Source organism: Pseudopipra pipra, chromosome 6, assembly GCF_036250125.1.
Source record: "Pseudopipra pipra isolate bDixPip1 chromosome 6, bDixPip1.hap1, whole genome shotgun sequence".
Taxonomy (NCBI): domain Eukaryota; kingdom Metazoa; phylum Chordata; class Aves; order Passeriformes; family Pipridae; genus Pseudopipra; species Pseudopipra pipra.
This window is the reverse complement of record NC_087554.1, coordinates 56380442-56452115: the sequence shown is the minus strand read 5'-3', so window position 1 is coordinate 56452115 and position 71674 is coordinate 56380442. Positions and strand designations below refer to the sequence as shown.

The window sequence follows — 71674 nt, the reverse complement described above, 5'->3', positions numbered from 1 at the left end:
AGGGCTGTAGCAGCATCCACAGTGTGGGGCTGTGGTGACCTCATGGCTGCTGTTCTCTGTCCCTCTTCTCCTGGATGGTGACTCCCAGATGAGACATCACCCCTGCATTACACAGAAGATCACCTTGCTTTCCCAGAAGAGGGCAATTATGCCATTTCCTCTGGTGTGGAAATTGGGTGCAGTTACCCCATTTCAGGGTTCCAGCCCCCAGACTGGGGTTAGAACCAGACTTTGCTGCGTGAGCCACATCGCGGTGCCAGGCTGTTGGTGTGGGGTGGGTGAAGACCTGTGGAGCAGCTCCTGCCAAGGGAAGGGTATCAACTCCCATCCTTGTGGACCTGTTTTTCTTGCCTTTTATTCCTGTCTCCCTTAGCTTACTTAATGAAGAACCTTTTCTGTGTGTGTTGCCAGGAGGGCTGAACTGGCTTGCTGCTGCTGTTCCTGGCAGACCCAGTCCTACTTCACTGCCCCTACCCACAGGCTTAGTGTTGTGGCCTTGCCTCCTTCCTTGTGTGAGATTGAGCGCTTCTCTCACTCTTCACAGAGCCAATTTGACCCAGTCATCTGGAAAACCCCCAGTTATAAATATATATCTATAAATTAACCTGCTTTTTAACACCTTAACTTTCTGTCGGTTGTGATAGATCAGCAAGAGATTCTCCGAGGATCCTCTGAGGACCAGAGCATCTCAGGCAGCAGGAGAATGGTGGGAAAGAAGTGATGGGGAGGAAAGAGCAGGACTATCCCTTCCCAAGGCAGTGAACCACTAAAGCTGCCCATCTGTGATGCTACTGAATGATCTCAGATAAATATTCACCTTTAGTTCCTTCCTGGCACTCTTTGCTATGAAGGTGGTGGCATGACACCACAACTTGAAGTGTTACATACTTCTCCTTTTACAGGAAAAACCTGTAAGGTGCAAAAGAAAAATTGTTCTGTAGCTCTGGACATCAGCAAATGACATATGTCAGTCAGATGTTGCCCAGCTGCTCGAAACAGGACCTGGGGTCTTCAGCTGCTCGCTGCTGTGCTTGAGCAGTCTGTCACAGCTGTCCTGTTGTAGCAGAGATAACACTGAGTGCTCCTTTTTGTCCTTTAAAGTTGTAAAGGCTCTTAGGGTTGTGAAATTTTGATCTTCAGTCCTTTCTCTAACTTTTATGACCCATGAAAATAAGGAGATGTTTTGCATGAAGGGAAGCCTGAGCCTGGAGAAATTGCCTGCCTTCTGCTAAATCTTGCCCAGTGTGGTCTGTGCTTATGAAGATCGAGGGTTTAACTCCCTCAGCATAACAGAAAGAAAGCTCTTTGGCACTTGCACACCAAAACAACAAATTGAACCTGCCCACCGTCTGACCTGTTCAGCTCTGCTGTAATGAGAAGCAGTCAAATCCAGCATGTTGCAACTTTATTATCAGAAAAGAGAAAGAAATCTCTTTAGCAACAAGTTATTTACTTCTGAAATAACCTTGGGTTGTCAACTGGAGAGAAATATGCTCCCTTTCTGTATCCACTTCACATTTCCCTTGCTTCCAAGGTTCAAATCTAAGGCAGTTTCTGCTGCTGTGGGAGGAAAAATAGCATGTGCTGAGTGCCTGGTTAAGGTGTTTATAGGTGTACATTTAGAGCCAAAGAAAGTGCTGTAGCATTATGTTTTCTGGACACAAAGAACAGTTCCAGGTTTTCAGCTAAAATGTTTTTTTATTTGAAATGCAGACGCTCGGCATTATAAAAAGTACAAAATACAATTCACCCTGAGAAAGCTTGCTGAGCATTTTTTATATGAACTCTGCTACAGGAACAATGACAGCAAAATTGTTGCTTTGCCAGGATTATGAGAAAAGACTTTAGGAATTCAGTCCCTGACTAGCAAAGGTAGTTACCTCACAGCTGCTTATTAGAGCAGGTTGGAAAAGAGTACTTGCTCTCATTAATGACATTTCTATTCTGAAACAGTGAGCAACCAAAGTCCCTGAAGTTTTCATTGAAAACGAGGGAGGTGGGAGAGATTTTGGAAATGCCAAGCTCTTGTTCATATATCTTCCTTTTCTCTGTCTCCCTGAAAGGGGTTTTTTACTGCCACACTGCCGGGGAATCTGGGGTGGAAACAAGCTTCAAGGCTGTCTTTGCATGAAAGGTTTTATATTTGTGCCCTGCAGCATTTGGAGTGAGGAAGATATATACAAAAAGAGTTGGGTAGAAAAACAATTAAATAGACTGGAACTCTTGAGCATAGAACACAGACGACTGATTGATATCTACTTGCCTGGATTACCTGACATGAAACAAACAAAACTCCCAGATGTGTCAGTTGGGAATACTTTAAACTGAATACATCATTGTGATTTGACTAATGTGGTCTCTTCCACAAGCAGTTGATTACAGAGATTAAAAAACTTATACAACATCAAGCTCAGCCAACAGAAATCATCACTGAAATTGTTTTAAATGTTCCATATGTGGGGGTGAAGTGCAGCTAGGTACTGTTACAGGGAAAATAAAAACACACAGTCAGGCAGGATGCTAGGAGAAGACTAGCAATGTTTTATAGTTTCTGTCTATGGCCAGTATGATTTTACGAGGTGAATTTTCTATCGCACATCTCAACGAGTTGGTCCTTAGCCATTGAGAGTCCTTGTAGCTTATGTATGTTTCCCTCCTTCCACTTTCTTCCCCTCTATGGAAGACAAAAAAGTGACCTCTGAAAAGTTTAGTTGAGAAGACAACACTTGAGATGCTGGAAGAGAGTGTTGTGGTGGAGGTGGTTTGGTGGCCAAGGAACTACTCTGGGAAGAGATGCTTTACTGACCCTTGCCAGTCACAGCAAACCTCTCCTGGAAGTGCTTGGAACAGAAGAACAAACTCTTCTCTAAAGGAAAAAAATGGGACCCCCCCTTCAAGCTTCACTAGATATGCTGGGGAAAAGACAAAGTTTCTGAGCTTAGGCAAATGGGTTATAGCCTATGAACCTTGAACTGAGCCTATGAGCCTATGAACCACCTGGAAATTTAAAGGTTAAAATGGAGACAGTGGCTTTTGGAAAATAATGTCCAGTAAAATATTAGAAGCTGAGGCTAATTAAAGCTACACCATCCTTTGGGAATGGGTTATTTGTATGTTTGCTCTAGGACTAAAATCAAGGCTAACTTTGGATTTTGGTGGATGTTTGCCAACAGTGATGAATAGGTTATATATTTGTTTTAAAACATCTCCAGGATTACAGCTTAGAAATGGAAATGGAGAAAAGAGGTAGACTTTACTGGAATAAATAAAACCCTACAGTCTAATGTGTCATTTGAATAAATTACATTAATTACACAATGTCTTGGAATTTTTGTGTTGGGTTTTGACAGGGTTGGCCTCCAAATTATAACCTACACTGGAGAAGATATCACTAGATTGAAGACCCTGAGTCACATCAGCAAAGCAGCACTACTGGCATCAGGTTTTTGTTAATAATTTCTGTTGCAAAGTCAAACAAAGCAGTAAAATTGCAGCCTGCCAGGGGAAGAAAGGCAATGGGAACAGCCTCTGCAGTACTCACATTGTCCATTAAGAACAAATGCCATCAGGGAGGCAGGAGGTTTTTACCACACCAGGTAATTCTTCTCCCAGTGGTCAGGAATTAAGGCAACAACAACAAAATGCAGGGTGCTTTCATTTGTTCAAACAGCTTCTCACTCCATGCTTTCAGCCTTCAGACATCCCATTACTCCCTCCTCAGAGGGAGCATGGGCTCTTCTGTAAGTAGGTAATCCCACTGCTGTCTGGGCATCTGACACCTCCCTAACAATGCCTGGGTCACTGTAACACGGCTTCCTTAGTTCCTTCTCTTTATTTCTTTTTAAAAAGGTACAGATAACGTGAAATCTTGAGTCACTTTAACAAAACAAGAAAAGAATGTGAGGCTGCTTTGGTTTGAAGCTGCTTTCCTGCTGCACTGGAGCGAGCAGATGGCAATTTATGTGGGGAAAGCACCCTTACCCAGGTAGCCCCTGGAGAGCAAAGACAGAGTGAATTAGGGGATCCTAACTGTGAAGCACCATCAAATATCCACTGGGGTTGGGCCTGTTTTATGCTTGCCATCTCTTAAGACTTTCCTGTCTCCATACTGGAGGTTTGTAGCAGGGAGGTGATGATGTTGAGAGCTGCCATATGCTGGAAGACTGACAGCCAGCTCTGGGAGTGGAGCTGGCAGCATCCCCCTTGCTCCGGGGTGATGAGAGTGGAGGCCTTGTCATGGGACAATAAAATATTCATGTGTTTGAGAGACATGTATTTCCCTCACGCTTGGGCACTGTGGGTCAGAGCTTGTTCTCAGTGACAGAGGTGCAAATCCCAAGTAGCTGCTTTGTCTGTGTATGTGTGTGTGAGACTGTTTTTGCACCAGTGTGAGAGGTATTAGGGAATCCAATGCCTTCTACAGACTATTTGGAAGCTGTTGATTCAGGAGGAGACTGTCATTAGCAGGCTCTAGGGATTGCTATTTATACATGTATTTTAAACTGCAGTTGTTCTCGGAAAATCTGACTTTAAAATAGCAATATGCCTTTGTATTCCTCTGATTGCCAGATGAGATGCTGTGTGTTCCCAAGGATTTGTTTGAGTTTATTCCTTCCTAACTGCCAGCACTAGAAATTCAATCTCAGGTCCAAGAGCGAACAACATCCTTGTCTTCTCACATATCATCACCAGTAATAAAAACCTGAAGATCAAAGTGTGCCCTTGGTGACATGTCTACAACCATTTTATCTGCCAGTGATCAGCCATCAGTTGGAATCCTGCCAGCACTTCTGTCCTGGATGCCTGAGAAAGGGCTGGACCCAGATTGCTCCTTGTATTATGTCTTCCTCAGCAGCAAAAGAAAAGCAAGAGTAAAACAATTACTTTCAAAATGAAAGGTATGGGGGTGTGATTACACGTGGCATTACCTCACTGTTACTAGATGTAATACTGCATCGGTGTTATTCACCTGTTAAGAAGGTGCTGATTTTATCTTAGGGACAAGTCGTGCACTTCAATGCACCTGGACTGAAAAATGCCAAAGCTTCTGTCCCCAACAAGCTTCCTTTAGGTCCAGGGAGTAGAGGAAACTAACTCTGAAGCCTCTAATCTGTGGCTTTAAACCTGAGGAATTTAAACTCCAGTGACTCTCCCTCAGGCTGCAACTCTTTCTCTCTCCTCACACCACTTTCCTGGCCCCAAAAAGGACATACTCAGAGCAGAAAACCAGCTAAACCCCCTGATTACACAGAGTGCTTAAGCAGCTGATGAGCATTTGACACAGAACATGTTAAAATTTAATTGCTTATTGAAACAGGTCCTGCAGGCATCCAGGTTGTTCTTGATGCCCTGGAGGTGGCAGAGTGGGCTTGCAGTGCCCTGTGGCTGTGATCCATACTTGGAGAACCCTGCAGCTCTGAGGGATGCGCAGGCTGTCCTGGCTGCAGGTCTCAACCCTCATCTTGCTGGCACCGAATCTGTGCCCAGCCTTATATGTAAATTTAATTTTGTTGGGAGCTAATGGAGTGAGGAATTTGACACACCTTTTCCCTCTCTGTAGGTGGGAGCCATATGGCTCCTGACTCCTCAATCTGAAGATGAATGAGCATTAACATATGTTCCCTGGAGTAATTAAAAATGTGATCATAAACAGAGTCTGACTCACTGAAGGTAGAATGTTGTTACAGGGGGAAAATTGAAGTCAAGGCAGTGCTTAAGAGGCAAGCAACTACCTGGGGTCCCAAGTGCAGGTAACAGTGCAGCAGTTTACATTCAGCATTGGTAAGGAAGACACCGGGAAGAAGAAAGGAGGCGTGTTTGGTGTAAACCATATTAGCTTAAAGCACTCTGAATTCAAACACTTCAGGGGGTTTGAATTAAGACATTTTATGGTGTGAACAGAAGTGGCTGCTGCAGCTCAGCTTGGTGAGGTAGCTCACTGAGCCAGAGCAACTCAGTCATGTATCCAAGCCCTAAGAAATTCTCCTTGCTGAACTAGAGCTAAATTTGAGGGATGTTTGAGAATTTCCCTGGAAAGCACCTGGGGACTGGATAGCTCAGGAGACAGAGAAGCAACCTCTGAGGCTGGGGGAAGAGGTTTTATGTATCTCTTAAAGAGCTGTATTCCACAGCCTTGCTTTACTAACAGTAGAGAGACACAGTATTTCCTTAGGGAAGTTCAAGTAACCCATCATGAAAAGCTCTGTGAAAAAGAAAGAAGTTTCCTGTTTCCCATCTGTCCTGTGAGAAAGAAGTGACTGGGTGGGAAAGTACTCACAGTGGGAAGGTTTTTCAAAGTGGGGAACCTTCAGAGATGCTCCAAAACAAAAAACCTGCACCCTACCACTTATGTTGAGTTTTGCCTTACACATCCTCCCCGCTTCAAAGAGCTCTCCCAAAATTAACAGCAGACTGCAGGCTGGCTTCGGAGTTTTACATTGTTTTTTCTACTTCTTTTTTCCCTTCTGTCCCTGTGAGACAGGGTTTCATGATGTGCTGCTGGTTTCCTTTGCCCTTGGCACAGAAAGGTCAATCTCACTGAAAACCCATTTCTGGGAGAGTGGATCCTGAGGGCTGGGCTGGGCCTCGTGAGAAGGAACACAACCCATCACAGTTACTGAAGGAGGAAGGACTCGACACTTCATCCTATGGACAGGAGTGGTATGGCCACTTTCAGAACCAGGAATATCAGTGGACCTAGAAAGGGAAAGCCAGGCTGCTGGATAGTTCCTGGGAAGACAGCTTGCCTGCTTCCAGAGAGCAAGAAGAACTAATTCCCATCATGTGTGAGAGTCTTGGACAGGTCACCTATGCATATTTGTTCCCTCTCTCCAGAAATATTTATTTTAAAATTGCATTGTGTCTGACTCCTCAGTGCTATGGTGGTGTGTCCCATTTGTTCAACCCGAAAAGAAACCAAAACCAACCCCTTACACCGAACTTTTGCCTTCCGTTTTTTGGGAGCAAGTTAACAGCAGCCTTGAGATCTTGAAGTTCTGGTAGACAATAACCCTTTCTGTCACAATCACCTCCATAAAAAGAAAAAGAAACAATTATGTTTTAGATCAGAGAAGAATTTTAGGAAACCAAATTATGAGAGACTAACCTGAACCCCACAGATGGGCTTGGCAGTGCTGGGTTAATTGGTTGGACTCCATGAACTTAGAGGTCTTTTCCAACTTAAACTATTCTATGATTCTATGCTACTGATGTGAAAAATAATAATATCAAGCGTACAAGGATTTCACCTCAGGAAATACAATATTAGTAAGGGTACAGCGTTTTTTCAAAGGTTTCAACATGAAAATTTCCAGTTGATGTTCATGAATATTATGAAATAGATGTTCTTCAAGTCATTCAAGGCTTTTCTTGCTTGTGACTGGGAAATTATAGACAAGATGTGTTGAATTCTCCAAATTAACAATGTATTAATGGGAGAAAAAAAGAGAAATGAACAAAAATTAAAATTAGGTTAACATCAATAAAAAATCCCCAGTGGTCAAACACATCCCTTTTGAATTCAATATTTGGTCTGATGGCATTAAGTTACATTCTGTTTTAAAGAGCAGACATTTTTATTTAAATGGATTTTCTAGAGAATTTCCAAATGTATCATAGGTCAAAAGGCAAGCAGAATAAAAGGTAAATTTTATATAAATCATTTGTTGCAAATACTTTGCTTAGTGAATGATGAACCAGAATAACAGAACAGATTTAGATCTTCTGCCCCTCTAGGTCATGATGTATTACTGCCTGCAGGTCCTTTCTCATTCTTCACCCATTCACGTCTCCATAAAATGTCTTGAAAAGAAAGTGAATAATATCCCAAGTCCTGTTGTCCAGGCACTGTCAAATGGATAGAGAAAAAAAATGCATCAAATATAAATGTAAACTCCACACTGCAATGTAATAGTAGGGCATAATTTGCATAAATATTGTTTGCAAAGAGCAATTAGCACTTCATTTACATTCAGTGAAGTAGCAATTTGCACATTTTCAGGAAACAATTTCTTTACCCATATGTGCAAATTTTGTGCACTGCAATTGACACGCTAATAAAAAGATGTTAATAGACCAATTTTTTTTTACTTTATATCACAGTGTTCTGAAATATTGATTCACTCTGATGAAATATTGATTTGGTGGGCTATTTGTAAAAACAGAATAATGCAGATTTGAATTTTTAAAACTTGCCTTTTTTTAAAAAAATCAGAATTAATTTCAGATGTCTGCAGTCTTCATGCTCTTTAAGTGGTATTTTAATGGGTATTTTTGTCAGAGAAATATAATAAACATTATTAAAAAACATTAGCAAATTCGATCTCCTAATCTGCAATAACAATGAGTATATTTGCATATCACAGTATAAAAATAATACAGTCCATTCCATTAAATTCATTTCTCCATTAAATGTTAATAAAAATATTTCACATTTATAAAGCATTTTGCTTCAGAATGCAGAAACTTCCCAATTAAGAGACGAATTTTATACTTATTGCAAGTACAGAGAATTTTCTTAAACAACAAATATTTGCTTGGGAGTTGGACAGGAAAAGAACAGCCCCATGAGTTCAGCCAGCTGTTGTCAGTGGAGGTTTCTGGCCTTCATAGCAGGAGAAATTGATGTTAAGTGATTTATTTAGACCACCTTCAGCACCGTCACTAACAGTTGCTCTGTTTGTTTATTTTCCTTCACTATTTTGTCATTTCTACTGTGACATGCACATTTGGGGAGAGGTAGGGATCGGAGCTCCTACAAGAGTTGAGATGGTAGCTTCTGAAGGAGAGAAATCTTTTGGGCCAATGTTACTGATATTTGGCATGTTGCATTTTTCCATTCTCAATCTGAGTTTACTACAGGGGGTAATTTTTGGAGACTGTTCAGTTGCCCATTCTGGGGTGAAGGCATTAAGATATAGCAGCAGAGAAGGATGCAGATAGACATGAATCCCCCCGTCAAGTAAGCTGGACACAGTCTGTCTCTGCTCTGCAGGCCATATAACAATGTGTCCTGACTAGTATGTCCTAGCAGGAGACTGTCAAATGAAAATATTAGCTAAATTGGTCATAGTTATGGTGAGTTCAGAGTGTAGACAGTCAAATGGTTCTGTCTGCTTCTGTGTAGAGGCAGCGTAAGTGAAATGTCCAAACATCACAAGGCACCTCTGGAAACCTTGCTCATATTGTGCATTTTAATAAAAGACATTATTTATCAATTTTTGAAAAATCACAAGGAAACTGAATATCAAATATGACAACAAACAGCAAAACCCCCACCAAATTCCATTTTTACATGCTTATTAAAGTAATTGCTACAATAATGAGCTTGAATTCCCTGCCTTTTCATCTCTGCCACAAGATAAGGTATCACTATGGTTGCACCCAGGAGAGTGACATTCACATCTATTTTGATGTCTCATTATTGTTGTTGTTGTCTTTTTACTTGGCAAATCACAGATTTGTATTTCATCTCCCATGTCAAGTATTCAAAGCTCTGCTTTGATCAGTGTAAAATGCATGTGCCCCTCACACAAGGTAAGATCTGTTTGAACCTACAAAGTAGTTAATTTTGAGATCTCATGTGGATCTCTTTTTACTCATAATTTCTTTACTCTATTTTTATTTACCCTTTTTTCTTCTTTTTTTTTTCTACCATCCTACGTAATCTTTGAGCAACTTCTATAGTTCTCAGGATTTACCCAAGTAGTGGGTGTTTTCCTCCCTGTACAGAGCTTTAAATGAAAAGGCCATCACATCATTTTGTACATTACAGACAACTAATACCCTAATGAGAAGGGGAATAAATAGTTGAACCTTTAATGTTTCTAAAGGCTCAGGGGGTCCACATTTTGCAAACAGCTCGTAACATTACGAGGGAGGCTAATGACAAGAAAGCAATAATGACACAAGACAGTTGAGAGTCCTCTGACCTTTGGAAAGCTCATGTATTTATTGCTTTCAAAACAAATAGATCTATCCAATTTTCTGTTGACTGCTAATAACTATATCCAGTCACAGCAACTGCTCCATACTCCACATCCAAGTGTGGGATGCTCTTTGGTCACCTTGTGTGGATTAGCTGGCAGGTACTTTGGGCTTGGACTGAAATATGGAAAATGATCTCTGCAAAACTACCCGGATTATGCTCTTTTATCTGCTGGGTTGTAAACTGCACCCGGCCGGGAATATGATGATCTGGGGCTCTTTTTGTCTTATTTATTTCTACTTCTTTCTCAATAGCCTTGAGAGATGATGTATCAGGTCAGACCTCCTGCTGGCAGCAATTAGGTTAGTGCCAGTGCCTTCAGCTGAGGAGCTGAGCTGAGGAACATCTGTCTCTATCTCATGTATGAGCAATGCGACTAATGAGGCCACAATACCCAATGCAGCTATTTGAGAGCCACAGTCATCTAATTTCCCTCTAAGTCTTTGTGGCTTGTGTTTTACTGGGGCTGGCTCTCAGCTTTCACGCCTACCTGCCCAATGTGCATTTTGATGGTAAACTTTGGTGAACTTTACTGAAGTTGACAGTATTTAGGATGACGAGTGCGGGCTCTGACATGATTGTGTGATGGAGAAGCCAGAAGACCCTTGTAATTTACCCTATATCTGTGGCTCCAGAATCAGTTTAAGCCTTTTTTCCCCCATTAGAGCTGCACTGCCCCATCCACAGGCAGTAGCACAGCCACGTCTTAATGCTTTGAGTTCTTTGCCCACTGCCTCATCAGAGGTAAACCGTCACTGTGAAGTTTCTTCCGTCTCCAGGAATTAAGGATGTGCCTCTCTGTCCTGATTTATTCACTTTTGAGACAGACTTTAATTTTGCAAAGCTTCTCTCTCCTCGGCCTTTGCGTTTATTTTTGGCAGGAGCAGTTGCCCGCGGCACGAGCACTGAAGACTGGCTCAGTGTTAATAGTTGTCAGGGAAAATGAAGAGGCTATTTCTCACATCAGACTTTCACCCTGCATGACAAATGCTAGTATGAGCAGATTAAAAATCAATGCATGGTACAATATGTCAGACATAAAGCAACTCCATGTTATTAATTGGCATGCTACCCATTAGCTGCTCTTACTATGTGCCTCTGTGAGGGGAACAGAAACTGGTGAAGGCAGGTGGGTCAGAATCTCTTTTGGTATAAAGCAGTGCAGCAGTGCTGGAACTAATTGAGATATCCTGATTCGCAGCACCTGGTTACTTGGATAAGGGTTTGAGATGGTTTTTTTCCCTACCTTCAATTAGAATGAACAGCAGAGATAGTCTGTGGTATGTCTTCCCCTGCAACCTAAACCCTTTTTATCACAATAGCTCATTTAAAAACATGATGTGGTTTACAGAGGGATTTTTTTTTTTCTGCTTTTCAGTTGTCTTTGTGATGGATCCTTGATTACTGACTTTGAAAATTTCCCAAGGAAATGACTTGATCTTAAGATACAAATTAGTGGCTGCACATAAAAATGGATTTACAAAGAAAACCAAAACCAGTAAAGGCTGAAGTTCATTTTCAAAGTCATAGTAGGGCTGGGAAGTGTTTGAGTAATCTTCAGGAAAAAAAACAACAACAAAACCTGAGTATCATTTTCATCAGGTCCAGAGTTGGTTTAGCAGTGTTGCAAGTGCTGGGCTCTCCCTACAACAGATTTCTTTCTGCAAAGTGTCCATCACCAGTAAAAGCCTCAGGATAAAACAGTTTGGAGGTATTCCTCAAAAATGCTGCTAGATTTCTGCATGTCTTAAGAATTAACCTGGTTAAACACACTTTTCTGCAAGTGGTAGAAACAGAGAAGGGGGTGCAGACAACACAATGGACTCTGCTGCTGTGTGGCTGGTGAGGCACAGCCTCAGAGGACAGATATTTTATCAAGGGAAATAGTGCCTTCCAATAATTGTAGAGGTAGAAAAAAGCAGTTTGAATGGAGCAGAACACTGTGACAAACTTTGCTACATGCATTCAACAAGGGGCTTTTGGATGTGAAGGTCTGTAGGTACAGAAGCTCTGAGGCAAAGAGTTTTAAGCAGATTTAAGCAAGGCTGTTCAGATACACAAGACCTCAGTGACTGCTTGACTTCTGGATCTGGTGATATTGCAGTCTTTGGCAGTCATGGGTTAAGCTGCAGATGTAAGATACTGATGCAATATGTAATGACCCCATTTAATCTAAAGCGAGGCAGTGTTATATTTATCCTCAGGCTGGGTTTTGATTGTTCGGACTCCGTGGGTTCCTAATTTGCCGATCTCTCTTCTGGCACCTTTTTTCCTCCTTTTCATTCCTTTTACTCTTTTAAGCAGTCTCCAACTCTCCCATGCTCTTCTAGCATCTCTTTGGTGCCAGAAGAAAATATGCGTTCACTCCTGAAGCCTGTTTTTCTGATGCGCTCTTCAGCTGGGCAGAACCTGGGATCAGAACCTTGCTAGAGTTCATCCTACCCTTGTCATTACCTCTATCTTTCTTAAGAAAGGACAGGAGAGGCAGTTGACCAAATAATGTGCCATTTTGGGGCCGTGTCCCTGCCAGCTGTTACAGCTTAGCGGCTGTAAAGTGCTCTGGAGTCTGACACATATGAGTCACTCAGAGCTTAGGGTTAATGATGTTCTGAAAAGCTCAAGCATCTTTTTTTTTTTTTTTTAATTTATATTTTAGCCACAGCCTGGACTTGGTAAGTTCAGAATGTGAATATATTCGAGTATGTTCATTTTTCTTTGAATATCAAAATAGAGAGGTTATTCTCTCTGTACACATTAATGATATTCAGCTGCTTCTTGATAACTGCTCCATTAATGTCTGTCAGCATGGCATCTTCTCTGCTCATATCCTCCTCACAGACAAGACAGCTTTCCTAGCAGAAGGGAGATATTTAAAAAAAAAAAAAGGCAAAATGTCAGCAGGATGTTCCCAGATGAGATGTCCAGAGAGATTCATGATGCAGTGGTAGCTGTGAAGACATGTCGATGTGACAGGTGGCTGACAGTTTGGTACTTTGTCTATAATCCTTCTGAACTAGTGGCAGACACTTTCTTAAATATAGTGATTACCATGAGAAACCTCTCCCAAAAAGTGTTATTTACAGCAGCCATCATAAGATGATAGGTGACATGCCTGGATCCTTTCCATTGGTTTCAGAGGACAAATATAATAGGTCAAGATAATAATAATGTATTAATATAATAGTAAAACAGACCAAAAAGTCTGAATAAAATAGACCAGAGTCTGAATAAAATAGACTCCAACGCCTGGGGCATACTGTATTTGCTAAACAATTCGGTGAAATGGGCTGAGGCAGCTGTTTGAGCTAAAGCAAATCAGGGAGAAGTTGCCTTAGGGTGACTGAAGGGCTGGCTCAAAAGCTGCCATTTGGACTGGTTTTCTCTGCCTAGAATACAGACATATTGCTCCCTGGGCATCCTTCTGCAGAAGTACTGCTGTGACTGTGACTCATCTCCAGAAATAAGCAGTGGAGTACTGGTAGCAAGATGGTAGCCACCTTCTAGACATGCAGCCATTATTTCTCTTGGATCACAGAAATGATATATCCAAGGTAAATTAAACATAAAACCAAATAAAGTTGCTCCCAAAAATGTTTTTTGTCTGAATAATTAATTCCTCAGCAAATTTTCTCATAATAAAACATGTCCTAATGAGCTATCAGGAGGAGAGCAAATTCATCACTTACCTCACAAATATCAACTTGAGAGCACTGCTCATGTCAGATGCCATAATTAATGACTTGAGAGGGAGCTTGGAGCAGCACAGCCAGAACCACAGTCCCCATCAGTCATTCCACATCAGACCAACTCATACGTGTTACTTGATCTACAGAGGATTAGCCAAGCAGCTAGAAGGAGATATGGGGCTGAAGGGAATACAGGCAAATACTGTATATCTAACCTTGATTTATCCAGGTTGGTTTTTCTGTTTTATCACTGAGGTGCAATGGCAGTTGATAGTGAAGCCAGCTTTATTTTTGTGCCTTTTTTTTTTTTTTTTTTTTTTTTTTTCCCAGAGAAACAGAATTTACAAACTTTGAACTTCACCCTCCCTGATGCTGAGCAAGCCATCTTCAGTCCCATGTCAGCACATGGTCCCCTTGGGGTTCCTTCCTTGCGGGAGATGGGTTCAATTCTGGTACAGCAAGCCTGGGTGGGTGACCTGGAGTAGGTGAGACCCGCCTGTGCTGTGGGCAGGAGGCCTGGGATGTCATACTCAGGGTGATTTTGGTCATGGTGGGGTTGCAGTAGGAAGACATCTGAACTATGCTTCTTGTGATGGAACCAGCAGAGCTGGGGGAATGTGCAACCTTCTCTCATCAACATCTACTCTTCTCTCTGTGCTTCGCAGTTGCAAGAACTATCCCACTGGCTTCCTCCACAATGCAAAAGGGACAAAATGACCGTGTGTCTGCTCCAGTGGTAACTCTGTCCTAAAGACAGTCACAGAAGACAAATCATGGGGGATGCTTTGGAGGAACAAGTCTCCCAAGGGATGGGAAAGCTGAGACAGCAGGCCAATACTGCCAGCTGTTGTAATGAGATCCTGAAGTGGCCAAAGCTGGTCAGACCAAATGATCATCTTGCCAGGTATCCCATCTCCAAGGACAGCCAGGAGCAGATGTTTAGTTCAGAGAAGAACAGAGCGTTCTGGCAAATGGAGAATGATAATTTTGACTCTACCTTCCCAGCAACCTGCTGTCAGGGACTTCCTGAGCTGAAGGTTACTTCCCCAGCTCTGTATTTGCAGTCCCTGCTGGGCTCTTTTTTCCATTAATTTTTCTAATATCTTTTGCCGCCAGCATTTTTTTTGGCCCCTGCAGTGTGCCACAGAATAATTACGTGCTCTGTGAAATATGTGCATCTTTTCCTCTGTTTCAAAGTTTCTGCCTGACCTGTATATTTGATGTCCTCCATTTCCTGTGATATAAGAATGAATGAATAATCATTCACCTTGCCTTTCTCCTCCAGTGTCACCATGTTGAGAAAAGTAAGCCTATTAGAGTCTTCTTTATAAAACACTATCAAATTTACTCCGCTGAAACAACTGTATGTTTCAGAGACCAAGTTCCAGCCTAGCACATTTTTTTTTTTTTTTTTTAGGATTTACACGAGGGAAGAGTATGAGAAATCCAGGCAACCAACAAAGAGGTGGCTGACAGGTTTTATTTCTACCCCTTTGCTCACTTTAGTGTGTGGTCACTCCATCTGACCAAGCCCTGTGCTTCAGTACCTGTCAGCATGCTAAGTGCAGCTGTTTCACATGCCTGTTCACACTTGTAAATGCCTAGATGTATTTTCTGAAACTCTCCAATAAATGCTTGCTTGAGTTAGTTCATCAGCAAAGACAACTTTATCTGCTCTACAAGTGACCCCCGTGTTCACTTCTGCAATAACCCTCCTGTGCTTGCTGGTGGTAAGATCTGAGTATGGGGCTTGCCTGAGGCAAAGCGCCCTTGGCATCTGCTGGCCCCTTCTGTGGGCTCCAGTGTAAGCAATAACTGGGCTTTTATGTTGGTGTTGACCTCCCAAGTCAACTTCAGAAAACATTATCTGGCAAATCTTATGTGTCAGGTTTCAAAGAAAAGAGTTTTCCAGCTCAATCCAGGTCTGATTTCTTTCCAGATAAAGGACAAAGCCCATTGGGAAACGAGTACTTCTTGGAAGCAAGGTTAAGAGCAATAAACTTTCCTCCTTACTGATAGACTGAAATATCAGCAAAATCCTTTCTGTTAGGAGCATATGTCTATCCCCACAGGGTCAGGTCAGTGCTCATCTTGCAAAACTGAAATACAATTTTTGATGATCAGAGCTTGGTAAGGATCAGAAAACTGGCCTGACACATTTCACATATAAAAAAAGTTTTACTTCAAGAAATACTTCCCCTGTACAGACAGAGCAAGATTTCAAGGCAGCATGCATTGCAAATGATTTGCAATGAAGATGAATTAATGTCTTCTCTGAGAATGCCGCCAGTGCCTGCCTCAGAACTGCATCTATAACCTCTTAACATCTGTAACCTCATCTGTAAGCTCTTAACAGTGTGGAAAAATAATTGTTTACTTGCCCCATGGAAACACAAGCCTGAAATCCCATGTGTGCTATATTTGGGGTCCTTGTCCCTCATCTACTTCTCTAAACACTGCCCAGGAAGTGGCACAGTGATAAAATGAGCGGAAAGAGCCCTGGGATTAAGAAGTGATTTCAGACCTGCAGCTGATCTCATACTGGATATGGTCAGGAAATTGGATTAGAAATTACTTTACCTGGAACTGGAGATTAATTGTGCTATCTTGTATTGGAAAGAGGATTCATGTTTAGATGGAAAAATGAAATTGGGATTGACGGGAAACTATAACTTGGGGTCAGTTTAATGTGGATTTTTGTGCTGGCGGGATCTGAGCACAAGGCACATTCCTTTCTCTGGTGCCTTTTGCTTTCTTGAAATGCAGTTTTGGGCCCTACAACTGAGGGAATGCCCTGCTGTCTTTCCAAGCAAGCATTGTGTGGGGCAGGGAGCTGCTCACTGGCAGTGCAGAGCAGGGTGGATGTTCACCTCTGGGAGTCAAATGCCACCTGTTCCTGCCATGCAGCACCATTGCTGTGCTGATCTGTTCTCAGCTTGATATCCACCAGGAGCTTGTTTAGGGTTATTTTCTTTCACCCCTGGTCCATCTGCCATCCAGGGGATAATGCAGCTGATCCCAACACCGTGCAGCCCCTAAATTACAGCAAGGCTCAACAAAAGTTATTTGACTTCTGATGAGCCCTTGCTGTCCTTGAAATGTCTTGGTAGGGGTGTGACCATTTGATCTAGGAACAGAACGTGGATCTGCAGGTCCCGGGGTGGCTGTGCACCGTCTGAGGTTGGTGGCCAAATTTTTAGAAACTCAGGTCAAAACTTGCTGGGATCCAGCAGACAGGAAGAAGCCAGTTTGATGGGTGTTTTTTTGTATGGTCTTTTTTTTTTTTTTTTTTTTTTTTTCTGGTGGTGGAGGGGCCGTGTGTCATGACCATCAACAGGGGTGTCATCAGTGTCCTGTGTCATTAGAGGGGTCCCCCACTGAACGGTGGTACCCGGCCCTGCTGGAGACACACGGACTGATTTACTGATTTAACCCCTGGACGCCAGGGTGTAGTAGCGGCCAGATTTTCCCGAAGAAGAGGGATCCCCCACAACGGCTCTTCCCCTCCGCTCTCCGCTTCCCCCACAAGTCCTGAACCATCAGCAGGGGCAGCTCGGGCGGCGGGAGAGGCAGCACCTTGTCCAGAGGAGTCATTTGCATTGCATTCCATTGCACTGCGTTGTACTGCGCATCCTCCCTCCCTCCCCACCGCCTACTGCTGCAGCCTTTCTCCCTCCATCCCTTCATCCTCTCCCCCTCCCACCCTGCATCGCGCCCCCTGCGTCTCTCCCTCCTGCATCCCTCCCTCCTTCATCCTTCCCTCCTGCATCCCTCCCTCCTGCATCCCTCCTCCTGCATCCCTCCCTCCTCCCCTCCCTCCTTCCCTCCCTCTCCCGGCGCAGAGCCGCGGACATGGCGCTCAGCAATTTCCTCTTCGCTCAGTGCATCTGCTACTTCCTGGCCTTCCTCTTCAGCTTCATCGTGGTGGTGCCTCTCTCCGAGAATGGCAACGACTTCCACGGCCGGTGCCTGCTCTTCACCGAGGGCATGTGGCTCAACGCCAACCTGACAGTGGAGCGGCAGCGCTTCACCGTGCAGGAGTGGGGGCCCGAGGCCGCCTGCCGCTTCAGCATCTTCACCGGGCTCCTCTCCCTGCTGCTGGCCACAGTGCAGGCCTGGAGGACCCTCTTCTTCCTCTGCAAAGGGCACGAGGAGTAAGTATCCCCTGGGGACAAGCCCATCCCTCCCACAGGCTGGGACACGTGGGAGCAGTCTGGGGGTGAAGCATTGGGCTTTGCACCATCCAGGTCATCCTTCTCCCCAGAGGGGTTTGAGGTGAGGTGGTGTACTGCCCATGGCTGTCTGCAGACACACCACATACTCCCCTATCTGTGTCCAGGGCCCTCTTTGGAGGGTACTGCCTGCAGAGGTTTGGAGTGGGGGCCAAGATCCACCGCTGTGCACCTGCTGCCTTTGGCACTCTGGGAGCAGCATGTGGACAGCTCAGCTGCAGTGGGCATGGAGGGTGTTGGGGGCCATGGGGTGATGCTGGAGACTGGAGCTCAGAGGTACTTCTTGGCCATGGTCCCACTACATGTCCATGCAAAGAAAGGCTTTCCCCAGGTGTACACCAGGTGTGTGAAAAACCTTGAAACAACACAGCTGGGGGGGGGACAGAAGGGAGAAGTTGGTGACTCCCCTCCATTTTCTATCCTGCTTTTGTTGTGGACATGGCAACTACTGCAGGCAACAACTATTGCTTGGTTACGACATGAGAGCAATGCTGAGCACTCCCTGCAGCAGCTCAGGGCTGCACTGGCAGCTGGTTCCTGTGCTCAGACAAACCAAGGGGCATCTGACTCCAGCAGGTCAGATGGAGTCAGAATAATGTCTGACTCCAGCAGGTGTAACAAGAGGCTTGGTAGACCAGGCTCAGGAGCTCTGTGTTCTGTTCTTGCCTCTCTGGTGGCATGAGAGGCCAGAGCTCCTGGCACAGGTAATGCAGCTTCTGGGTGCTACAGGGCCAGGACTGGAGGATGGCCCTGGCATCTGTCTAGACCAGGAAAGTAATTTGCTTATGATTTAGGGACCATTCCAAGGGTAAATCACTCCTTTCCAGGTCTGTTTGGACTAGAGCTGTTACTCACATCTGGGCTTGGTAATACTAGGAACTGTGTAACAGTGTTGTCTCCTTGGCTCTTTCCAGCCACTCTCAAGCTGCCTAATACTAAAACATGCTGTAGTAAGTATAGACCGGAAACTTATTTCCATATTAAAACTAAATACAACCACATACTTCTCAATACCTTTGAATCCAGCTTCCTCAGGTGATCCAATATCTATAGAGGATTAATTGAATCTAGATGCTTTGCACTTCAGAGCTAGTTAATTTTTGAGAGGAAACCAGTAGTAAAAACCTTGTTATAGTGAAATTTCGATCAGATGTTTGGCCCACTTTCAAATGTGGCTATTTACTTCAAAACTGTTGGTTAGGCCCCTGAAAATTACCCCTTTAGGAGTTGCTTTCAGGCTCCTTTGGGCTGAGCATCATCAGTTGTATAACACTGTTCATAGTTGCTCCAGGCAAGAAAGGCAGAAGGCTGTGGGGTTGTGGAGAGCAAAGATGGAGCAAGTTGGGATGATGAGATAACCATGGAAGATCACAGAAGGGTAAAACAGGGTGAGAGAGAAGCTGCTTGGGAACAGCAGTTTCCTAAAAAGAAGGAAGGTCTGTTCTGTACCACGTCTGCCACTGTCTGTATGAAAAGAGGGCAGGACACACACTGTTCTGATTTTAGACAGACATTTGTTAATGCTTCAAATGGGCGTGAAAACATTTCTGTTTGGATGGAGAGATAAATGCAAGCTCCTTGCCATAAACGATAATTGTCTTTTCTGATCAGAGGCAGTTGAGGAAGAACCAGAATGTCATCACTGATGATCCTGTTGACGAGGATCAGTGCTACTGGACCAGCTCCAGGGTGAGCCAGCTGAGGAAGTCAGGGTTAGTTAACATCCTATGCATCCTTTGTGTGCAGTGGATTTCAGTGATTGCTATCAGATAGTTATGACTGCTAAAATACCTTCTTAAAAGTGTCTCATCACCCCTTACCTCAGGGGCCTGGAACTATTCAGCTCAGCTGAATACAACTGAATACAACTCAGACACTTCACTACCAGGATTGCAAAGCAACTTTGAGTTGTAAGCATTAACCATTACACAGTTGATGACCCACTAAATACTCCTGGTAACTGTTCCCTTTCTAGAGCTGTTACTAATTGTGGTATCAACTCTATTTTATTCTGTGAAGAGCTCAAGTCTTTTCTGCCTCTCAGGCCAGCACACCACGCTAAAGTGCACACAGTGGATATGGCTTTAGCAACACTTGGGAAGAAATCCAGGCTAGATTTGAAACCAGGGTGTGGCAGAGAACATGGAAAACCATGGTTCATATCAGCTCCCTCTGTGCAAGTGACCCCAGAATTCAGCGGAGGTGAACAGATCTGGTTCACCAAGTCCAGCTAAGCCAAAGAGTAGGATTCAGCTTATTGTTCATCTAGAAGTCAGGTGTCCTGCCATCCAGCTCCCACCAGTCTATAAGGGCATTTCTGGAAGGTGGTTTATTTCACTTCTTTTCTATCAGATTTGAGATGAGACAACCATCACTTTGGAGAGAGCCTAAACAGCCTCTCTAAAGCCACATCAACCCAGGAAAAAACATCATAGTCCTGCTGATAATTACTTCCTCATCTTATTTTAAAGAATTCCCCCTGAGGCCACATATGTATCACCATGCAAAACTTGTAGAAACTAGGATTGTCCAGCCCAGAACCTTTCAGGATTCAAACACTCACTCAAAAGCCACCTAGTTTTTCAATTAATGAGCAACCAGGGAAAAGAAATGACTGGGGGTTTTGTGGTCTCTGGGGTGAGTAGACTCCTTCTATCCCCAGCATAATGGGTGGCACTGGTGGGAATTTTGTCATATTCAGCTTTACCACATAACCTGAATAGGATGATCTGCTTCCTGGAGTTGCCAGTCTTTCTACAACCTAGAGTAGATATCCAGTTTTTAGATAATGTGACATTCCAAGATGTCCTATTCTAAACAGCCACTTAGAGCAGTTTCAACTTGCAAAGGACTTGGTCAAATGAATGAAAAGAGGATTAGAAACTTCCTAGTGGCTAGGATTAAGGGGAGGAGTTAAACAGTGAGGTTGGAAAATGAGTGAATGATTCCATGGCCTTATGGGACCACTGCAGGCATCCCACCCCATCCCACTCCAAACACAGCATGTACCAATGGCTGGCCTGGGTTGGACAGACTTAATGGGACTGAGGTAAATTGATATTCAGCTGGCAGAAATAACATACTGACACCAAAGCCAGAGAAGTCCCAGGAGAAGCTGGCCTGCTCTGCAAATTGCCCATAAAGCTGGGATTCGTGTCCTATGGTGGCAGTACCTTGTGTTACATTGCTTAAAATGATTATGGCTATCAGTACCGTGTTTTTATTTTTAGTTTCCCTCTCCTAAGCAATTTTTGTCCCAATTATCACTTTAATCATGAAATAATTTTAGCTCCAGTTACTACATAATTTGAGTTAATGACATTTATTTTAACAATGGTGATTTTCATTACAGCTAATGAAAGCCATGCAGTGTATGAACAATCTCCCCTCAGTACTTATATTTAAAGCTCCATTCTCTTACGGTGAAAAAAAAAGACCAAAAGCAAAAGCACTTGCAAATGAAGATAATATGACTCAAAATCATAATCCATAGTGTTTCAATGTATTAGGTGTTCTTAATTAAAGCAGATGTATTTCAAATGCAAACTGATATCTTTGTGCCCAGTGTATGCTGCTTACAGAGACTGCTGATGTTGTGTTTCAGCTGTTTATGAGTTACATTTTTCTTCCCTTTTATTACAGCTCTTTCTTTTACGCCTTCCTGAATCTGCTGATCAGCGCCTTTGTGGTGTTCATCACATTTATTGCTAGCACTATAGTGAGTGTAGGATTTAACATGTGGTGTGATGCAATTACCGAGAAAGGAAGCATGCCAAATAGGTTAGTATTGAAGAATACATTTTCTTCCCTTTTTTTTTTTCATATATGCACAATTGAACAGTGGTGTTACAAACTGTAGTTATTACATGCAAGGTGAGCAAGGCGGAGAAGGCATCTATAATGTGAAGATCCAGATTTTTTTCATCTGGAACAAAAAAAAATCTAATCAAATGTTTTTGTTTATTTGTTTATTTAGAAGCCCACAGAGAAAAATGTGTTTCCATGGTGTTTCATGGTCCCTTTGAGCCATTATCTTATGCAAAAGAAATCCATTGTTTTAAAAATGTTTATTTCTGAAGGAAAGCTAGATTTGGAAGTTTTCTAAGAATGGAGGGAGTGTGGTCTTGTGAGCAAGGCAGGGGACTGGGGGTCAGGGCTCCTGGTTCTCTGTCCTGGCTCTTGTGACAGTGGGCAAGTCACTCATCATGCCTGTGTCACAATGCACCATCAACCAAAAACTTTGGCGTAGAGATCCTGGCCTTGTAATGGTGCTGTGGACGCCCTGAGAGCCACAGAATGGAAAGCACTTTTTAAATGCAAAGTAGAGGTGGTTGATGCTTTCTTATAGTGCACAAAATGTGCAGCTTCTAAAATGGTCTACTGTATCCCACAGTGTTTAAAAGTTGAGGAAGACTTTTTCCTATCAAACAAATAACAATGAAGAGAGAGGAAAAGGTGACATTTTATGTCATATGATATTGAATAAATGTACTACTTAAAGCATACATTTATGTTGCACATTGTCATATGTTGTAAAATGCCATAGTAAATGTTCTGTTTAGGGCTGCAACGATTAATCGAATTATTCGAATATTCGGTTAAAAATTCGATTACAAAAAACATCTAATCGAATATTCGGGTAAGAACCCGAGATGACCGACAGCACTGAAAAGGAGAGAGAAGAGGCTGCAGAAATCAACCAAGAGATAGAATGACAACCTCAGTATCCTGGGATTTTTTTCACACCAATAAAGATCAAGTTATTTGTAAAATCTGTAGGCAGCCTCTATCTTACCATCAGAGTATCGTCTCCTTGCTGGAGCATCCGAAACAAAAACACAATTCCTTCTTCTGAGGCTTTTCCTGATGAAGTCAAAAGGTAACAGAGGCTCATACACTTTGTTTCATTGAGGGGTGAAGCAACCAACCTGGGGTGATGCCAGAGGCGTATCTGTGGGAGGCGAGGTGGTAGTGGGAAAGAGGGGCTTAAGGACACTCTTTTCATGTTAACTATTGCAATTCCACTTGTGGAAGATTGGTGTTATCACTTACATAATTATACATTTATTTTTTTTAAAGAAAGTAATTACATGCCTTTTCCAGCTTAGTTTTAAAGAAGATTGGAAAGCAACCTGGTAATTGCCATAACTTAAATATCTTTTGATAAAACATGCGCTTATGGCTGTTCAAAATACATTTAAGATGTTGCTTCATTTTCTATTTAGTTTACCTGCAATCTCTGAAATAATTTTCTTCTTTTTTTCCTTCCAAATGCCTTTCTGGTTAGCTGTGAAGAATTGCAGGATATAGATCTTGAACTGAACTTGGAAAACTCTGCTTTCTATGACCAGTTTGCTATTGCACAGGTAGGTCAGACTAGGCCATGATTCTATTTCAGTTCATTTGCCATTTGCTTATTGATCAGGTATTGATGGAGCTGAACCACCATTCCTCAGAAATCAATGGGAATTTGAAATCGGTTTCCACTGACTTCAGTAAGTGCTGAATCAGGATGATAGTGATGGGCACATTTGCATTGTAAATTCAAAACGGATAGTTTTGAATGCAGACATGTCAAAACCTCACCCTACCACTGATCTTGTTAATCATTTCAGAAAATTCATTGTTTATCTAAAGGATCAGGTCTGCAAAAGTTGCAACACTCTGGTATCCTGGAGCTCTTCATTGCTGTTCAGAATAATGTCTGACCTGCACCAGATCATGGGGCTACTAGTTTTGCCTTCCATGAGTTTGTCTGACATCACCTGAGCTATGTAAATATCAGACCATTGAAAATAATGAAAGATTAATGTAATGTAAATAGATGTTTTCTGATGAATCCATGAGAATTAGACATCTAAGGCTGTCAGTCCTTTCTATTGACCATTCTAGCTCTAAGTCAATGATAAAGTCAGTCAACACGGGGACCTGAGCACTTGTGCATGGACTAATTCTGCAGGGACAAGAGTCCCATCCCTCAAGGTCTGCACCCTTGCACAGGCTTCTTATATTTTCCCACATGGAAAGAGGCATTAGTCTGCCTGGGGCATTCCCTGAAGGTAGCAATGCCTCTTGGACATGAACTCGTTTTGTGTCTTCATTGCCAGCACTGGCAACTAGATGCCCAGCTCAGGCATATCTGTATTTAGGACAGAAATATGCCATAAAAGTGACTCCTGTATATGAAGAATCCAGGACCTCACTGAGTTCAACTTGGCATGACTCCATGTGTTTTGGTCCAGCTGAGGTTTTGATATTCATCTGGAGAGTTGACTTTGTTTTTAGAATACAGTACTGACCTCTTTATGATTTTTTTTTTTCTCTAGTTTGGTCTCTGGGCTGCCTGGCTGACTTGGCTGGCAATTACCATTCTGGCTTTCCTGAAGGTTTATCACAACTACAGACAGGAGGACCTGCTAGATAGCCTGATCCATGAGAAGGAGCTGTTGCTAGGAAGATCCGCTTCACGATCCTCTTTGCAAGATGAGAAAAGTGGCATGATCTAAAGTGTAAGCAGATTTCTAGGGCAGGATCTAGATTTTATTATTCAGTAGGGTAAGCTGAAGTTGAGTCAGGGTGTTGAGTGTGTGAGATCTTTCCTGAAAAGAGATGCACTTGTGAATCACCCACTCCCTCCATGAGAATTTTTTGGTAGAAATACTTGTATTAGGATACAGAGAATGAACTGCCCCATGTGCCTTTGGCACAGCAAACTTTCTGTCCTATGCAGGCACAATCTGTAACCTGCTCTTGCTAACAGAGTTTCTACATGTCATTACTGGCTTTTGGGACAGGGGCCATTTTTGAGGACTGAGCTGGCAAGACCAGGCTACAGCATTAAGGCTATTTCTTCAAACAGCTCTTCTCTCTCTCTCCTCCCTTTTGCCAGTAAAGCTGCCCCTGTTCTCTCTTTATTCTGGTAATTGCAGTTCTGGTCTGGGTACAGACTCTTGCTGTCTCTGCTTTTGCTATGTATGGACACAGTGCTGACAAACATGATGCTCCTGCTCTGATTCTGTTTTGAACATAGAGACCTGTGTTCCAGACTTGATATTTAATATTGGACAGTGTTAATGAATTCCATGAAACTGCTTTAGTATTACAGTGTCTGTCAAAAACCTGTGTATAATTTGGAGGGATGGTGTAGAACTTCTGTGGTTTTGTTTCTTCTTAGATTTTGGCATGACCAGCATTTATTATGACTCCTGAAGTGAAGTGTAGCTAGCAATTGCTGAAGCTTGCATACTAAGAAATTAAGCTGAATAGGTAGTATTAATGCTTGTGCATTTATAAATGTAACTTGGTTCCTAACTCTGTATACTATTCTTTTTTGAGTATTAGAATTTATTTGTGATATTTATTTCGTAAAGGGTATGCAAAATTACTGTAAGCATTTGCATTGTAGGTATCTCTATATATCTATACACATAGCAAGGAGTTCAAACAGCTATTTTATGAGTAGTTCAGTGCTGAATTAATCCATTCTCCCCACTTATGGGCAGGAGTTCCAGGGCAGATGAATTTTGCTGTGAAATGGAAAAAGAATTGTTATTTGCACAAAGCTCACTAGTGACTGTGTAGTTGCTTTCAGTTTTGATTGGCCAGTGCTCCAATAAATAAAGTGGATGGTTGATGGTTGAAATGAGAGGTAGATCCAAGAATTAAGAAGAGTCACTCAGAGGAGTATGAGATTTGTATGGCAGAGAAGTAAAGTTGTCCTAGAACTAAGCATTTATCCAAGTCAGCAGAAAACCAAACAGCTAAGTCTGGATTGAATAAGATTTTTTTGGGAGTACACTGACACTGTCTGTGACATCTGTGTTTGAGCTGAGACTGAATTTATTACAACAGAAGTGCAAATCATACACCATTATAGGACCTAGTAAATTGGAAAGAGAGGAGAGAAGATAGGCTTCTACCACATCAGAGCACAAGCCTGGCGTTAGCACAACCATGCAGATTTACTGTTGTCTTCTGGGGACTCTGATGCTTAGCTAAGCACCATCTTAAGCATTTGATTGAAACAGAATTTGATGTCAAAACAAATCCCTGAATTAGTAAGCATTTTAGGGCATAAAATCTGACATTGTATTTAACCGTCAAAATGTTCTCATAGGTTTAGAAAAAAAAAAAGCTCCAGAGGCTCTAAGGAGTGAGCCAGCCCTGTGAACATCCCTTATAGCCCCAGCTGGTCACAGCTCTATGTAGAGAGGTCTTGTTTTTCAGCATGATTTCCACCCACAAGGGAATGCAGTTCCTTTGAAAGCTTTACAGCGGTGGCTTTTTTGTAGTTGTGAATTGACATCAAAGGAGGAGTTCATGAAGAGGGAATCAGAGATCAAGTTAGTTAACAGCAATTTAAAATTCAGGCATCAGGATTGTTGGAGTGCCTTTTTTAGTCATTCGGTCTGATAGACTGGATATTAGAAAAGAATGTCTTCACTGAAGGGGTTGTCAAACGTTAGAACAGGCTGTCCAGGAAAGCTATTGAGTCACCATCCCTGGAGGTATTTAAAAGACATGTAAATGTGGCACTTAGTGACAGCTTATTGGTGGCCTTGGCAGTGCTGGATTAGTGGTTGAATTGGATGATTTTAGAGGTCTTTTCCAGCCTAAACAATTCTATGATTCTAATAAGGGACACACTCTTGGAAGCACCAAAGCCCATTGCCAGGGAATGACCCTCCTCTTCATATCCTAAAGAAGAGCTTGGATCTTGAAAGTTAGTCTGTCTCCTATGCTACCCCAGTTATTTCTCCAGCTAGAGAGTCTCACTTTGATTCAGCAGTGGTGTCTCTTCCCACAAATTACTTCTGTGCATGCCTTAATCCTCATGTGGAACCATGCTGCTGTTTTGTATAATGTATTTTATGTACATGCCAAACCAGACTTAGGCTGAAGTAACATGTGGTTTGGTACCACTGCTCCTGGTCTAGTCTGAGGTTTTTAAGAACCAGGAGGCAGAAGACAGCGAGTGTCTCCTCATCATCCTTGCTCTGAGGTAGCAGGACTCAAGCCTTGTCTGGCTCTGAGGCAGATGATGTTGCTCGAAAGTGAGGTTGTCTGAAGCTCATAGTCTCTTCTATCTCTCCCATCTGAAAGCCTTTTTCCTCCTTTCCAATTCCATGAGAAGCAGCTAACACTGGTCCTGGGATTAGAGTTGCCATGCAAACTGAAAAAAGCTGAGGCTGTTCTTTGAGTCCCTTGTGAATCTCAGCCTGTTTTCCCCAGCTTTCTTCACTAGACCAGGTGAGGTGAGGCTGGCACCCAGTTTTCAAGAATCAGTGATGCTTAAAAGCAAAGCTATTTTCGATGGAAGCCCCTGCCTCAGTCAGAAGGCAGAACATGTAGTGAGAAACTCTCTAGCTGACTCGAGGGGAGAAAGGGTATCCTGCAACTCCCTGTAATTGAACCCACTTGGGCTTTTTTATTTGTACTTACTTTCCTGCAACCTCTTCTCCTAAAGCTTGGACACTCAGGCCAACTTGGTGATGCCAGGCTGAAAATGTGTTAAAGTTGTGATATAATTTATACACACATACCTACATACCTGTGCTCTTTCTCACACACTTCTCTCTGTTGTACATTTCTGACCTGTGCTTTTAGTGATCCATTGCCAACCTGCACAGTGTGTGGCTGCAGTAGGAGTTTCTCTGAGTCGAATGTTGCATTTCTGTGATATTTCAATACCTTCAATTTGCCGTCTCCAGAAGCAGGCCTCTGGGAACACTCTAGCAAGAGCCGTGTTCAAAGAACTAGAACCCTGCATGGTGCTTATACTTGCATTTCTTTATTGTCACATGGTGGAAAGGGAAAAAGCTTTGTGGCCTTTGCCCGTGCAGCCCCTCCTGCTGCTGTCCTTTGAAAAGATGTGACCTGTTCTGGTGGAGAATGTGCAGTGCAGCTGTTTAGTCACTGTGTTCCCTGTGATGCCAAAACCACAGTCAAAAGGTCTTTATTTTGGCCTGTGAAAATTGCTAGTAACCCAGGGAGAGCTTCACGTCCTTGAATACAGCTGGATGCTGCTTTCTGAGGCACCAGGGTGTTGCCACACAATTATTCTGTTGTATCAGATATATTCCCTGGCTACCATCTGTGGTTAATTTCCCCACCAATTCCCTGCCAGCAGTCCACATTGGGCTAGAAAAATCTAAGCTAACAAGTGTCATATGAGCTTTTAGATCAATGCTGTTTATTACTATTTTTATAATAGAGTAGCAACTGAAGCCATTTTTTTGGAAACGAATTTCCTCATGAGGGCATGAACACTCATAACGTCTTATCCTAGTAATTCATGAGGCATCTCCCAGCTGGGAACTTTCAGTAGGAATCACAAAAATAAGAGCATGATGATTTATTGTAAAAACTGAAAGACATGCTATGGCAGCGATTATATGGTCTCTTAAAAAAGGGGGTGTTATAATAACCAGTGATGATGGATGACTTAGTGTACAGGCCTTCAATTCAGTATCAGGGAGTGGATGTATGTGTGTTAGTACAATGTACACAGATAAATGCCAGAAATAATTCCACTGTTCTTCTGTGATGTGCATATAGGTTCTTCTCTTAACTGGCAGCTTAGGCTGGAGTAGTTGTTAGGAGTCCTTAACTTTCTACACTTCATTTTACTTACTTAGTACTGGGACTTGTGCAATAATACATGGGTTATGATGCCTAGAAGTGGATGCGACGTGAGCGGAATAGGAAAGCACTGGCCAGTGCACAACACCCAAAGCGCTGAAATGGGTTTCTAAGGAGGGTTTGCAGGTGTTTTAACTCCTCCTCTATATCTGGGTAATGTCCTGATGTTAGTCTGGGCTACCTGTTGGTCCAACCTCATTTGTCAGCACCTCACACAGCTTAGTCCTTGGGCTGATGGTTGGAGAACATCTCTCAAAAATGGGGGATGTGCATAGGAGTCTCTTCAGGCCGATCTGGGTGCAGAACATGGGGTCACCTTGCTGGGGAAGCGTGAGCCACAGGCCATTGTGTGGGCTTTATTTGGGAAATGGGATTTCTGCACAGCTTCAACATTGATCTATGGTGGGTCTCAGAAAACACAATATCAAATGAGCAAATTTAAAATGGATGCCAGCTGCAAAATACACACAAACCTGGCATTGGGTGAATGTGACTTTTCTAATTTGCATTCTCCAAAGCTCTCCCAAACATATTGCATGTGAAATCACTTTTACCATTTAAATTATAACTCTAAGGAAATCCAGATAGTAATTTATACTGGCAACATTTACAGTAATTTATGACACTAATCTGGATTCTGAGAAAACTTTTGTCTTTTCTTCTATGTCAATGGCCTGAGTGTGAATATCCTTGAGCTAATGTGAATCCTGCCTGTGTCTAGATCCTAAATTTGTGCCTCAAACCATTTCCTTTGCTCATGGAAATAGCCCATTTTTATCTCATTGGAATGTTTGCTTTGGAGACCACAAATGTCCTTTCCTTCTGCTCATCAGTCTGGGAAGAGAGGAAGGTTTTACCTGCAGTGACAAAATGCTCGTATAGCTTCATAAACACAGAAATTATTTTAGAACTATTTCTGTTCATGGTACTAATGCCTTGAAGTGCATGTTTTTATTTTTGTCCTCCATAAGAAAGAAGAAAACTATCCTGAGTTGTATTTAGGATGAGATACACACCTAGGTTTTTTTAATATTTGTGGTTTTTTTTGAAACGACAAATTCCAATCAGTAATTTATGAAGATAACAACTGCAGAGAAGACAGCACTTTGATGCTCTCCTGACATAGAAGGGAGCTGCACTCTCGCAGAAAACTTAACATTTGCTTCTGAGAGGTTAGTATAGAATTTACTTAATATATTGCAAGGACTACTTATTTCAGTGCAGGCACATAAAGGATACAGTCTTTCCATTCTGTTGTTGGGAAGAGTATTTACATAGCAATGCTTTCTCTTTTGTTTATTTTGTCTGTGCCAAAGAGTGTAATTGAACTGCTACTGCAAACATAGATTAACTTGAATGTATTCACCTGAGTGCTTCAACTTCTCTACCTCTCATTGCTACTATAACTGCTTGAACTGTTATTGCACACAACAGTGAAAAGAACTGAATCCATATGAGACTTTAAATCCTATTTCCATAGATAGCTGAAGGATTTAGGATTTAATGTTTATTAGCTTCCTGTCAGATCCTCATTCCCAAAAAATGGGCATAGGCACCCAAGAGGGGTGGTGTGAATAGCCCTTGGCGTTGGTCAAATAATGATTTTATTTTGGTTTGTGAGTTTTTAATTTTTTTTTTTTCACTGAAATAAAAAGCCAACAACTGCGATTTGTTAGACATGAAAGGTTATCCTGGATCCCCCTCAAATCCCCCTGTTGGAGCTCTTCTATTTGGCTTGAAATTCCTAAACAACGTTTTAGCCTTGTGGTTCTGGTGTTTATCAAGGAGATAAGGTACTTGGCAGCAAGAGCTGCTCACTGAAATAGCTTGAATTGTTTGTATGTGGTGGAAACCCAATGTGAGAAGTTTTTGTTCTCCCTTTCCACTTGACTGTGTTGTAAAGGGAGGGTTGAGACAACCTGCCAGGAGGTGAGAATGATGATTTGTAATTACTGTTGACATCTTGGGTGATTTCTCACACAAGTGAGTAAACAGTCCTGTGACAAAAGTACTCTTAATCTCCTCCTTACTTTCCCCTTGTTTCCCCCAGATTTGAACAAGTTTGACTCCAGTCTGTATACAGTTCTGAAGGGTATTTATGAATGTGAGAAAAATTGCAGTCTCTGTGGCGAACTTTTATCCGAAAGTAAGACAAACAGTCACGGATTTTCCCTGGTTTTATTCAGGCTCTCTGGGGACTGACATTAAACCCTTCCCTTTATTTAAGCCAGTCCTGATTTGGGACTAGGTTACTCTGGGTGGTCTTCAAGGCTGTTGCCAGTAGTCTCTCAAGGAACCTGGTGGAGTCAGATGAGTACTATGTTAAACTACAGATTTTAAGGCAAGGAAATGTTTGAAAACTGTCTGTCATGGTATCACACATAACACAGTCCAGAACTCTTCACCCCATCCCTCCTGCAGCAGAGGGAATTATTTTTTCCATGTTAACACTGTGAAATGAAATAATTTGTGTCTGAAATACAGCACATCTTTCTGCAACACACTGCGTCCAGATTGCATCAGTTAACCACTTTCTGAGTTGTTGCAGCAGTTTTAACCATCATTTTAAAAATAGTGTCCAGCATTTGACTTCACAAGGTGCTGGCAGTGTTCTTAGTAAACCACAGTCTTTTAGAGTAGTGAGCAGTCCCTTTGCTAAATGATGCTGAGAAGCTCTGTACTGAACAGAATCCTTCCAGGGGGAGGACCACTGCACTGGGGTCCCCAGCTGGTGCAGACTGACTGTATCAGAGCAATTCTGGTCAAGTATTCTCTGATTAAAACAGCCCAAGCTACACAACTGAGAAATCAATATATTGTGATCTGAAGTACACTCCTGAGAAGTTTTTGAAGGTTATAAACAAAACACGATGAAATGACAACAAAAAAGCCCGACAGTTCCACTGACATCTCCTCCCCCTGGATCCTTTAATATTCAAGAACATTCCTGCAAACTTCACAGAGGGTTTTATTGCTATCAAGCTGATTAGGCCTTATTTCTCACATCTCTCCCTACCAGGGACAAGGACAGCTGAGGCATGCAGGACAGTAGCATCAATCCAAACAGCAACAGGTAGAGAGGAGAACCACTGGTGCGTTTCCTGTGAGGGATTTTGGCTTTTAGGCTGTGACATGAGGGATCTGAGTGGCAGTGCCTGTGCTGGCAGCATTGACATCCATTTCAGCCTTTGCTTGGCCTGCTCAGCCCCTACCTGCTCTTGTGGCTTCACAAACTGCAGAGCATCCCCTTGAGGCACGTGCTAACCTAAAGTTAGCTTCTGGAGAGAGCCACCTGTGCATGTATCTGGTGTAAAGGTGCTGACAGTGTCACCTGATTTGGAGGGGCTTCTTTGGAAAGCTCTTCTTTCCATGTTGGCCCTTTGCCCTGTGTAGCTCATGACTTGTGTGGGGAAGGAAACACTGTTCCCAAATAGCTGTAGACTTGCCATTTTAAAAAGTAGCTCATTAGCACCCATAGTTTTAGAAGTTTCAGGGTTTTTGTGTGGTACCACCTGCAAAGATCTGAAGCAGATGTTTCTTGCTTGTGAGTCAATGCAGAGCCTGAAAGCATTTCAGCCTCTGAAATGTATGTCCTGTGATGTGTGTATTCATGAGCTACTGTCTCATAGCCGAGTGGGAAAAAGCTTTCTAAGAGTCTAGATGAGCTATTTTGTTATGCTGCCAAAGGGATCCCTGAATAATGGGCATTTGGGACAGAAAACTGAACGCTTTTTCATGATTTGTTTAACCACTGAAAGCAGCAGAGGGGCAGATCCCTGGATGGTGTCTATAGATTAGCCTGTAAGCAGCCATGCCAGTCCACACAAACTGAGGGTAGAGCCTTGCCTGTTTTGAATATTCTCTCTCCTGATTTGTATGGTCTTTTGCAGTGTAATGACTGCTGATTTGGAGCTTTAATTGCATGTATTTGACAAAACCAGAAAGGGAGTGAGGTTTATTATTGTTTTGATACAGCCTCAAAAGGAAAATTTTTACTAGCATTTTAATACAGCCCTTTGTAAACACGTAGCTGAGTCCAATCCTTCTGCTAGTGGAGTCACTGACAGTTTCCTTTGGCTTTAGTAGGAGCTGGACTGGGTTCAGTGTAAGTGACACACTCTAGCATTACTGATAACGAGCTAATGTGTTTTATATATTGACGCTTTTTGCTGGACAGTGCATTGGCTTTTTATGATTTGGTGATATATAAAAATAAATTATTTGAAAATTCAATATTTCTGTGCCTGTGCCTGTTCTTTGAAGGTGAATTTAAATTGTTACAGTGTAAGATAAAAAATTGTTCTCAAAGTCAGTGGCAGTGTCTTAGTTCATGTACTCATTCCCCAGTATCTCCATGCCACAGCTTCTGTAGTCAAGGATTATGCCCAACAATCCTAAACTGCCTGAGTCCTTTTCGTACTGTGTTCCAGCAGTGAACCCTAATGCCAGAGGAGGCAAGGAGAAGATAGTCCTGTGTCAGCATGCAGCTGAAAGGCAGATTGTTAGCAAATATAAAGGGGGACCACAGGCTGCATGAGCAGGCTGATTTTCTAAATGCCAGCTGTTTAATTTTCTTCATGTAGCATCAGTCTTTCTCTTCAGAGGTGGGCCTAAAGGTTCCCAACAGCTATCCTGGAGCAAGGAATTAATAATAAACAAGTCCACACTATTATCTTAGAGGCTCCTGAGTTATTGCTTGAGGGCAGCTGGTAACACCCTTTTTATAGTCACAAGCTGCCAGCCCTTCTTCTTGCTTCAAAGTGGCAAAAGGCAGAAGTGACAATTACAATTGCTGCTATGGGCTTCTCCTGCTCCATTAACTTGTTTTCAGACTGTCAGGGTTAGATGGATGAAGGGAGGGAGCGGGACTAGAAGCAGTCTTTGGGACTACATTTTACCAGCACTAATGCTGAGTGCATCAAAAGGTTAATGTAAAAACATCTAGTGTCATCTCACTATGTCCTTTTCTATCTCCTCTAATCATATGGGTATGGATACACCTGCTAGTTCAATCAGGTGCTGTTGATGTGGTGGCCCTGCCTGAAGAGGGTGTTGGCAGCTGCCCTCCATCCGTTCACACTGCAGGAATGTACCGAACACTGTCAAAACAACACCTACCCTTCTGCTGTGGTCTGCTGATTTCTGTTGTGCATTAACTACATGCTCACTGCATAAGGGATATTAGGCAGCACTTCTACCCTTAGGCCCTGCCATTAGTCCATTTTCATTCACATTCAGATTTCTCTGTACTCTCCTCTGGCCCTTTGACTCCTGCCACCCCAGACATTGCTCCTGGGAAGCCCACATCTACCCACTGTCTGCTTCAAAAATTGCTGCAAGAGTCCTGTCCTGCATCACTTCCTCTTTCAGGCCTTTATATCTAAAACATGACCATTTCCAAACTGGATTAAATAACTGCTCAGAGGTGGTTAGCTGCAGGATTCTTGTCTTCTAAGGCAATTCACCAAGCTGGCACCAGCATGAATTCAGGTGAGCATCTCTACCACTTGCAATAAATTTTTTACTCCCTCTCCTTTTTATCTCTTTTGGGAAATTCTCAGGAGTTGTACTGAAGGGAAATATTACCCAGCATGGCCAGCAAGGGGGTTATTACCCAACATAGCTCATTTTTGTAAATTTAGGGCTCCAAACTTACAAAGGTATCACACAGAAAAACATTGAACACGAAGAAATCAGATCTAGCTCACGGCAGTAGGATAAAGCTGTGATGAATAAAGAACTGAATGAAGAGGCAGAGAGGGAAAAGGGTGTGGGTGTGTGGGTGTGTGTGTGGGGAGGTTTAAGCAGGATGGGTGAATGGGAAAAGAGCTTCCGTGTGAGAAGGAAATAAAACAGGTGTGTCCACAGTGAAGTTGTGCAGCAGTAAACAAATGCAGACCTGGGAGCTGGAATTTTTCCTCTTATTCCCAGACTTGTTATTGACCTACTTCATTCACTCCCACAGATGCATTGGCTTTCTTAGCTTCAGTTTCTTCACCTGTGAAATGCCATCACTCTCCTTGGAACGTAATTTAGCTTTTATTTATTTCAAATCTTCTGGCTTTGAGGCAAATTTAATTTGGCCTTTTGCAGCCTGCAACATATCTGACTGACCACAGTAAACAATCCTGACCTGGGAGACCTTGTAAAGCCATGGTGAGACCTCAACAGATAACTCAAGTGCTGCCTTTGCCCATGCCCAAAACCGTCCCAACCAGAGCCAACACAAAAGCCAAGAATAGCCATTCCTCTGCTTAATGTTCCTGACAGCCCAGATGTGATATCTATTCTCACTCACACTGATAAAATTGGGCCCCAGCAAGAGGAACATGGACATTTTCCATTTAAAGCAGATCCAGTAGAAAGGTGGTCCTATGTCCATCTCCTGGGGAGCTGTGCAGGAAGGTGGGCACAGATATGATCTTCACACCACCTCCACGTTTTTCCTCACAGCCCTAAGAGGAGTTCCTGTTTTACCTTAACCATCAGCTTTTTTAAAGTTACTGAAACCAGGTTGCTAACATACTGGAAGGGTTCACTCTACTGCTCTTGTTCTTGTCAGCTCAACCTTTGCATTTTTGCTGCAATGTGCCATGACTTGGAGTGAGGGAACTGTCCCTTCAAACAGGCTCCTGTTTGGAAGGGCCTAATTGCTACATGCTGGGAGGACATGTCAGTCCAGAGCCAAAAAGGAACACCACTGGCTTGCCAAAGAGTTTCAACATGACCATGAAAAAGATCATAAACATTAAAAGATGCAAACAGAAGTTGCAATGACCCCCTTGCCCTGTGCAGGCACCAATCTAAACCTTTTCATCAGACATTCACCAGCACACAAGTTTAAAACCTTTCTTTTTTATTACCTAAACAGCAGGGCTGAGACAGTGGAGAGGGGAGGGAAGCAGTGTGAAACTTACCCTCTGAGCTGGGGTACCTGAGTGGTTTGCATACAGAGCCCCTGAGCCAAATACTCCTCCTGCAGCAACCTCTGCTTCCCAGACCGGCACATGTCAAATGCAATGCCTGTGGCTTTGTCAGCTTAGGAAGAGCATGAGAACAGCCACTGAAGTCACTTCTTTCTATCCTGGGCAGCAATTTTTTTGACTTGTTCTCAATCAAGTTGCTGCCTACTCTCCTCTTGAGAGAAGGCTGCATATTGCATTTCTGTTTATCATCTCCTGGTTAAAGTCCTTGGGCTGCTTGGAAGAAGATTGCTGGGGCAGAGGTATGGCCCTCTTAAAAAATCCTATTAAAAATAAAGCACCATTTTTTTCTTTTTGGTGGTTGTCTTGGCAGGGGAATTCCAGCCAAGGTCTTGCAGGCATCACTTAATCTTCTCTGCAGTGTTTTCTTTCCCCCTTTTTTTCCTGCTTCCTTTTCTTCAGCTTTTACAGGTTCTGATGTCAATTTTATCATACCAAATAACTCCAAGCACATATCAGGTACTACTTGTGAAGAATCTAAGGCCTAAAAAGCTGTTTGTGCTGGTTCTTTGAAGCTTGCAAGCTTGTACTAATTTGCTCTCCTCTCAGATACCCAGAGCACCATTTTACATGATCTCCATTAATAGGATTCTCTTCAGAGACCCGCATAGTATGGGGGGCAGTGGAGGGGTAAAGGGACTTGGCCTCCCACTCCTTCATAACCAGTCCATATTGCTGTGATATAAGGCCCCAAATACTAGGGCATAAAAAGTATAACCTCTGGCTGAATACAAGCATTATCATAAATCTTTTAAGTCAGCTCGCAGAGTTTATGGACTGAATCAAACCCAGAGGATTAAACTACCGATCTGATGATTAGCCTGAGTTTCAATGCTGCTATTTTTTATGTTAGGCAAATAAACTATTTTCTGTTTAAATGAGTTTTCGTGTTGTTTTTCACTCCTGGGAGTTAAGTGAATCAGTAAGAAACAGCTTTTGCCCATGGAGTAAAAAAAAAATGCATGGAGGGAAACGAGAAAGCCATTTGCTGGGATTTTACTAATAAACATTTCAGGTGTATAAATACAGCAGTTTGTCAAACCTTTGGCCACCAGAGAAGTGTTGGTGCAATAGTTCTGCTTTATTTTAACTTTTGCAGAATAGCTCTTAGGAGACTTAAGGAGAAAGGTGATTTGATATCTAAAGCCTTGACCTGAGACTCAGGAGATTTTTCCTCAGAGCTTGCTGCTGCCTGCACAGATCAATCTGTTTCTCTCTCTACTTTTGCTCCTCATATCAGCAGTTCATAAACTATGGGGGACAAAACTGAGATACTTGTTTGCTGTTCAGGGTGATGGAGCATGAGTTTGGTGAGAACTCAAGGCACTGGTAATGACTGTTCATTGATGTGGAAAAACAAACAAAGAAGAAAAAAGAAGTGGCTGCTGGATGATGCACAACAGGGGTGATTTTCTTGCTCTTTGAGGTGGATGATCATGTGTTTCCTTGCATGTGGCTGGAGTAAACTGGGAGTTTTGCACTGGCTCATGCTGCTTAACAGTGTCAGGCTGAAGGACATTGCTACTGCTTCACAAACCAAGTCCAACATCTCTGAGCAACATGTCTTATATGAAGAAAGAAGATAACAAGTCGGGATTGAAATTCCTCCAGGACTTTGACATCTTGCTTCATGCTGGTGTAGTAGAGACTCACAGCAAGGATCAGCACTGCACAAAATGAGAGCCACAGGAGCACAGGCAATCCAGATGATGACCTGTCATCTACTGAATGGTGATGAGGAGAAAAAAAAGAAAGCAGCGTTATTTTAGTGTCATCTTAAACACTTCCCAAATTTGGTCCCCTGCTGATGCATTTGTACCAGTTTTCTGGGAACAGCAGGGTACACAGGGCTCTGGTTGTGAGTGCTTCCATACACATCAGTTAAGCAATAGTGAGTCACACCTGCTGATGGAGGGTGGTGAGTATAAAATATATCATCTAATGGAGCATTTAAAGGGTTTAATTACATACAATAGGAACAGGATTACCATAGTTAATGTGTGATCTCAAGTAGCCCTCCAGCAATTAGTTTTTATACTTTTACACTATATATTAAGTTGAATACTAGGAGAATATGAAGCTACTTCATCCAATATTTAATGATCACAAATGCTCCATAAAAGAGACAAGGTGTAGATTTCCATCCTTTTCCCTGGTAACTCAGCTTGTTTGGGACTCCTGCTAAATATGGTAAGAACTGAAACGTGGCTCCATTAACCAAGGGGTTAGAAAATGTTTAGAAAGCTCTGGCAGTTTTAACCACTCTCTAAGTGCTACATGTGCTAATTACACTGGAACATCCTCTGCACTTGCTCTAAGGCAGGAACAACCTGTAAACATTTTTCTTGTCTTCAAAATAGAGTTCAAGTTTGTTTAAAGCACCCTGGGTCAGGCACAGCACACATGTGGAAATCAGAGGGCTACATTTAGCTTGCTGACATCTGTGCCCCAATCCTTGCACGTGTTTATCCATCCGCATGCCTCGGGGATCCAGTTTGATTCAGATCTGGCTGCTCTGTTTGACTTCATGGCCATTCCACAGTCTGTACTATTTTATAAAGCACTTAGAGTATTAAACACGCAGTATAAAGCCAAATTCATGCCTGAATAAAACCCGTAGTCTACAGCTATTTTCCTGCCATATGCACATAATCAATAAGGAGATAAAAATGTGGAGCGTATTATTATGGGTAAAGGGCCAACATTAGCTGTAACATATTTAAATTAGCTTCTACTCCGAGCCCTGGAATACACACCAGTCAATTAAACTGTCATACAGATGTACAGAAAGGAAGGTAAAAGTCATAAAACCAAGCAGGAAACACATAATAATGTATCAAAAAGTGCATGGGGAAAAGGTAAAATGTTAATAGGCAGTCATTTTACAGCTAACCAGAAACCAAATCAATGTCCCATAATAGATCTGAGTGAATTATTTGGAGCAAATAATTTATTCATTTGAATTTAGCCCTTCTTTCTGTTTGCAAATTATCCACAAGCAGAATTCCGTTTTTATAAATTTGTTTATTTGGCATTATTCTATGAATGGTTGATATGAAGGTGTTTAGCCAGGGAATTGCTCACCACTTTCTGTATTTGCAGAGATTTGTGAGCTGGAAGTTCTTTTCCCTTGTGTGATTTCTCACACCATAGGCTACAGTTCTCCACTGGGTGCCCACCTGCCTTTCACAGTGAGGGACTTGGCTGATGAGCACACATGGGAGCAGTGAAACCTTTCTGTGAAAGCTGAACAGCTTTTCACATCAGCCCTTTTCTGTGAACTTCTTATAACCTTTTTCAACCTTGCAAAAGTTATTTCCAGGTGACCTCGAATGCAAACTTGAGTTTTCCAATCAGCAAAATTAGGACGTATATTCAGTCCATGAACAGAAAAAAAGGTAATGTGCAAAAATATTTCCATGCACAGAATAGACATAAGCTATGCTCACAACAGCTTCAGTACATCACTACAGTTATGGGCTGAAATTTAAATTTGTTTTTCTAGATTACAAGTAGAAATTTAATGCTTAAATTTGTTAGTTAAATTGCCTGTTGGAAGAGCACGCACAGCCACAGGCGTGTGCCCAGTCTCATGGCAACTCATCTGAGAAAAGCACTGGACCCAGACACAGGAAGTTTTGTTTCAGTTTCTGCCTTGGACACACAGTTCCACTGTCCCCTGAAGAATATTTGATCTTTGCTTTCCCACCTGTCTCTCTCCTGCCTATAGCACCTTCTTTCTAGCCCAATAGCTGCCTTAGCTGATGCTTCCATTGTCATGAGCACACTAACCCTTTTCCCGGACAACAGCAATAGCTAGGGGATATGGGGACATCTGTCTGGGAGGCTTTTTGGCCTCCCAACACTATGGATCTGTGTGCGTGTATATATATACATATATATATATGTATATATATGTACCCCTCTCCTCTCACTGCATTGCATATAGCAGGGGCTGGATTTTGGCCAGGGCCCCTAGAAATTATCACCCTCATAAGAAATCCAGATACACACATTTGCTTCAGGGTCTGTAAGGCTGCCTGGCCTTGAACAAAAAAAAAAAAAAAAAAAAAAACACATTATTTTTATTATTTCTACCCTGCTGCCAGCATATAAATGAATTGTCTCTTCCTCACACACAAAACTCAGCAGGGAGAACTATTGTTTCGCTTGGGGTGCTTTCCTTGCATATCTTAGTGAAAAACCTGTACCTATTCTATTGCCATAAAATATATTAATTATATTTAAATTAAAAATAGCTTCAGGGATTTCATTTTTGTTTCCACTATTTGTCTCACTAGACGTCTTGTTTAAAATTGTACCAGACCTCATCAGCACCTTGTGCTGCTTATGCTGAGAAGAAAAAGCAACAACCACTGACAGCACGAAATGCTGTGTACACGGAGGGTGTATTTGCACAGTGCATCCCAGCAGCCACAAAAGCAAACTCAGGTTAATGCTATGGATGGCTCACAGTTATAATGTGAAAATTCAACTTACCCACTACGTAGTCACAGCAGGAAATGGCTAGAAAACAGAATGAAAATGTTCTTACACGCCTGGAAAGGTCTCTTGGCAGCAGGTGAACATAAAAGCAAGCACCAAGTGGTGTCTCTGAAATTGCCTGTCACTTTATAGATGCTGAGCCTCCTCTTACAACACTTTTGGCTCTGGGTGAGGATCTATCCACTCCGTGCAAACATGCAGATGCAGGTGCACTTCAGGAAAGTGAGAAAAATTATTGTATGGAAGAGTTCAGAGGCAGAGTTTACTGCTGTTGCAGGGCAGTCAGTAATCAGCTCCTGCAAAGAAAACCTGCCTATTCCAAATAATTTTTAGAAAGGAAAGGAGATAGATCAGAAGTATGAAAGTTAAGTAGGCAAGGCCCACCCTCAGATTACTTTCATCCAACAATATCCTGGAAATCCCTCTGCTTGGCAGCCGGGGCCCAGACACAATCCAGGATGAAGAGTCCATAGAATGGAAAATTTTCACTGGTGCCAGAAATGTTCATCTTACCAGCCTTAATGTTAATAATGTGTGGACAAACAGTAAATAATTTAAATCACAGAATACTAATTATGGGTTGGAATGTTTCTCATGTCTTCATGGAAACGTCTTCTCCATCCTTGCAGCTCCCTGGAGTTCCAGCATGGCTGTGCTGAAATCAGAGCCAGTGGGAGACCAACCTGGTCCCTCTGGGCTGGACTGACTGCAGGATTACCAGCACTGCCGGCAGGGACCCTGGCAGAGAGCTGAGGGAGTTATTAACTCCCATCAAAATCCTCTTGAGCAGTCAAATGAGTTTGGGTAAATTTAGGACTGACTCACAGAGCGTTTCCAGGAGTTCAGTTTTGATGGGAAAGCCCAGGCCATGGCAACAACCTTATCAAGAAATAGCTTTCCCCTCCTGCGTCAGGAGGCATCCCAAACAATGTGTTGCCAAACAAATGAGAGTTCTGTTTACGGACACATCAGTAGATGCCGAGGCTTGTTTTCAGAAGCTGTAGCAGTCAAAACAGGTGGCTGGAATATAAATGTTACCATTCTGTCACCTGTGCTTTTACTGACTGACGTATCAAACCCATACAATTTTAGTTCTCTACCAATAAATACAATTTTCTTACTTGGGTCAAATTGGAGAGAGTCAGAATGTAACAAGAATAGCTCTTATTTAGTATTGCATATAGCACATGCAGAAGTGCAAATTGGATCATTGTGCCAGACCTCTGCTTATGGTCACTCCCAGCTGACCTATCTGTAAGCTGCTATTTTGGCTCATAACTGAAATGACCAGAGGTTTTGTTGGCTGTGTCATTCCTTGGGTGCCTTCATTGGCAGAAATTATTACATCCTGGCTGCTAGGCTTAGACCTCTGCTATTGTATTCTGTGGCATGCATGCTGCTCAAAAACATGACAGGGCTGGCTCCCGCCTTCCTGTTGCATCCTAGGTACCCAGAATGACATAAGCATGTTTAAAATCTGTCTGAGATCCTTTTTATGAGTGGATACATTGTTCTGGGGTAGCCCTGGGGCTCAGCCAAACCCATGGTCTACAATGATCCCTGTGGGGGTTGACTCAGGAGGCCACTGTGAGAACAGCTGAGGGTGCAGGAGCCTGTCTCCTCCCAGGGCAGGCAGGCAAATCAACCAGATACAATTCTGCAGAGCACGGAGCAAAAACTGTACATCCTCTGCTCCACGCAGAGCTGAAAATCACAAATAATATTCTCAGAGGAGGAAGCTGATGTGGACAGACAGGGTGGATGTTAAAAGCTAGAAAGGTCATGCCAAAAGGCTTAATAGCTTGAGCATACCATGTTCAATGACTTCTGGCTCACGAAATCGAACCCTTCTCTCTACTTTCCGCTTTTCCCCCACAGCTTGATCCACAGGTTGCCTTTTCCTCAGTATTGAAGGAGGATAGCTACTGTCATCTGCCTAAAGAGTTGATCAAAACACAAAACACACGGCCATTGAAACAGGGTTAATGTGTCTGGGTGAAGTTCTGAGCTTCTATGGCTATGTTGTGGCTATAGGTATGTAACACATCTGCTTGGATATTTATAGTCAGACCACTGTGTTATTTATGGCAAGACAATAGGGGTATTCCTTCATTGTCATAGACATTCAGTACTCTAAAACTGTATTCTCAGGGAAAAGGTTAGTTCAAGTAATGGGCAATAAAGTGTTAGGAAAGCATTTCTCTAAATTGCAGCGAACAGCGGCTGAAGGTGGCTGCTCAACAGCCTTGGGGTAGATGGACAAAACTGTGATATGAAATACATGAACCATATCATTTGGAGAACCTTTGAAATGTTCAGAGCTCAGCAGTTCCATCTGGAATGCAGTGCTGCCATTTCAACAACTGGGACTATGCAGCAGACTTGGGTTTGGACACAATCCTGATGGGTACAAAAAGGTAATTTATTGGCACTTCGATATTGCATTTATGTTGTTGCTCTGGTTTTTGCTTGGAAGCCACAGTTTTTAACAAGAGAATCATAATGCTGTGGATTCTTTGAAATTACAAGAAACAGAACTGCAATAACAGTAATAAGTCACTCTTCTGCATAGGAATGCTCCCACAGTCAACTCCCCAAAGTGAATCCAGAGTGAATCAACTCCCCAAAGCAAATCTAAAGTGAATCTTCACCATCCTCTGGAATTGGAGAGCAGACAGCAAATTTTCTATTTTTCAAAGACTCAAGTGTGTGATAGAGATTCTCTGCATTTTATTTTTAAGATTGAAGTCATCTTCTCTAGCCCTTTCTCCCTACTCCCTCTGTTCCTCTGCTAGGTAAAGGATATTATTTCTGAGATGATTTGTTTGTGCCTTCTGGTCACTGTCCCTGCTCCTTTTTTTCCTCTTGTGTGTTACTTCCCCACTCAAGGATTGCTTGCTCCTTACTCCATGTTTTTCTTCTTGCTTTAATCTTCCTATTCCTCAATTCTCTACTTGTGTACTTTTCTAGATTCAAATACCCTTGCCTTACCTTTTCTCTTTGGATGCTTTCCCCAAAGTCACCTTTTCACACATCCACTCCTTGGGCTGCAGGAGCAGGTGCCATTAACTACAGTCTGGGGGTGTCAGACCCCGGAGTAAAGAAGATGAGCACATTTTCTTATGCATCACTCTCTGAATAACCTCAGAAAGGCACATAGCATAGCCAGCTGGAACTGCCACGGAATGAGGAACATCTTCAGCTTGCTACCTCCTCCTGAGAGATGTATAAACCCACCCTTTTCACTGATAAGGATGCTTTCTCTGATCTTGGGGTCATAACACCTCTGTCTCATGACCATGGACAGTGTGTGTTGGAGCTCTGTATTTTTCATTCAGCAGCTCAGAAGCTGGAAGCCCCATTCAGGGTATGGAAAACCTGGATTCAACTTCTTTCCAAGTCCAAAGAAATACAAACCCACATCTCCTGTATACAAGCCCTCACCATCAGAGCTACGGTATGCATATGGGAGCAGGGAATCTCAGTCTCTGCCACTAAAGCCGTCTTGTTTGGCCTTGAATAATTAAATATTCATTGAGCTAAAGAAGGAAAGAGTGACTTTACAGCCTGGTGTTTGGGTGCTCCCTTGGGGGTGGCAGAAGTCTGCTCCTATCCTTGCTCCAATGAATACTTAATATGTAATACTTAAATATTCATTGGAGCGGTCACTGGGAACAGGGTCTCTCATCTACCAGGTGAGTACCCTAATCACTCTGCTGCAGCCACACACACACACACACACTTACTCACATAATGAATATTTGATTATTCTGTGTAAAATTAAACAGGTTTAGGGAGACACAGCCCAGCTCAGGTTAGAGGTGGTTATAGCTTTAGCTATGAGGGCTCTTCCTGTGGCACAACTGAGGAAACTGAACCTTAAATTTGAAAAGATTTATAACTCCAAGTGCAGCTTTTGTCCATTTGAGCTTTTCCAAATACTTAACAGTGATACTATGTCAGGAGAGAAAAATATTAAACAACTAGCTGGTTGGGTAGCACCTAGCAAAGGGAGACCTTGAAAAGGAAGTAGCTTTATGATATGTACTAGACTTTAATAACTTATGGAAATCAAAGCTACAGAGTGTCAGAAGAAATAATGCATTCTCCCCTCAGACAGAAACCTGGCATTAACATATCCTGACAAGAGCTGGAAACCTACCAAAGTGAGAGCTGGGAAATTATACGACCTTAAAAACAGCCCATTTGCAAAAAGCTTCAGGAGTTGGACACAAGGACTCTATCGCCCATCAAAGGGTTACTTACCGGCAGCTCCTCTGCACTAGGACCAGAAGGTGGAACTGGACATATCTGGGACATGTACTCTGGATGCCACCATGAAGTGTCCCACATGAAGCTTTGGAGGGAAACCCACTTGCTCGAGGAAATGAGAAGGAACAGGGAAAATCACCTGGAGATCCCTCCACAGTGAGGATGGAGCAGGCAGTGCCACTGAGCAGATGGGAGCAGCAACAAATGACAGAGGAGTGGAAAGAAGAGTTTCCGCCCTTCATACCAGTGTTGGTGTGGGAAGGATGACGCTACATGAAATGTACTCAGTAGCCAAAAATAGCACATAGTGATAGTACTGATTGTGCAGCTGGAAAACAGGGTTTTCCTGGCAACAGGGAAGGGCCTGAATGGAGCAAATCACAGATAAACACCTACGTTGTTTTTTTCTTTTTTTTCTTCTTTTTTTTTTTTTATAAATGTGAAATTTAGGCTGGTTTTTTATCATAATTTTTACATTTCTGTGATAATGTTGTTTTCCTTTTCAGAATCCAATCCCAATCTCAAAAACCTTGCAAGTAGAATTGCTTTTATTCCTTCTTCCATTCAAAATATGTGGGTAAAGACATCAGGAAATTATATAGATGTAGTGGCATCACATATATATATCCCTCCAGTACAGTTATGGCCTCACTTTATATGTTTTTCAAATTAAATCCATTATTATAGCAATAAAGTGGGATTTTAACATTTTACATTTCTACAAATATCATAATAAAATTATTGATGGGAAAAGAGGTGATTTACTGTTCAAGAGGCTTTAACAGCCCCTTGTCAAATGCTGAAGGTTGGTCATCATCAAACATACAATTTTTAGTCAGAAATACCTGCCATGACTGCTGAAATATGGTGGTTTACTGTCCCTGCAAGCACAAGCTTGTGCTTTTTTTGTTGTTTGTTTCCTGGAGCTATTTATTTGCTGTGGCATGTCTAAAATACTATGGTGTTTGGTTTTTTCCCAGGTGGTTGGATAGATTCTCCCAGGGCATGCTCAGACCGGCCCTCGTTCTGCACCTACCCAGTTTAGCAAGAGTTGCAAGATGCTCATGTTGACAGTAGGAATCAGAAGCTCTGTGGGCTTCACTGTTTTAACCTTCTCTCAGGAATCTGGGGAATGGGTTGGGATCCTCCCCCGGAGCAAACTGGGCCAGCAAAGTAGAGGAGGCATCTGTGGCTGATGTGGGGTCAGTAGACCCTTCCAGCCTCGCTGCCCTCCTGCAGCTCAGCCTCTGCATGGATCTGCTGTCCTCAAGCCGTGCCCTTCCCAGCAGTGGCATCAGTATCAACATGGAGAAGAACAGACTTGGCTGGTCTAGGACTCTTCACTGAATGTACCATATCTAAAAGCCACCTGGAGAAAGTTAACTTACCTTCTCTTTCCTGTGCATTGGGATGATGGAGAGCTTTTCCTCATGCTGAAACCGGCTCACAGCTGCAGGACTTGTGAAATGCTCTCAAAATCCCCTCTCTAGTGTGTCCTGCAAATGTTTCACAGAAGTTATTTTGGAATATCTAAGCTGGCTTTTAGCAGGGAAAAGACATTCTTCAAAATTTTGTTCATAGTAGATCCTAGACAGAAAAGTGACAAATCCTACCAAACCATGGTCCCTGGCCTCTTCTCTGGTTCCTCCTTCCTCTTATTGTGATAATCACTTGCTACTAATTAATGTAAGATGGAATTTACCTGCCTGCTTTGGCCAGCAAATCTGATGAAGGTGGGAAGAAGGAAGTAAAATTATATTCTTCATCTAGCTTTGACTTTCTCCATGGGAATTGTCTCACTTATTTTTACTAGTGTCACCCAGCAAGGCACATAAGAAGGTCTTGTGCAGCCTCTTATTCCTGCAGAGTGGCAGTAAACTTTTACACCTGAATGAAAAATCTTGTTCCTGTCTTTTTCACTGAATCTGGTTTTGTTAAAAGAAAAGTCTCACAGTTTTCTAAGCAATTGCTCAAGAACTTTTTGGTAATTTCTCAAAAAACCCCAGACAGAATAGTTGATGGGAGTAGTTGTTTTCAAGAAATGGACATATGGAGACAACATTTATAATTTTTGATGCCAGAAACCATTTCTTTTCAGTTCTAGATTTCCCTTAAATATAAACAAATTTTCTGTTCACTTGACTGAAAAATAATTGGGCAACTCATAAATGTTTTCATTAAAGATTGTTATCTAAATGCCAGGAATGATCATTTCATAGTCCCATTCTCATTTTTGTTCCACAATGTTATTTATATTGATAGTAATAGTTGTAAATGCTTGAATAATTAGTAGTTACCTGGGCACTCAAGTTCCAGTGGATAAAGATGCCAGGAGTTCAAATCTCATAACAGGGACAGCTCCATTCCTACCAACTGCTTTTGATTGCAGTCTAACAACCTGAAATTGGTTATTTATTAGGAATAAAACACAGCTTAATGCACAAAGTAAAAGACTCCAGGAAAATAACTTCACTAGCCTCTAAAATTACTAGTAATAAATAACAGTTATGATAGTAGGATGATTTCTGCATTGGAAGCTGGAAGAATTTCCTTTAACATTGCCCTTCTTTTAAAAATAATTTTTCATCTAAACTTTGATCTCATTTCATGCAACATATGCAAGAAGCAAAGCTGGACAAATAATTCATAAATGAATTATTTAGCTTGCGAGTGTCACCTCTATTTCTTTCAGCTAATTGTTCACAAATAGATAGTGACTTTTGTGAATGTATTCATTATTCAGATTTATTCAGTGGATAATTGCTGGGAGTAATTCTTTGTCTGTAGATTGCTTGGAAGCATTTTGCTGTGAACATTCCTAGTAAAAATCTATCCAGGCTTTCAATACAAGACAAACTAAAATTATCTATAACTACTGATGCAGTCCTTAAACATGAACAATATACTGCAGTCTTAAAGAGCAACAGGAACATTTTCAGAAAGAACTCCACTACTTCCCGTGGTACACAGGAGGGAAAGCAGAGACATTTCAATTCTCTGTGTAGCAGCAATGTTGAATGGTGCATATTGTATATGCAAATAAGTTTTCACAAGAAAGGGGTTGCTTATGTGTTTGCTCAGCAGAAAAACAAGACAAGCCTGAACAAAACATGATTGACTTCGCAGAGAATAAATATGAACAGACCACACAAAGGAATTAACTGCATAGCCAGTATTTTTTCTGCAATACCCCAGTGGAAGATATCTAGGAAATAAACATAACATGATAAAACATTTTACACTCACAGGATAGCTGTGTAACCATATGAACTCTTTTTCCATTTCCTTCTACGGGAATAAATATTTTAGACAAGCAAAGTACTTTGTAAATGATGCCTTTGTGAGGATTCGTCTGGCCTGGTTCAATTATTCTGAAACCCAGCAATTTTCTCATATCATTGAATCTGGTTTTATTGCAAATAGGGTCATAGAAATAGTCACTCATTGCAATAATGGACTTCGTTTATCTTGACTATTAACACTTCCAGTAGGTTTACACACACGTATATATTCAATATTTATGGATATGCACAGTGCATATATATTAATAATGAAGTAACTTTATCTCCAACAATCTGAAAACAAAATCACGTAATACCATACAGTGTGGGGTGCAGTGGTAACTGGAAGCAGCATATCAGGATAACAGAACAGAAAAGGAATAAATAAATTAGAGAGGAGTCTTCCGTATCTTCCTCAACTTCCAGAGTGTCAATTGAGCCTTTGTTCAATATTCCACCTTTCGCGGTCCTGTGTACTCTTGGTTAATAATTTAGAGATGCTCCTTTTGGAAGCAAGGTAAGTTTTGTATTTGCCAAGAGTGATTTTCCACTAGTCAGGAAGCACATCGGGAAATAAAAAGGCAAATTGCCCCACAGAGTATAATTAGCTGCTGTCTTCTTCCTTTTTCTCCCTCTGGAGAAACAGATTTACTGCTGAACATTGTGGGATACTCATGAGGTGTTGCATGGCACTATTTCTGCTCCTAATCCTTCCAGTAAAGAAAGCACTATGTAAATCCCAGCCTCAAGACAAAATTCAGCTCTGTGGACTGCATGCTTCTATTCCACACCTTGAAGGGTCATGATTAATCTGTTGTCTGGTGGTCACTCCAAAATGGGGAGTTTTGGTGTAGTTGGGCAAAAAAAGACTAACAACAAAGCATAATGGAGACAAAGCACTGATGGGAAGATGCTCTGAAAACACTTGGCTGAAAGCAATCAGTTTTCTTTTCTGTATATCCATTAATTCCTGTGATGCCCAGAGATCTGTGTATCCAGGTGCATTTTTCACCAAGGAAGGGCAGTTGTGGTCAGCACAAAGTGAAGCATCAGCAGTCTCTGTGGTGCTCTGTGGAGGACCCACAAGGTTATCCTCCCAGTGAGACCTTCTCTCTGCCCTTTAGATATTACTACCCTGCGCTGGAAGTTGTCATGATCACACAGATCTGTAAGTTCCCCTTTGATGCAAGTAGGCAGACCTGGGGCCATTCATCCAGGAACTGTGGGTCTGGATTGCTAATCTTTGCAAAAATTAGATTAGAGATGGTATTATCACATGCAGCCATCTGATCCATCACAACTGAACTAATTTCTGAAGGCAGAGCCATGGCTTTATATGCGGATGTAGAACCATATAATAGGTTGAAAAAAACCTTTAAGGTCCATGAGTCCAACTGTTAACCCAGCACTGTCAAGCCCACCACTAAACCATGTCCCCAGGTGCCACATCTACATGTCTTTTAAATACCTCCAGGGACGGCAACTCAACCACTTCCCTGAGCAGTCTGGTCCAATGCTTGATAACCCTTCTTGTGAAGAAATTTTTTCTAATATCCAGTCTAAACCTCCCCTGGTGCTACCTGAGGCCCTCTCCCTTAGTTGTATTGCTTGTTACTTGGGAGAATAGGCCAATCCCCACCTGACTACATCTTTTCAGGTAGTTGTAGAGAGTGAGCCTCATTTTCTATGGTCTAAACTGGAGCAGTTCCCTCAGCTGCTCCTCATAAGACTTGTGCGCCAGACCTTTCCCCAGCTCCACTCCCCTTCTCTGGACACACTGCAGCACCTCAATGTCTTTCTTGTAGTGAAGGGCCCAAAACTGAACACAGGATTCAAGGTGTGGCCTCACTGGTACTGAGTACAGAGGGACCACATAGCAGGGCCTTCAGAGTGATAATTGTCTTCCTGGAGCTGTGGCACCAGTTTCAAATCCACAGTGTGTGCAGGTTTGTACTGGTTTTGAACTGGGCTCTTTTCTGAGGCAAAGATACAAGCACTGAGCAGAAGAGTTGTAGGGTTTTCCAATATGGTGAGAACATCCCCACTGCAGGACACAGCAATCTCTGCTCTCTTTGGACTGACTGGAAATGATTTAACTCTGTTGAGGAACCTGGTCTCCATTCATCCCTGGCATGAATCCATTGACTTACAAAAGGCATAGATCTGTCTCCATTTCTTAAAATTGCCTCTCTTACTCACGTGTCTTTCCTGGTAGATGTTACAGATAACCACAGAGGACTTGTGATGATGTATAGTAAACACAGAGAGAATTTTTGGCTGCTGAAATGAACTTTCTAAATAATTACAGAATGATTCCACATCCATGTCATAATTAGACTCCTGAGACTGCAGCCAAGCTATTATTTGTGATTCAACATGCATTTTTATTTTAGAAATGTCCCATAGCCATTAGGTTTATTCCACTTGAGGTTTTCTAATTCATTCTGATCATCCTGTCACTGGGATCTTAAATGTAAAGCATGTATTGATCAAATAAGAGTTACCACGTAACCAAATGCTAATATCTGCTGTTGGTTCACTGAGTCCAAATCAGCCAGTCCTGTTGATGTGGAATGTGGGAGATGGACAGGGCTGCAGTGAGTGAGGTCATTCTGAGTTAGGTTTTGTCACATGCTTATTATATTTTAGGAACAAAAAGGAGTGGAACTGGAACCTCTGCCTAAAGCATTTGGGCTGCTACTGATGGCAGGGCTGCCATCAGCCATGAGATGAATGAGAAGGAGGAACCCACTGCCAGAAGGCAGACATCTGAGAGGGCATAGCAGAGAAAAGGCAAGTAAAGAAATCCCTTTAGAAACAGCAAAAGTGGAATTATTTTCAGGAGTTCCATTTTAGCAGTAATCACTTTGTGTTTACTGTTGTGTTGACTGGGGTTTTCTGCCCATTTTCCTGGGTGAACTTTGACCTGAGGAGAAATCCAGCTAGGATGACTGCAGGATATAGCCTCAAAAGGGGATTAGTGGTTTTGTCTAAATCCCAGATGTCAAAAGACTCCAATTGACTTCTGTGAGCCACTGTATGTCCTTAAAGGATTTTAGAAACCTGGCAGCCATTAATGCCAAACTGGCCCTGAGAAGGGCAGCAAGTGGGACTGACAGCAATGGGAAGAGAAGAAGCCAAGGGAATCGCAAAGCACCTAGACACAGGCACTGCTACATGAGATGATTTGAAGGCATTGATGTGAATGCACTTGAGCTCCATTTGCAGTGTCACCTTGGAAGGGGATTAGATTAGATTAATGACATGAAAGAAGAACAGAAAAATGGAGAAAATAGCAGATTGAAGTGTAAGAAAATCCCAAATGAGCAAAAAAATGCATGAATTGGAAAGAGTTTGCATGGTGATATTGGATGATAAAGATTCTGAAAAGCAAGTGGTAAATCCCTCTGTCATTGGCAGCCACTTTACATTAACATTAAGTCTTTTAATGATGATATTTGTTTTTGTAATTAGTATGTAAGTCTCTCTCCTCCACCTCTCCAAGCCCTGGAGACTGGTGAATTCAGAGTAAAACAAGTCAGTTTAACAAAGAGTAATTGGTACAATTTCCAAAACTGGCTGAGTGCTTCTAGAGCCTATATTCAATTCCATCTGAATTTAAACTGAGGCAAGGAAAATAAGCAAGGGTAAATTCAGACAGAACATCAAAGAACACTAGTCAACATCAGACTATACAGATAAGTCAGGCTAAAAGCCAGTTATGTTTTGCACAGGCAAGCTGAAAATTTAAGTTGAACTTTCATTCCAAAGCAGAGTATCCTTTGGCATTTCTGCAGCACAGTTGGAGGGTCCTGCTCACACCAAGACAATTTGTGTCTTACAATGGGGTATCCGAGAGCAGGATGTGCTTTTAGACTAGAGTGGGAAACCAGGGTCCAGCTCTGATCCCTGGCAGGTTTGAATCAGATCCTTCAAATGCGATGCCCCTAGGATACAGCTTGTTATTAGCTGCCTTGTAACAGCTCAGCTCTTTCTCTTTCTCCTCCATTCTCTCCTTCATTCTTATCAGAAATTTGGTCCGGGACCAGGAAACCTCTCAGCTTAAATTAATAAGTTGGTCAGAATCAACTCTACTTCAACAAATGCATTTCTTTCCAGTGTGAAGCATTTTCATCAGCATATTTTTCATCATCTCAAATGTATGAGCTTTTCAATCAGTTTCTTCAGTGAAACAATGGAAATTATATTGCTTTTTCTTTTAAAGCCAGACAAATGCAAAGGCAATGAATAAAGCTTCATGGGACAGCTGGGGAGATGCTGAATTAATAATGTAAGGAAGGAGCATCAAAGCTGAGCTCTTAGTCTATTTTGTGATTCTGACTACATGACTGTTCCCTGGCAGAAGCAAAACTTTTGGGTACAGAGAGCTAGTTTCATGTCTTACATTCTCTCTTTTGTGCATTATACCCATTCTAGCAAGCATTTCTTGGAGAAGTATTGAGATTGAAGTGTTCTTATACTTCCTACCTTGTGTTGGCATTTCTCCCTGTGTATTGGAAAGCTGAGAAAACATTAGAACTTTTTTGAAGCATACTGGGCCAAGAGGCTCTTTCCAGCTCTAAACTGAAGATGATGGAAAGGTGATGCCACCATTCCTCCTCCCCAGAAGTTCCCTCCTGCCTCTGTGACACCTCTGAGGCTGCTGAGTGTCACCTTTTACTGACACTCCTGCTTCTGGCAGCCTTTGTCGTTTGATGCACGGATATGCCAAAGCTGGGAAATAGTGTCAACTTCTTTGATGATATATTTGACAGTCCAAATCAAAAGGTTATTAGCAAGGGATGCTACAAGACTTCTTTACAGATAAGTTGCCTTCTGTTTGACTGTCATATTTTCTTTACAAATCTTTTTTTGTGCAGTATTTCTAAAAAAAGGTATTTCTAAAAAATAGGACACCTGGTTGTTTCCCACTCCACAGTCAGGGATGCCACTGACTCTAATGAAGAGCTTTAAATGTGGAACCCAGGCAGGATTTCACCTCTGCCACTTGCATCTATGGGACTGATGGATCTCCATCAAGCAAGCAAAACTTATCTCTGCACCTTGACTGAGCTGCCTTTCTCCTTATAGCCCTGACAGAATATTGCAGCAAATGGAAATTTGTTAGTCCAGGTGTAATGGCATTTTTCTTTTGTTAAGTAAAGCACTAGGAAGCACAAAGACCAGGACAAAGTATTGTTGATCCCAAAACACAGATATCAAGTTTCTTGTGACCAAAGCAATAATTTCTATTTTTCTCTCTTTAAAGTAACATGACCGTGAGGGGCAAAATCTGACTGCAAGGTTGGCACTCTGCTATCTTGAGCTATGGCTCTACTGGCTTCTGCCAAAAGGACAAGTAATTTCACTGTCACATTCTCACTGCCTGGACTGCTATCACTAGCTTATTAGAAGTGGTGAATTTCTAGCATTTCTGGCACTCCTAATGCACTGACACTTCTGAATAATATACTCGGAATAATCATTTACTGAGTAATATACTTTCTTCACTCATGTGCTTTAAGCAGAGTATCTGTCTACTTCACACTACCTTCCCTTTACACGAACTTTCCTCATATTCAGCCACCTCTGCACAACACCTGGTTCCCATTTCTAAGCCCAGTAGCGAGCCCTACTCCTCACCTGTTCCTCCAGCCTCAGGCTGTGCTGGGTGGCTTTGCCTGTCATTTGTCATGGTGGCAGCAAATGCTGAAGACCTGTCTGCAGCCTGCTACCAGACTGATGAGTGATCCAGGTGTTGGGTGCCCCTCCTGTTTCAGATAGGTGGGTATATCAAGAAAGATGCACTTTCTTGAAACCTGCAAATTTTCCTTGGATGCAGAACATGTCCCTTGGCTAAAGCATGTAGAAAAAGCACATCTGAGACTAGAAGGGGAGAGGAGTTCTTTAACCCAGAGGAAGCCACTCTGTCATGTCTTTCAGGAGGATCTTGTGTAATACTGATGGTGGCTCACACAAGGACACCAAGAAGTTCCCCACTAATCAAAGCTGGGGCTTTGCATGGCCACAATACACTCTCTGTTCTGTGCTTCCCATTGTTATTTCAGAAAGGACACCTTCAGCTCCTTTGTCTTTGCCAAATCCAAATCAAATAACTGCGAGGCAGAAAAATGGCACCACTTCCCTCTATTTTTTTTTCTTTTTTTTCCTTTTTTTTTTCCTCCGGGGATGTGAAACATAAATAAACAATGCAAAGGAGGAATTTGGAGAATTTGGAGCAGGTGGCACCAGTAGTTCTCACCTTTACTTCTCAGTTCAGTGTACCACTCCAGTGCACCAAAAACCTCTCAGACCTCCAAGCTACCTGCTTACCCATTTTACAAAACCAAGGCTGAAGATGTCTTGGGGATTAGTTCTCCCAAATCTTGACTCTGTCCAAGAGTACATGCAGTGGTAGTTCTGACTCTCCTATCTGAAATCTTTGCTTTATTTGCTCCCCAAAAAACAAAGTAGCTGCTCCAGGATGAATATAAAGAACTTTGTAAATTCAGATACTTGTCAAAACCCTTTATTGCAAAATATTCCTGTCTGAATGACCCATTCACTCTAGGTGCCTTATCTGAGCAAAATGGAGTTAATTCCCAGTTTAGGAATGTCATTAGGAAAGGAACATAGAGATTTCCTAATCCACACTGTGTTAAGCAAATCAGACCTGATTTCTGGAGGTAAAGAGGGTTGTTTGGGAACTGAAATGTCTATCTTGCTTTCAACATTCATGAAAAGCGGGCTCTAAGGAAGCAGGCTATCATATTGCTTTTATACTGATTCAATTCTAAAAAGTCTGCTAAGACATTTTATTGCAGCTCCTAATAAGTGTTACTATAGCTCATAAATAATGTGCTCATATTCATAAGTCTTGTTTAAGACCAGAGCTGTACAAGAACTATAGATACTGGTAAAGAGACTGTTCCTGACCTGAAGTCTGTATCAACTGAAGGATCAATGCCACTTTACACCAGAAAAAAGATTTGGCCCACAGTTTTCAGAGAGGCTGAATATACAACATACGGGAAAAGAAGCCAAGAAGCTGCCGCGTTTTGAGAGAAACAGGTTAGGCAGTTTAACGACAGAGGCTTTCTGCACACTGGCCTATGCAGGCAAGAACACACAACCTTTTTTAGACGTACCTGTTGGTCACAGTGAAAAATGTAGGCAGCATCTCACGCTGACATATCTAGCTTGGGAGGCCTGCTCAGAAAAATCCTTCATCAGAGCAGCAGCTGTCTCCTTCCCCAGAGCAAATTCCTTTAAAGCTGTCAAAGATGCTGTAATCAGACTAGGTCATCAAAACCAGTCCTCCTGAGGACTGGAAATAAGATCCAGAGATGAGCATTCAGCTACATGGGCAAGGTCTAAAACGCTAAAGTTTCCATTGAAATTAAATGAAGAGACTGTAATTACTGTGAAAGAAAAGTGAAACAATCATTGGGAGAGCCTGAAAGCTTTCAAACCACCTCCTGAAATGCTGCTGGCTGGATAGCAGAGATCCATGTACTGCATAACAGAATCTGATAACAGAGCACAGCTTTTACCGGGAAACCAACTCTGATAACTACTGGAGCATTTGCCTGTGTGGCTCCTGGAGCTAAGGCAAATTTTAATTGAGATTTTACCACACAGTTGAGTAGTTCTATTACCAGGTTAAATAAAAAAGGTTAATAAAGTAATAAAAATGGATTCTTTGCCTTTTTGATTTCAAAACACAGAGCTGTGGTCAATATGTTTAATAATTTGTAAATAGAGTGGAACAAAGCACAAATAGCCATGGTGACCATGGAGAGGGGATTGCTATGAAGTTGCATCCTTTCTTACACTTGTGCTTGCATTGGCAGTTTTGCAGTTTCCATAAACCATTTGTCAGTAAGGTAAGGCAAATGAACTGAGTTCCTCTCTGGTCCAATGTTTACTGCTGTTACTGGAATTACACCTGGGATAACTTTGGCCCAGACTTGACTAAACCCAGTCTTGGATAAAATGAAAGGGTATCAGTGTATTTGATTTTAGCTGTATTTACAGTATGTTGTTTACAGTGTCTCTGATTTTAGGTGATTGATCCTTGCCTCAGGAATAGTATCAAAGTAAACAGATCAAAACTTGTCCTTGTCGCTTCTCCATTGCTCTGGCATTACACCAGATACTGGTTCCCAGTCCTTTCCTACTGCTCAAATTAAAAAACAAATAAATAAATAAAATCATGACTGTGCATGGTGCAAATATTCTCACAACTAAGAAAAAAATTGGAAATAAGTAGCCTCTCTCCTAAGTGGAAAAAACTGGAAGAAATCACTGACCGAGCTGCCCATGGGGGAGCAGGTAGTGCCCTGTCTGCTGTGGTGGGCATGGGAGAGGGGACAGGGAGAGTGCCAGCCTGCCTAAACTGAAAAGAGCAGCCAGTATTTAAGGGGGGGGGGGGGGGAGGGGGGAATCTCTGGAGGAAAGGAAAAAGAAAATGGAGACAATATGCTCCACTGAGATTGTGAAAAGAGATAGTTGGAGGAGAGGTTGCTGAAGCACAGGAGGGGTGGAGGTGTGCCATGGAAGTATGAGGATCTCTGGAAGTGGGAGACCCTGGAAGAGCAAGGCATTGGGAAAGGTGGTGCAGACAAGAAGTGGGCAGCAGTCCCAGGAGGTGGATCATAAGTGATATTGAGGAATCTATTTCCCTTTTCTGATTTCTGTGTTTGTCCAAGTGACCAAGAATGTTTCACCCAGCTGGCTCTGTACTGCTTTTCCTGTCTGTCAGAATGGTAAACAGAGGCACCAGGTTGCAAAGTGACTCACCCAAGGCCAGTCAGAAAAGGAACAGCAGAGCTGAGTGCTGGAGTCAATTTAGTGCTCATCCCACCTCCTGAAATTTCCCTGCTACCGGGGACAGGTGACTGCTCTGAGATGCTTCAAGCAAAGGCTTCTGCAGGCTGTGCAGCTCACAACTATCCAGGGAGAGCACCCTAAAAATAACCAGAGCATAAAACTTATGCTGCTGTAAATCCTGTAACGCTGAAGAGCAACCCAGGGAAAGTTTTACAGTGAGGCAGAGCAGAGTATGGAGCAGGTAGCAGAGAGGAACAGCACAATATATAAAGCCATGTACTTGCCTGAACACCCACCAAAGGCATTGTGTGTGAGTGAGCTACAAGGCTTCCTCAGCTGTTTATCCTGGTGAAGGATATTTAACCGCCCAGTCAACTGGCTGAAGCTCAGCTGCAAACACACAGTGCCAAAAGTGCAGGAGATGGAGCCAGTGCAATAAACACAAGGCTGCCTTGATTTTTCTTCTGTGTCTAATTATATGTATACGTTCAGAATTCCTGGGACCGAATTATAACCTTAAAGTTGCTTTTCTTTCCTCAAAGGCTTTTTCCCCGAGTTAAGAAATGAGGATCAAAACAACAAGTGTCTTTACTTTGCAACTCTTGTGTCACATTATTCCCATATCAAATCTAGCAGCTTCCAGCCTTCCCAACACTATAATTAGAGCATCTCCAGATATCAAAATAGCACTGACCCTCGCCACAGTGCTGACGTGCCTGCTTTGCAGCTCTTATCTGTCACGCAAAACAGCTCCTTGCCCGTGCAAAGTGGGTGCATGGAGAGGATGGAGGGTTTTTCATTTTGGCTGCACTCAGCTTGCAGCCTGGGTCCACACATCACCACCAGTTTCTGCACGCTCTGCCTTGTGTTATGGGAGGCTGACTGTGCACCGGTTTGCCACTGGAATGGGGGAGCTGGGTGAAGTCTGGAGCTGGAGGAAAGGAGAAACTTTAATTTGACATCTCTTCACCCAGGCTGCTTCTTGAATTAGTGAATGAAATTCAGCTCTTTTGTCAACATTTTGTTCAGGTTTGATATATAGGAACATTCAGGCAGGCTGTGGCTGGCTGTACAGACTGCTGATTTAGGGAGAGCTGAGACCCCAGGATGAATTAATATAGCCTTGTTTCCTTCACTGAGAGCTGGGAAGTCCCTATCACATCCTCTCATCCCTGCAAGGTCTGGGATGAGAGGAAGGAACAGAAGGTTTCCCCTCAAGCAAGGATTGCCATCTTGTGGGTGGATGGGCTAAATTTGCCCTCAATCTGTTTTGTATAGTTAGGTGTATTCAAAGTGCTCTCAGTATTTTGCTGAGTTTCATTTCGAGGAATTTATCCTCCTTAGTAAACAGAATAAGCAGCCAGGAGAGGTGTAGGCAGTCACAGAGAGCCCCATCCTCAGCCCATTCTAAGAGCTCTAAACCAGATGAGATAATAGCTCCCTCCGGGGATGGGATGGAGCTAATTGCTTTCTCCAGGGAGCCACGATGGCTACTTTAGATCAGATACCTGAGTTTTATGTAGCTGAGAAGACTGGGTGGGGGGGAACGGGTTAGTGCAGGAGCCAGTGTCTGTGGTTTCATTGCTGGGTGCACATCGTATTCAGCTGCTTTGGGAACTGCTGGCTCTGGAGTTCAAGTGCTCTGAAAACTAGGCACAGGCCAGAACTTCTGCTTATTTCCCACCATGCTTATCACACATGACATACCATGATCCCTTTCCTTTCACTCCTGATCCTTCCCGCGCTCACCAGCCTAAACTGGAAAAGCTGCAAGAAGAAAATTTACCAGAAGTTACATCAGAATGTTCAGCTCCTTTTTGTGTCAGCAACTGGCAAATCCATGCTCATCTGGATGGAGTAAAAGCATGAGCACTTTCACTCGATTTAGGATTTCCCCCACTCCAGGAAATACTTTCACTAACTGCAAAGTCAGGATTCAGCTGCTCTTGTATCTGAGCACAGCTGAGAACATCACCCCAGGCTCCCACAACTGTCAAGGGAGATAAACAAGTGCTTTTAGGAGCAATTCATCCACCCTAATTTAAATGTCTACATAAGTTGCAGGTGAGTCCTATCCTGTAGGCACCTGTTCCTCTCTCCATAGCCGAGAGGACCGGATCTGATGTACATGTCTTCACCCAGACAGCAGGATCACACCTACCCTATGCTAAGGCAGAGAAATGACATTTTTGTACCTATTGCTGGGAGGCAGAGGAGAGGGAGATCTCTTTGGGATGACCTTGAACTGAATGTCAGTTCTCTATGGTGAGTTTGTTGGGCTGCAAGGGGAAAGGCAAGGAGGGGTTGCCAAAGGGAAAACTGACCCTCATGTTGAAGCCTCAGTGCAGAAATATGCAGGTGAGCTGTACATGCCCTGCACCAGCACCTATTTACACTTCTCTCTGTTACTGTGTTTCAGAGTGTTAATTTTAAACATAAACCAGGCTCTTTCTCCCATTCTGAAGCCCCTCTTTGTTTATCAGAATGTAACTTACATTTTCTTTTACTTTTATGGGAGGTTTGCATTTCCATGTATGTCAGCAGTGCACAGAACCAACATCTGAGTGGGTGAAGTGGAATTTTGATTTATTGGAGGAGAGTGCATTATCAGTACATTCAAGAGACTAAATCTGCCATGGAGGGGACTTCTTTTGTTTCCATCATCAAGTCAGACATTATATCCTGTCAAACATCCCAAGGGGCACTTTTGCTCCAGGCACCAGAGGTAATAACTCAGCTCAGAAATTCACTGTATGTTCAAGTCTACATCTTACAAAGCATTCAACTCTTGTTCAACTGCAGGATGGAAGCAAAAGAGAGTAAATATAGGAATTAATCCTTAGTCTTACCAGCCCTGTGATAGCTCTTGTTTTTTTCAGTGCAGGCTGTGAGGTTTTTCATCTGAACTTTTTCTCCTGGTGTGATCCCGTGGCTGAGGGTGTCAGTGTGGGTTACTTGCTCATTATGTTCAATATGATTAATATTAAATATGCTCAGCTCTGGTGGTGTCTGTGGAGAGCCACCAAGTCACCTCTGCAACACATCTGTTCCTTCACCAGGGGTGTTCATTTGCTGTAAGCCTCCTTTTTTTTTTTTCCTTATGCAGTCAATGAGACCTGTAGTGCAGGAAATTATCTCGATAACAGCATTTTACAGCCTGCAGTAAACACACAGGAGTGTTATCCCTTCTGCTTTTTCTAATGCCCCTGTGTATTCCTTCTGCTCTTGACAGAGGTCTGGTGACCAACAGCATCATTTAGTGACTGATTATTGACCCTATTTGAGGCTTCACAGGTCACTGAATCACAGAAAGGCTTAGACTGTAAGGGACTTGAAGACCATCTAGTTCCAACCTCAATGCCATGGGCAGTGACACTTTCCACCAACCTTCAAGGTTGCTCCAAGCCCCATCCAACTTGGCCTTGAACACTTCCAGGCTCTGGGCATCCACAGCTTCTCTGGGAAACCTGTTCCATTGCCTCACCACCCTCTGAGTAAAGAACTTCTTCCTGAAATCTCATCTAAATAGTGACCCACTGTTGGTACATCTGAATGGTCACAGCAGTTCATACAGAGCAGGTTTGGTGAGAGTTGTCTAAAGAAATATACTGTTTAGTGAGTTCCACAAAGCAGACAGAGACTCACTGAACAGCCAGCTATTTATGAATAAATATATCTATTCAGAGGGGGAATCACATAAAACAACGGGCTGGGACTGGCTGGTAATTTAAAATGCAGCAGGCAGACTGTTGCTCGCATTAGTAACCTATGAGAAACATCACTTAAATAGCACAATCAGCCCCAACCAGCTCCTTGGGAATTACTGAACCATTTGTGGTTCTGTGGCTCTACTTTATTCTTAGAGAAACTTGCTCTTATTGCATCTGTTTTCTTTATTTACATAAACTTGATAGCTTTAAGTGACTGTGGTTTCCTTCAAACCATAGGCTATTCTTTTACAGAAAGTCACATATAGTCAACTCTTAATATTACTTACTTCGGGCTCCTGGTAGGATAATAATATTTCACAGTTCAGTACTATGCAATTTGTTTATCTTTGTTGCTTCTTTTCATCTCTGATGTGCAACATATTCTTCTCACTCCTAAATCTGGACCTAAACTGCATGCATTTTCCATGCATTGATTGTACCTTTTCCTAATAATTTGGTGCTTGTATCATTCCCTTAATTTTGCAAATACCATGTTCTGTACCAGAAACACTGCAATGATGGGCTGTGTTTATGTGGGGGCCTTTTTTCTGACAAAGAGCTATATGAGAAATGGAGGTTAGATTGTACATTTGACACAAGAGGTGTATTTTTGAGAAGCAGATTAGTAGATCCTCATCTGGCCTCAGTTCCAAATGGAAGTAGCTCTGTTAAATACAAGGAAAGGTGCTGATTTAGCCCAACTTGGCCAAGCATGTATTTGAGTACTTACTTGAGTACAATCATAAAGGAGAATAATCACACTTGGGATCACCATCAGTGATGTTGGTCCTGCTCCGTCTTTCTTTCCTTTAACCCTTCACTCACCCTATTTCCATCAACTATACCAGGCTGAGCTGAGCTGTAAAATAGCAAAAACAAGGCAGAGGTCCACCCAAGTGAAATGAAAATGAAATAAAAGCTTGATTTGGCTCCAGTCTTTAAACTTTTTAGTGACCTTTTTTTCCCCCAGCACCATTTGACCAGACAGCATATTAACATCATTAATGGAAATTATATTGTCTCAAAATGACAGTCCTAAAAATCAGCAATGAAGAAATGGAGAGCTGCTAAATGCTGAACTGAGAAGCAAAAAGATGCAATAGGCATTAAACTGAGTTCCCTGTTACAGGCAGTCTAAATTTCTAAATGCAGCAGACTTCACACAGTATAGTAACTTTCAGCCTTCAGTATCCTTCAGAAAACTTTTCCAGACTTTCTTGTCTTCTAATCATCATGTTTAAAGTTGTTGATGGCTAATTTATACTAATTTATTCTCATGGCAATATCCTTTATCTTCCACAACTCCTCCACAGAAAAAACTGCAGTGCCATTTTACTTTAATTTTTAATTATGCACATCAGAAATAATGCTGTTAAGTGCTAAAGATCAGGATGAGACCTAATGTGTAGCTGTGACGAGGGAAATCATTCCCAGATATCCTGCTGAGCCCATATGGTAATTTCTGTGTTTGTGTATGCTTGTAAATGTCTGATTCAGCATCAGGGAGTGACAAGGTGGTGAGAGAACAAGAGAAAAGACATTACTAAAGACATTCTCCCTCCCTCCCCCTTGCCTCTCCTCCTGTAAACGGTGAACGTCTTGCACGCAATCCTTCAGGAGTAATTACTGGAATGGAGATTTTTGATCCACTGAGGCATCATTTCAGGAAGTCCCACTGCTGCTTTCTTAGCAGTCCCTGTGATGGTGCCAGCAGACATGATGCTGTGGCAACTCTAGCTCATGATCACTGCTCTGTCCCAGCCCATACCAGAAGCTGAGACAGAAGCTGATTTTACTGCTTCTTCCACATGTGATTTCATCTCACCCTTGTGAGTGACAAGGCTTAGGATATATTCATTATGCAAAACTGCGTTTGTGCCCCAACCAGCCTTTTGGAGAGGGCTTGGCCAATACAATATCTTTGTGATCCAGGAACTTTCACATTGGCTCTCTTATTCCACACAAGGCAGCCGTAAATGGCGATTCCTCAATTTCACTTTCTGCAGTAAATGGATGCTTAGATATTTAATTAGGAAACAAACCATATAATCAACCTTCTGCAGATAGAGCTGCACACTGCAATCAGTCTCGTTCAGCTTCTTTGCATGCTGCTGGAGTACCGGCAGCTCCTGAATTTATCAACACTGTGGCTCAAGTGGCAATTTGCCCAAGGATTAATAAATGCGAAGCAGCAGGTAGTCCAAGCACTGCACAAGCTATACTGCACATATAACATCATGGTTTCACTCCATTTTCATCAGGAAAAGCAGCTCCAAAGAAATCAGGCAGAAACACAAGTGACAGTAATAACAAACTGCGTTTATCTTTTTGTCCTTAATTATTTTTTTTTTGCACTATTTCCTTTTCTGATTCCTGCAAAGTGCTTGTCTGAGAGATGTGAGTAACCCCAGCTGGCATTCTTGGTGAGTGGTCCAGAACCCACCTGCCAGGCAGGCAAAGCTTTGGAAAACAGGAGAGGGATGTATGGCACACATCAGACATGCAGCAGAGATGCCCCTATCAAATGCAGCTCACAGTCCCACAGTTGTTTGACTTAGTAGTACAAAGAGGTAAGTCTGGGTCAAAGCTGGTGCTGAATGGAAGCAGGATTCTTGTGAGGGCAGTGAACTGGAGAAAACAGAAATGGATGAGCAGGTCCGGGGAAGTGATTCCCCCCTGTACTCAGCGCTGGTGAGGCCACACCTTGAGTACCGTGTCCACTTCTGGGCCCCTCAGTTCAGGAAGGACATTGAGGTCCTGGAGCAGGTCCAGAGGAGGGCAACTAGGCTGGTGAAGGGACTCAAGCACAAGTCCTATGAGGAGAGGCTGAGGGAGCTGGGGCTGTTCAGCCTGGAGAAGAGGAGGCTCAGGGGAGACCTCATCACTCTCTACAACTACCTGACAGGAGGTTGTAGCCAGGTGGGGGTTGGTCTCTTCTCCCAGGCAGCTCTCAGCAAGACAAGAGGGCATGGTCTCAAGTTGTGCCAGGGGAGGTTTAGGTTAGATATTAGAAGGAATTTCTTTACAGAGAGGGTAATCAGACATTGGAATGGGCTGCCCAGGGAAATAGTGGACTCTTCGTCCCTGGAGATTTTTAAAAAGAGACTGGATGTGGCACTTAGTGCCATGGCCTAGTAACCGCAGCGGTAGTGGATAAAGGCTTGGACTTGATGATCTCAGAGGTCCCTTCCAACCCAGCTGATTCTATGATTCTATTTCTGCATGCTCAAGGTGGAAATTTCTTCTTGTGGTGTGCTCCATGCAAGCATGGAAAGAGGGTTGAATTCAGAGGGTGAATTGAATTGAGGGTGTCTTCTGGATAAATCCTTCTTTCTCCTTCATCAGCTAAGGGAGTCAAGGAATACTGGCCTCTAGCAAGTGTCTGTGGTGGGTCTCTGAGCTCCTAACAAAAGTGTCCAAATTTTCAATCTGTGACAGCCCTGATGTATTCCAGTGAGAATGCAGACGCTCCAACAGCAGGATAGTCTGGACTCTCATGCTGAAGGCCACCGAGTCGCTGATATCCACCATGCCTGAGTCCTGCCAAGGTCTAAAGCTGCAAAAGATGTGTTATTTGTATGTTCAGCCCCATCCCTTTTCCTTGCAATGGTGCAGCGGCAGAACCGTCTCTGACCTGACCAAGTCAGCCTCGTTTTGAATACAATTTCTGTGTGATCCATCCCAAATCTTCTCCTGGTCCCAGGCCGGGGAATTTGTTGCAGAGGAGCCTGCTCTCCACTGTTTCTTACAGCTAATGAGGAGCTTCACATCTGTCAAAGTAACGCATCAGAAGTGCCTTCAGAGACACCTTCTTGTTATTTTGGTTTTGGCAGCCCTCAGTCCCTTCATGCCACAATCATTTTAACCACTGACACACTAATCCTTTCTGACACTTTCACTTCTTTACTGCAGTCAAGCTCCAATGAAACATGAAGTGCCTCCCAGGCTTCCACCTCAGCCTTCTCAGAAGTGTTTGCCTGATGTCCTGGAGGAGGCAGAGCTGCTGCATCCCTGCATGGGAATTCCCTGCATCTGGGTTTCTTTTGTCTGTGTGCCACCAGCGGAAGCAGTGATGGGACAAACTGGGACAACCTCCTGTGGCTCCTAGTCACCCAAGAGATTTTTGGTGCAGGAAACTAAGATGATGGAAAGGTCTCAGACAATCTGTGAAACTCTGGCACTTGAGCAAGTGCCTGCACATCAGCAGGTTGAGAGTAAACTGGAGCTCATGTGCTTTCTCTGATCATGGCGACTGCAAGGTAATTCAGGTTATCACAGAATCACAGAATGGTTTGGCTTGGAAGGGGCCTTAAAGATCATCTCGTTCCAACCCTCCTACCATGGGCAGGGACACCTTCCACTAGACCAGATTATTCAAAACCCCATCCAACCTGGCCTTGAACACTTCCATGGATGAGACAGCCACAGTTTCTCTGAGCAACCTGTTCCAGTGTCTCACCACCCTCACAGTGAAGAATTTCATCCTGACATCTAATCTAAATCTCTCCTCCTTTACTTTAAAACTGTTCCCTCTTGTGCTATCACTATCTACCCGTGTAAAATATCGCTCTTCTCTATGATGCTGCTCTGAGAGATCTACACTAGGTCACACTATTGTTCTTTCTTTGCAAGTTAGGAACACATATTGTGGGCTGCTACCAGAACTTCCCTGATGTGCAGTAGGGCTTTTAGATGTCATTGAAGTGCGTATATGTCTTGTAGCTCTAGAATACGGAAATATTAATTTAATTTACGTGTTTTATAGAAATAAACGTTGGAGACTGATTTTAAAAGCAGGCAAACTACACACTAAAAAGGGTGCATTGAATCAGATGTCCAGGGCAATGTCTGAGCATTAACAGTGACATGAGTTTTCCAGCCAAATGAAATTCAAGCTATATAATAAGCCAATAAAAATTTTTTTTGGCTTGGACTCAGAAGTGGTGGTTTAGAGATGGATAGATTTTTTTTTTTTTAAGCCTAGAAAGATTAATATTATTTGATTACCTCCATAACACTGACTCACACTGAGCAAATACATAGTGTTTGACCAAAACATGATTTCCCAAATGGTTCCTGTACATCATTTGCAACAGAAAATAATTGAAAAGTCCCAAGGCCCAATTCCCCACTGCTATGTAATTACTGATGCCTATGTAATACACTATTGATTTGCCCATGTTTTCCTACACTCATTTTGCAGTTGCTAATGACTTACAAAACATAAAATGTTGGAGAAACAGCCCCAAAGTCTTAACAAGAGTAAATCTCAGTTCAGAGGTCCTTCATTCCCTAATCTCCACATTTATTTGTGGTATACATCCCCCACCAGTCACGTGGAGGTTATCGTGACCTGACTGTGGTAATGTTCCATATTTAAGGCCTTTTATCTGCAAATGCAACCCCACCCCCTTCCTTGCTGCCTTATGCACTACTTGCTGCCAGCAGTTTTCCAGCTGGTTTTGCGGACCAGAAGCAACAAACAAGCGGATGCTGCTCCAGAGATCAGGAAGGCAGTGATTCTTTTCGACCGCACAACCCTTTTAAGGATCCCAGTGGTCCTGCCAATCAATGTTTACTTTTAATGAGCCCAATTAGGTGTATGTCTCCAGTGCAGGATTATGAGGATATGAGAAGGGTCAATTTGTAATGGTTCTTGTGGTGGTTGCTGCTACCTGCCACAATAATGAAGATTTATTAAATTAACAACACATGTTTTTTCAGCAATCCAAAATTCACACACACGGTTAATTAGGGTTGGATTCTATACATGCACCAACTTGGTGAGCTGCTTGTATCTAATGTGTGCAGAATTGATTAGCTGTAGTTCTGGAAAATTCATCCAGAACTTTGCTGTACATATTTATAATTTTTTTTGTTCCTCATACAACTTTTTAAATCTCAGTGGAGTGTTGCTTATATTTTAACCAGAGACTCCCACAAAATGTTTTTTTCTTAGCATATTGTAGAGTCCTCAGAGAGGAGGTAATGCTGCTACAGAAAGCTTTTTGGGCCAAATGGGAAATTTATTTCATTTTTTAATATTTCTTTTCCCACCTCAAACCTCAAATTAATTCATAAGACAATACTTATCTACTTGAACTAAATCACTCAGGCATTAAGAGAAGAAATGTCACCATAAGAGTTCAGGAAGGAATATATATGTAACCAATCAGCCCATTAATTGCATCTTTTGCTTTCATTTTATCACCTTAAACAACATAGCTCAACCAAGGAGACCAAAGTATTTTTGTGATATTCAAGGGAAATGTTCAGGCCAGATGTGTGATCTGGATGAGACAACTAGTAAATATTTAATCACTAAGATTCTACCTTCATTCAGCAAGGAGATTTCAAAACCTGGTGCAGCACTTTTGGACTTATCTCCGACTGGAAATGGATAGGAGTTTGTCTGGTTCTGCTGAGGTGCAGAAGGTGTCCAGGTATTTTGGAAATCTTGAGAACAATTCTCCAATTTATTGGAATTTTTACTTCTATCTTGGGCAAGCTATTGTCTCCATTCAGCCAGAGGTGGATTAGGGTTGTGTAAATGGGTTTAACCTGTTTTGGATGGCTGCAGCAGTTCAGGCTGTACTAATCGCATGCCTGCTGGAAAGGAGACTCTTCCAACATCTATCCAACTGAGGTATTTCCATGCTTCTCGCATTACAGGCATTACATCCAAGCATAAATCTTAATGTATTTTCCACCTAGAGTACTGGGTAGGTTTTCAGTAAATAAAACACCCCACTCCTGAAATTATGGTTGTCATTGTCTGATTTAGAAAATTCAAACTTGTTTGTGTATCGAATCAATCAGTTGCTGAGGACATATTTTTAATCTCCTTTATCCTTGGTACTTCTTCCTGTGAAAAGGGGCATAGTAAAACCTCTTTACCTGGCTGCTATATGGACAAATACGTGAAAGATCATGAGGCTTCTCAGTTACTGTTGCAATGGATGCCATACAAATAATTGAGACAGACACCAGGCTGCTCTGCCATGCCACTGTATGCAAACCATGACAGCAGTGCTTACCTGGGGGATAAGGCAGCTCTGGTGTCCCATTAGATGGGCATTCTGCTGCCTTTCATTCATAGGAATAAGGAGCCAGACTCCTGTTTCAGGTCCGACCTGCTGAACCCGTTCTCTGTCCCCTGTGTCACCCTGACCTGATGTTCAGTCTGGACAACTGCTTCACATTTGAAACCAAATGGCTTTAGAAGAGGGGCAAGTGCAGCATGACACTGTATGGCTCTGGGAAGAATGGGAAGAGACTTTTTAAAATAATGGTGGCAAATGCTGACAATACTGAAATTTTCTCTGTTCCCTGAAAATTTCACATAAGTGGGAATGCTAACTGGGCAAAAAGAAATTGTCACCTTTAACTAAAATCACTGGCAATATTCATGCTGCTCCAACCCTGTGTGTCACCAGAAGTATAGCAAGTCCCATATACACTCTCCTCCCATTCACACTGGAGCATTTTGCTAACCTTGCTTTCAGAGGATGGTTTGGTGACCCAAACATTGACCTGGGCTGAGTATTGACTCCCACAGAGACCTCATGATGAGACCTGGACGAGTCATGTCCATCTACAACCACAGGAGTATTCAAGAAGAGACCACTGAGAGGGGACCTCACCCTAAGTACCTGAAGGGAGGGTGTCAAGAGGATGGACCCAGGCTCGTCTTGGTGGTGCCAGGCAACAGGATGAGAGGCCATGGGCAGAAACTGATGCACAGGAAGTTCGACCTGAACATGAGGAAGAACTAATTTGCAGTGCAGTGACTGCACACTGGAACAGATTGCCCAGAGAGGGTGTAGAGTCTCCCTCACTGGAGATATTCAAGAACTGTCTGGTTGCAATCCTGTGCAATGTGCTCTGGGATGACCCTGCTTGAGCAGGGAGGTTGGACCAGATGACCCACTGTGGTCCATTCCAGGCTTACCCATCCTGTGACTGATTCTGTGTGATCCTCCGATTCTGTATTCAGGTGCCTAACTCTACCTGAGAAAGTCCCACTGATGTCATTCAACAGTGGTCTTTTATTTGTTATGCCTGGGAATCAGTTATCAGGGATAAGGCTTTTAACAGTTTTGGTGAATATGAAGCTTTGTTGCTTGGTGCTTAGTCTTCTAATGGCAATAATAATATTGTCACACCCCACTGGACTGTTGTAAGACATGTACATTAAAGACTGTGAGATGCTCACAAGCTGTTGTTATGAGAGAGCTGAAAGCATTGAGAGGGAGATGAAGTGATACCATTGTGAGCAAGGGAACAAAGATATAGCATTGACTGATTGCTTTTTTTTGTCTTGCAATAATGCACACAATCAGTGCTGATCAAATAACGAAGATTGTGGAAGCTGCCATGGAATTCAATATTTTTGCAGCACAATTTTGATATAAAGGATTGGTCTAAAGTTGGATGCTTTGATTAGCACATAAAAGTCAAGGCTCTGTGTTTAAGAACTTATGCTGCTTCCAGCCTCCTGCATGGCTGTCCTCAAGCCATTCAGACCTCTCTGTGCCTGCATGATCTCATAAGTGATCAGAGAGGGTGAAAATACTGAAGGACTTACTCAACTATTGCAAATTAAATTCTATGGAGGGGTCACAATCCTGTCTACAGCAGGTTTGTTTATGCTTATCCAACTCTTGTGGTGTCAGAGTTGGATGACACAGAATAGTGTGGATTGTGACTAGGTTGAACCAGTAAGAGGTTTTGGCTTATGTGCCTTAGTTCAGCCAGAAATGATGAGAAGATGCATTACTAGCAGGTGATGCTTTACACCTGGTTTGCTCAGCAGTGTGCAGCCACAGGATGGAGGTTGACTAACAACTCAGTCACATCTTTGGTGTTTCTTGACCCAGGGAAACCTGCGACATGTTACAAAGAGTTCATTGGGTATTGCTTTGCCTTATTGTGCTTGTCTCATTCACATACTCGGGTGTTTGAAGGACTGGGCTTTGCACTGGTGAGGGAAGGGATTACGGACCTGCTGCACCTTTTCTGCATTCCCGGCCAGGCTGTGGATTATGAGGCCAGGGCCTGGATTTGTGTCTGCTCTGTCCCTGTGGGTTCCCAATGGAGCTGCTTCTGTGGAGGGATAGTGTCTCAGTGCCACAGCCCTGCACTGCTGTGTGTGGCTGTACACATCCTCCAAGGCCCTGTATCATTTGGAGAGAAGAATTTAAGATATAGGACCCGCTGTCCCTCTGGGTGTACTAGGAGTGCTTCCAGCATGCAGGAGGAGCAGCAGCTCTCCTCTGTAGGTGCATGGGGTGGTGGGGATGTGAGGTGAGACATTGTCCTATGGTCACCCTCCAAACATGAGGTTTGACAAGCTTTCTTCCCACTTAGAGAGAGAGAACCGGGATCCCAGAAATACAGGAAACAAAGCTTAAACTCTCACTGCTTATTAGCTACAATTAAGGTGCTGTCAAATGCCTGTGCAAGAGGGAGTCTTTGTGCAAACCATAGGCTTTCTTTTTGGAGAGGAGTGCAAGCAAACCCTGACCTCGTCAGTAGTTGGAAAGCAGTAGGAAAATGCTTTGGAGCAGCCTCATCTCCCCTTGCTGGTGTTTGGCGGCTATTGCAGCCTGGCTTTGTGTCTGTTCTCATTGTGCACTGCTTCCAGCTGCAGGTTTGCAGGATTTTCCAGGAAATGCCACAGAAAGAATTATATTTTCTGGGTATATGCTCATGAACCTGGAATTGAACTTGCTTCTTTTGATGAGGTTTACCTAAATAAATAGATTTTTTTTCTTAAAGGCCTTCATTCACACTTAGCACCTGCATTCAGACTTAGTGCAAAGTAGTTCCAGCAGCTCCATAGCTGCTGGGGGCAAAAGGGAAATACATCATTAAAAAAAGAAGATTGAAAAAAAACCCAACCAATGCTTGAACCTAAGCAGGCTTGCAAAAATGTTGATTTAATTACATACAAAATCTTTAGGCCATTGTGGTCAAGGGTTGCATAGATTGTGATACTCACCTGGGAGGCAGGAGGGAGCGTGAGGAGAAAGTAAAGCCTAAACCACACGCACTGATCTTGGATGAGGCAATTTTGTGTTGCTGTGACCAAGAGCCCCCAGGTACAAGGCTGTGTGCCAGGATATAAAGACCAACACTTGCCCACTTGAAACTGCTCTAAGGCCAGCAGTCTCCAGGACTGGGAGGCAGCAAGAGGTGCCAGACATGAGGGCATGGAGGAGGGAAATGGCAACTCTCTGCAGCATAATGGAGTTTAGTGCCAGAGAGCAGGATGAACTACCTAAACTAGCAGCAGTGCTGGCACAGGAACAACTGGGCTAAGAATACACTCAGCTTGGAAATAGCAAGATTTCTTGCCATCAGAAGAAGTGGAACAGATTGGTAATAAAAATGGAGCTGTACAAATTCAAACTGGGCTTGTACCAGTTGATGAAGGATCTTATATGATGTAGGCACCAGATGCAGTGATTCAGGAGGTAATTTTCAGGATTGTGCTTCTAAGAGGATGGTCAAACTTCAGATTAGAGAGGTTGCAGTCTCCATCCTTGGAGTTTTTGAAAACCTGACTTTAGATGGCCCTGAGCGACCTGCTCTCATTGACTGTGCTCTGATCAAGGGACTTGGACTTCAAGGGTCTTCAAAGGTGTCTGTGGGGTAAATATGTAATCCAGTGATAGCAAAGCAGCTATCCAGCTCCTTTTCTTCTGTGTTTGTTTTTAGGTTTGCTCTTTATGGGAAAATACACTTTTATTACCCCCCTATATTGATCCCCAGGCTGTACATCACTTTGCAGGAGCAAGTGAGATGGGAGTGGGACCAAAGGTGGACTTTTGTTCTGAAGTTTAAGATCAGCTAAGATTAAGGGTCTTTTTTAATGAAGCTCCATGGTGTTGTGCTGTATAGGACAGGGAGGTGCAAATCCTCCTCAAAAAACATAGACAAAGAGCTAACAATGCTTTACCTCCATCAAAGGGCTCTGGAATACATGTGGGTCAGCTATTCTAATGGGTTAAATTTTGCTTTACTCTTCCTTTTCCCAGTGATCTCCTTTTACTCAGTTTAGAAGTTTTATTTACAGAGGAAGGAGCCTTTTTGTTGCTTATTCTCATGCACTTCAGCTAAGTGTTGTTTTGGGAATGGGAGCAATGTACCCTTTCCAAAATTCTCTCTCCCATGGCCTGTCTACCCAGGATCATGCAAATGTGAGAAGTCAGAGCTATGCTGAACACAATGCCTGGGTCCTCTTTCACGCCCACAGATCCCAGAGCCTGTTCAGAGCCACATTCATAGCTGTCAACCTGCAAGGGCTGAAACCTCTGCATGTAGTCGATTCTTCTTCTATTTATCTTTGAATAAGCTTTGGAAATGATTTTCCTTACCTTTACATTATTTCTTGGCACAAGATCCATGCTTCTGGCTCTACTGGTTACAGAGCCATGGCTGGATTTACTACCCTCTCTGACTCTAACCTGCTGTTCAAGGCTACAGTGATTGAACACTGGCTTGCAAACCCAGCTCTTATATTTTTTATACCATATAACTTT

General features: G+C 42.6%; 2 protein-coding genes across 3 annotated transcripts; one reads left to right on the top strand and one right to left on the bottom strand.

Annotated features, from left to right (window-relative positions):
• The first annotated feature begins 17298 nt into the window (after positions 1-17298).
• TMEM179 (transmembrane protein 179) lies at positions 17299-32777 on the top strand. The gene is made up of 4 exons (XM_064659321.1): positions 17299-17825; positions 21546-21683; positions 23191-23269; positions 24230-32777. Exons 1-4 carry the CDS (start codon positions 17524-17526, stop codon positions 24407-24409), a joined length of 699 nt encoding a protein of 232 aa, XP_064515391.1. The 5' UTR covers positions 17299-17523; the 3' UTR covers positions 24410-32777.
• Positions 32778-35383: 2606 nt separating this feature from the next.
• C6H14orf180 (chromosome 6 C14orf180 homolog) lies at positions 35384-56832 on the bottom strand. 2 transcript variants are annotated; one of them, XR_010431527.1, is made up of 8 exons: positions 56703-56832; positions 56389-56555; positions 54735-54860; positions 46603-46703; positions 45694-45801; positions 41846-41969; positions 40028-40054; positions 37152-37248 (listed from the first exon to the last, which is right to left on the bottom strand). XR_010431527.1 is itself a non-coding variant. In XM_064659322.1 (4 exons), exons 1-4 carry the CDS (start codon positions 44384-44386, stop codon positions 37049-37051), a joined length of 441 nt encoding a protein of 146 aa, XP_064515392.1. In that variant the 5' UTR covers positions 44387-44676; the 3' UTR covers positions 35384-37048. The 2 variants fall into 2 exon arrangements, 1 of the variants encoding a protein (XP_064515392.1); XM_064659322.1 differs by lacking the exons at positions 45694-45801; positions 46603-46703; positions 54735-54860; positions 56389-56555; positions 56703-56832 and adding an exon at positions 44300-44676 and having other exon boundaries at positions 35384-37251.
• Positions 56833-71674: the final 14842 nt, after the last annotated feature.

Bases quoted from the DNA above. Each gene is read 5' to 3' on its own strand.
- TMEM179 (XM_064659321.1), top strand. From the start codon at position 17,524: ATGGCGCTCAGCAATTTCCTCTTCGCTCAGTGCATCTGCTACTTCCTG. The intron at 17,826-21,545 runs GTAAGTATCCCC...CTTTTATTACAG, and splicing joins CTCTGCAAAGGGCACGAGGA to CTCTTTCTTTTACGCCTTCC. The intron at 23,270-24,229 runs GTAGGTCAGACT...TTTTTTCTCTAG, and splicing joins ACCAGTTTGCTATTGCACAG to TTTGGTCTCTGGGCTGCCTG.
- C6H14orf180 (XM_064659322.1), bottom strand. From the start codon at position 44,386: ATGTGGGACACTTCATGGTGGCATCCAGAGTACATGTCCCAGATATGT. The intron at 41,970-44,299 runs GTAAGTAACCCT...TCAACTCTTTAG, and splicing joins CTAGTGCAGAGGAGCTGCCG to GCAGATGACAGTAGCTATCC. The intron at 37,252-40,027 runs GTAAGTTGAATT...ATCACCATTCAG, and splicing joins CTGCTGTGACTACGTAGTGG to TAGATGACAGGTCATCATCT.